Source organism: Sciurus vulgaris (genome assembly GCF_902686455.1).
Source record: "Sciurus vulgaris genome assembly, chromosome: 14".
NCBI classification, from domain to species: Eukaryota; Metazoa; Chordata; class Mammalia; order Rodentia; family Sciuridae; genus Sciurus; species Sciurus vulgaris.
Genome location: NC_136475.1, coordinates 65,214,622 through 65,286,710, shown reverse-complemented (window position 1 = coordinate 65,286,710; position 72,089 = coordinate 65,214,622). Strand labels below are relative to the sequence as shown.

The window sequence follows — 72,089 nt, the reverse complement described above, 5'->3', positions numbered from 1 at the left end:
CCTATAGAGATAGAGTCTTTAAACACTTGAGAATAATTTGATCCAACTAATTGTTCTATGTGCTGCCTCAGAGTTGGTTTCAGAGATATTGGAATAGCAAGGTATTTTAATTCACTGGATCTTCTTCAGCCACCTTATTCAAATATTATAAACAGAGGAGGAAATGAAAACAAGGAGAAGATGTTTGTATTCTGTTAGGAAACAGAGTAGGAAATGGATACCTTCAATAATTTATTTATAATTATACCTATAGTTATTGATATTTGATTTTTTTCCATTACAGACAAGAGTGATAATAATAATTGTACCTGTTAAACTCCTTGTCCAGTTCTGTTAGAATTTCCGGTTCATCCATCCTATCATTTTTCAAATGAGAATAATCTTTTAGGTCAGAGTACATTAAGGGTAGTGGCTAAATACTAAGCAAAACTGCTCAATAGTTTCTCTTTTCCAGCCCTTAATGTACAACCTTTATTGTACCAAGGTTCATAATATTGAAGTGGAATATAATATGTGACTTATCTTAACCTCAATGAGGCAAAGAACAATTCTTGTGGCTTTTCAGAAAAATTATACTCCCAGGAACATCAGTTGATAAATGCTGTGCTTAACCATTCTGGAATGATAGCAAACATAACCCAGGGTGGCGTTATTAATTTTCACTACAATATAAGCAGTGTTTATTAAGTGGTTATGCTATAAAGTTGGTATTTGTGGGTTCTTTAATGATCAAAAATTCCTCCCATTCAAATATGCATGTCCCCTTGCTATTACCCTTTGTCATTTCTCCCATCCAAAGATGGAGCCTTCTGTCTTATATCTGGGTTTGTCCATCTTTCATTTTAGCCACTAGAATAATCTGACATGTGTAACATGATATAAATTCCAGAGCATAGGTTTTAAGAGAACTTGCAGCCTCCTACCTTGTCTACTTGAAATAAGGCCCTGAAGTTCATATACAAGGAAGCCAGTACAGAATAATAAAATGTAAGTGAGAGTATCTTTGACCATCTAAATAAGCTGACCCACCAACCAAATGCATTGGCATGAGTCTAGGTGAAACCCAAAAAGTCCACCCTACCACCATCCAACTCACTAATCTTAAGCAATGATAATTTTAAGTGTCTTAAGTTACTAAGTTGTATAACTGATAACAATGGTCACTCAAGGAAAAAAAACACTTATAAAATTGTGGTTTTTTCACATTCTGAAATTCTACCAGTTTGCAAAGCAGAAATAGGGTCATGGTTCTGTTAGGTTCATTTGGATATTTGTGTTTTTACAGAAATGACAGGAAGCTGAGGAGAAGCATTCTATTATTGTAAACTATTTACGTCTTCTTTTCAGTGACTCAAATATACTACCTTTTCAAGTACAAAAAAATAAAATAAAATCAGAGAGTCACAGAAAATGACTAGTCTTTCTGTAGGCCACTGTCTTGGGATAATCTGGGCTCATCGGTGGAGGAACTAAAGAAAGGAGGCTCCATTTTGAAAATGGGATGAGGGAACAGAGGAAAGAGCAGGCTCCTAGACGCTGGCTGACTTTATCATGCAAATGAGCACTTCCTTTCTTTAGTCTCTGATTCTAGGGTAGATTTTTTATTTGGATATTCAAGAACTCCAGATTTAGCATTTATTGCAAGGTGAAACTAGGTCCGATGCTTCTCCTGCCTTTTTCTGCTTCTGGGTAAAGGGAGAGTTAGTTGTTCAAGTCTTATGGGAACATTATCTGCTACAGGCCCTTGAGCTGTATTAATCCTTACCATAGGAATTGTTACTAAATGAACTATAGGAATTAATAACCCTCAAAATGGTCAGAAATTTCATCCCTCTACTAACAGTTATAATATAAAGCAACGACAAATGCCAGTGAAGTGAAGACCATATTGTACAGACTACTAAATTTTGCTGGCATCTCAAAACGTTATGAATTACTGTAGTAGTCGAAGCCAAGGTGGCATATGGTACATGGCATATTTTTAAATGTTACACATTTTAATTTTGGGCAAAAGTTCATTGCAGTGCCTGTTTCTTCATTCCCCCCCCCCCACCTTTCCTTTAAAACAGATCTTCTCTCAGTAACTAAAGAATGTCAATTAAAGGATGTCAATATAATCTTAAATTAATTGGCATCCTTTATAAAACATCCCAATGTAATAATATAACTGGGGTATTCACTAAAGAGTTATAAAATCATAGCAGACTGTGAGTGTGCTTGTTATATAAATGTGTACACCTCACACACATGTACACACATATGTGTGGCCCTGCCAATGTATTCATATGTGTTCCAAGTGAGAGAAGAGTATCTATTATTTGTTAGCTTTAGATGCAGTAAGAGCCATGGCAAAACCTAATGACTTAAAGTGAAAGCCATTATTAGTTTTCATGTTTCTGTAGGTTATTTGGATGGTTCATCTGACCTGTGCCAGCCTGTCTGATATTTACGATTAACAGGAATCTCAGCTGATGCTGGATGGTTTAGGATAGTCTCATTCTATCATCTGTTGTTAGCAGTTGGGTTAATCCAGGGAGTCTTGGCTGTGATATCTCATTTCTACTCCACACGAACTCTTATCTGCCAGTAGTCTGGCCTGAACTTTTCTCATGATGGTCTCTGGATCCCAAAAGGCTGAAAGAAAGTTCAAGCCCCAAGGTTTAAGATTTCAACCTCTGCTGACATCAGAGTTGTCAATGTGCTCTCCTTAGAGCAAATCCCATAGCCAAGGACTGATTCAAAGGCTGGAGAAATAGATTCTTTCTCCTGAGGTGGGGAGACCTGCCAAATAATGTGACAATTATTGCAATTTCCACAGCCATGGCCTCTGAAAGCCCCTTATTCCTTTATGGATTCATAATGTTAATCCTGCTCTCCTCGCACTTGAACACAGACATACCATGAAGAGGATACATCTTCGTTTGCTCATGTCCAATTTGGAAAGGGGTTATCCTTTATTGTTTGTTGTCTTGGCATGAAGTCTTGTGTCTGGGACTTGACTGTTATTTTATAAGTATCTGTCAAATAAATTAAGATGTAAACAAAAGAAGGCATGTACAAGTAGAATTAATGCTTCACTTATCTGTAATTAAATAATGATACAGTACAAAAGAAGAGGCCAGATACTTGATGTCAAATTCATAAGATTTGCCTTACTTTGAAAGTACCAAATAACTGTATGATAGTGTATATCAGGAATATCAAACATGTGCTGGCTGCCGAGTTTCATAAAGTAAGTCTTCCTGGAGCAGGGCCACACACATCCACTGGGTATTCTCCATGAATGCCTTTGTGCTGCTTTTTATGTGAGTACTTGGCTACAGAGACTGTATGGTTTCCAAAGTCAAAATTATTTAATATCTGACCTTTTAAGAAAATATTTGCTTGGACAGAACTGGAGAGCATTATGCTAAGCAAAATAAGCCAAACTCAGAAAGACAAGTGTCGTATGTTTTCTCTCACATGTGGAAGCTAGGGAGAAAAAAAAAAGTGATTCTTATAAAAATAGAAGGGAGGTCATTAGAATAGTGGAAGGGGATCAGGTGGAGGGAGGAGGAAAGAGCAAGGGGAGATACTGGGAGTGAAACTGATCAGATTATGTTATGTGCATGTAGAATAAGCCCCAATGAACCACTATTCTGTATAATTAATATGTACCAATAGAAACTAAAAATAAACAACTGAATACATAAATAAAACCAAGTTTATAAATTATATATAAGGATTTTCACTACAACATAAGTTATATTCAAATAACATTGGAGAAATAGGCAATAGTTCTTGTAGTCATGTAGTGGTCAATAATGCAGTCATTAAAATAGTTACCTTTTATGTGTATAATTCTATAAGGGAAATGTTTATATAATACATAATATTATGAAAAGAATTAAATTTTGTGTAGTTCTTGGTAAACATCCATGTTTATCTCACATGGATTTTTAAAGTACCAAAAATAAAGTAAGTTGCTTTAAAAAAAGAAACTATTTGTTAATCCTTGTACTATTTGAATATTTGAAATCATGAATTAGTATAGCCATATATATATGTATATGTATATATTTGTATACACACACACACACTTACACTGACTTTATTATGGTTTACCTATTCCAAAATATATCATATGTCTAGAGTTCTTATTACAAATCAAATGTCCTCATCCTCCTCATCATCCTCATTATGAATGTTATTTTCTGTGTGCAAAGTATTGTGCTAATATATATATAATCATATATTATATATCTTATAGAATCTTATATATTGAATATACCTATCTATTCAAATTCAATATATACAATAACTCCATGAGTTAGACATTTTCAAGACACATTTTTTACAGCAACTAAATAGTATAGCTTGAGATCTGATTGGTTTTTTTTTTTTTTAACTTTCATATAAATCATTGCATCTCTTTTTTTTATTAAAATTGAAAATCAAAAATTTACATAGGGCAATATTGTTTGATTCATTCTGTTATTTTTCCCTTCCCCCGCACCCCTCCAACCCCTCTTTTCCCTCTATACAGTCCTTCCTTTCTCCATTCTTACCACCCTCCTATCCCTAACCCTAAACCTAACCCTACCCCTAACGCTAACCCCTCCTACCCCCCCTTATATGTCCTCATCCGCTTATCAGCGAGATCATTTGTCCTTTAGTTTCTTGAGATTGGCTTATCTCACTTAGCATGATATCCTCCAATTTCATCCATTTGCCTGCAAATGCCATAATTTTATCATTCTTCATGGCAGAGTAATATTCCATTGTATATATATGCCACAGTTTCTTTATCCATTCATCAATTGAGGGACATCTAGGTTGGTTCCACAGTCTGGCTATTGTGAATTGAGCAGCTATGAACATTGATGTGGCTGTATCTCTGTAGTATGCTGATTTTAAGTCCTTTGGGTACAGGCCAAGGAGTGGGATAGCTGGGTCAAATGGTGGTTCCATTCCAAGCTTTCTGAGGAATCTCCATACTGCTTTCCAGAGTGGCTGCACTAATTTGCAACCCCACCAGCAATGTATGAGTGTACCTTTCTCCCCACATCCTTGCAAACACCTATTGTTGCTTGTGTTCTTGATAATTGGCATTCTAATTGGGGTGAGATGAAATTTTAGTGTAGTTTTGATTTGCATTTCTCTTATTACTAGAGATGTTGAACATTTTTTCATATATCTGTTGATTGCTTGTACATCTTCTTCTGTGAAGTGTCTGTTCATTTCCTTAGCCCATTTGTTGATTGGATTATTTGTATTCTTGGTGTAGAGTTTTTTGAGTTTTTTATAGATTCTGGAAATTAGCGCTCTATCTGAAGTATGAGTGGCAAAGATATTCTCCCACTCTGTAGGCTCTCTCTTCACATTACTGATAGTTTCCTTTGCTGAGAGAAAGCTTTAGGATCAGACTTCCTTAACAGGACTCCCATAGCACAAGAAATAAAATCTAGAATCAACCACTGGGATAGATTCAAACTGATTGGTTCTTTAAGTTTCTAAACCTGTGCTCTCAGTCGCATGGACTCCTGATAGCTGGGGTGTGAAGAAAAACAAGTGGAGAAGAAGATTCAACAAATTCTTCCCCAATAGAAGTCATTGGCAGATGGGTGAGCGATAAGCTGGGCTCTGACAGCTTTTCATTCTTCACCTGAGTGGGGACATCTGAAAGAAATGTAAACAAACTGCCCCGTGGAGGATGCGGTAGTTTTCTATGAAGTGAGGTCAAGACTTGCTGTCACCAGGATGGGCCGTGTCAGATCCTCACAGCAAACCAAGCATGATCAACTCTCTTGATTTTGAGGATTGTGTCCCCAACTCAGTGTGGACAACTGTGTTCCCACAGCCTCCCCTGAGTTCTTGAAATTTTGAGAGAGGCAGGAGAGATATTTGGACAGACTTCTTGCTAGTTCAGTGAAATCAATGCATGTGTGAGATGTGACCTTAGCCAGAGTACTTTACAGGACCTGTAGAAGCCCCTGTACCTCAATCTGATCCTGTTGGTGAGAGAAATAGAAAGTTAATTCTCCTCAACACAATGATTCGGGGAAAAAGAGATAAAAAAGACTAAATAGATAGAAAATGATTTAAAATGAGGATAAATAAATATATAAATAATCTGAGTGTCAAAGTGTTGTTAAGTAATCCTTTCGGCTTTATAATATTCCTGTTTTAATTTCATAGTTCCTTAGAAATGAGTGTGGGGTAGTGACAATACATGGAAGTGAGATGCTTATAAAAGTAAAATTTTTTCTTGATCACTATCATTTTATTAAAATTAGATAAAACAAGTATGAGTTGATTCAATTAACTGACTTGACTAAAAACTTTTTCATACAAAAAGTCACAAATGTTGTATATCTAGTAGTTGACTGGAAAATATGAATTTTTAAATATGAGTATATAGCAGGCAGACTTTCACTACCTCATTTAATGTGACTTTTTCTTTTTTACAAAAAAAATTGAATTAGTTCAATTCAGATTAAAAGAGTGAAAGAATTCAATAGGTTAAAATATAAGGCAGTCATACTGTTTGTTTCTACTTTTACTATTAAATGCACACTAATAAATGAGAATATTGATATTTATTTAATGTTTATTAGGTTTCAGGCATAGAGCTGAGTGTTCTAAATGCATTAACTGATTTAATTACAAAACAACTCTATAAAGAATCATACTATGCCTGTTTTACAGCTAGGAGATAAAAGCTCAGAGAGATAAATGACCTATTGTAAACTCACAACAATTTGACAAGCTCACTATCCTTTTCTTTCTCCATCACTGAGCACTCTACCACTGAGTCACATCCCCAGTCCCTTTTACTTCCTATTTAGAGATAGGGTCTCAATAAGTTGCCAAGTCTATTCCCACATCACTGGGATTATATGCACCACCATGCTCAGTAAGTTCAGTCTATTTTGATCCTTTATTTTCCTTGTTCCCATGAATATTCCACATATATTACCCAACCTGAGAATTCTGATCTGGATGTTCAGTTAATATTATTCAGTTAATCAAAATAGTAGATATTGTTAGACTAATATAAAAATGTTTTTCAATTAAAAGGCATTAAATTGGCTTGCCTCTATTCACATTGTTAGGTTCCTGACTAGTATTAAAATCCATGTATCCTAATCTGTCGTCCTTTAGCTAAAGAGAGTTCATTTTCAAGTCTTTAATCCTGCTGTATTTCATGGTAGCATGTTCCTCTGCAGTACTGCTTAAGTGACATTCACTTCAAATTTGGTATTATCCTCTTCTTAATTGCATTTTTAACCTCTGCATTATTTTATTCTAGGAAGTCATTTATGTGATAACATTTCATATTCATATTATTTTCAAGTAAATGTTAGTTTTGACCTCCTCATATGCTACTCTGAATTCATCAGTAACCTCCATCCCTACCTTATTTATCCACCATTGTTGGATATATACACCTTGCCTGAGTGCCCTGCTGTGTTGACAGGACCACCCTCACCCTGTCTTGCCTCTCCGTCTTTGTTGTTCTATCACTACTGCAGTTTGGACATATAATTTACCCCTTCTTCCTACAAATCATCTCATTTAGAAAACCAGTTACTTTGAAGTCCCATTGAATTTGATGTCCCAGCTGAAATCTGACTTTTCTGTTTCCCCCTCAGTGCTCCTCTCTCTTAGCCAGGTCATATAAAGCTTGTTCTTGTGGTGCTTGTTTCTAAGTTCACAGTTATGAGTGTCTACCTTCCTAGAAGGTGGCCCAGTGCACTCACTGGCAATGACCCATAGCTGTAGAAGACCCTTCCACACCTCCCACCCGTCTATCCTCACACTGAAGGGAATGAAACTCTCGCACCACTTCCTGGGGTTTACAAAAGAATGATGTTGTTTATTATGTTCTGATAACAAAAATCCCAACATATACTGTTGCTAACAGATGTTGTGTGAATGAAGCAACAGGAGGAGGAGGATATGGCAATTCTTGTAAAATGGAGCCCCTTTCCCAATCCAAGAACAAATTGCACTTGGTTTGAGAGGCCTTGTGAGAGCCGAAAGAAACTTGAATACTGAATGTTTTTTGCTGGAGCTGTAGAACTAAATTTAAATTTAGATAGCAAGCACACCCTGAAAAGTTCCTCTGTATGACACAAATCATATAATTTATAGAACATTCAGGATGGAAAGGTTGTTTCTGTTTTGCCAACTTACACAAGTTAGCATATGAAGTTAGAATGTACCACAGAGGTCAACAGTTGGATTTGAATTTTCTCTGAATCACCTCAAAATAGTTAAATTCAGCAGGAGTGGATTGATATCTCAATGTCAGGACAATCTCAGAGCAGTGGTGGAGCTCTGTGCCCACGCTATATGTGTTATAATGTGATGTACTGATAATGGTATAAAATGATAAACTTATCAAAGCTTCAGATGACCTAAGATTTCAGGTATATCTGGATAAGTTGGGAGGTCTAATTATAATGCATAGCACTGTCTCTACCAATTGGGTTGAAAGTCTAATGTAATACAGATTCATCATCTATCACTTTAGCAAATAACATATTAGCACTGCTTAACTGATTCTATATTTCAGTTATATTCATTAATGGCTAGTGTTAGTGCACAATTGAAAATTTGCTTGAAAGTTATTTTGATAAAACTGTCTGGGATATAATTGGTGTTAAAACAGTTTAATACAGTTTAGCACACTGAATTAGCAAGCTTAAACTTTAGCTCCTACTTCAGGGTAACATAACCATAAATCAGAACATTAGAATCGACATTGTGTTTGATATTCCTCACTGATTCCTATTTTAAAATAAAAGGTGGCTTGTCTTTGAGAATTTGTCAGGTGTTATTTTTGACCAATATATTGTTTAACACAAGGGAGCAAATGGTGACACTATACATGGCTGTGTATTGCTTAGTTCCTTTGAAGTATTTCTAAGGCTTCATGGAATTAAATTTTTTCTAGAATTTCACCATGCACCATTTTTTCTTTTGCACAAATGAAGTTAACTAAATCATAAAGGAATTATTCTCAGAAACCTCTCAAATCTAAAACTGAAGACACTTCAAGTGAGTATTTACTAAGCCAAGTTAGGTTCAATAAGGCAACTCATCAATGACCTTAACGATAGCCTTTAAAAATAAAACAACTGGCATTTCAGAGTTACTATATGTCTGTTTTAGTCAGCTCTCTTGCTGCTGTGACCAAAAGACCTGAAAAGAACAATTAGAGGAGGAAAAGTTGATTTGGGGGTTCATGTTTTCAGATATCTCAATCAATAGATGGCCAACTCCATTCTTTGGGGCCTAAGGTGAAGCAGAAGATCTTGCAGAAGAGAGTGGTGAAGGAAAGTGGCTCAGGATATTGCATCAGGAAGCGAGAGAGAGACAGTTCCTCTCACCAAGGACAAAATATATACTCCCAAAGCATTCCCGCAATGACCCACCTCCTCCAGCCACACCCTACTTGGCTAGTCATCACCCAGTTAATCCCTATCAAGGGATTAACGCAGTGATTAGGTTAAGGCTGTCATAATTCAATCCTTTTACCTCTGAACTTTCTTTATTACCTTACACATAAAATTTAGGGGGAAACCTCAGCTAAACCACAACATTAGGTGTTATATAAAAATTATTTATGATCTTCATACCACCTGCCCAACTTCAGTATCACTATCCTCATAGGCACTGAAGAACAAGGAACTGGATTCATTTGCCCAGTGTTATGCAGCTAAATTTTGCTGCCACTATATTCAAACACAATCTTAGACTTTAAATCCCACTTCCTTGCTCCATAAACATTCAGAGAGCACCTGCCATTGGCAAAAGAGCTGTAGGTGTTACAGGAATCAAAAATGCCCTCAAATATGTACAAGAGAAGGCAGATGTTAGAAAATAAATTTTAAAATGTTATCCCACAAAAGAACATAATACTATTCAAAAGAAAAAAAGGTAATCAAGTGACTCAGATTGAAATGACACAGAAGGTAATACTCACCCTAAAAGAACTCCTAGGAAAGCAGGGCCCTAGGGTGTCTTCCATAGGTCATGAATCTGGAAAATGGGGAGTGTAACTGACACTCTGGTTGCAAACGTGTACTTAGAAAGCACTGCCTTCCTGTGACTTCAGATCCTTACAATTGCCCACTCAGCATCTGTTGTTTATCAATAAAATTTCACAGAGAAGAATCATAGGTGATATTCAAGAAGGTTTGCATGGAAGGTGCACATTAAATAACGATGAATACACAGAAGAAATTAGAACAATAAAAAGTGATTTCCTCCAGAAAAGATTTTATTTTTCACATTGAGTTTTAACCACCTATTCTGGGTCTTTAAGAAGAGACCAACAAATTAATGCTATTCAGCTGAGAAGAATTTGGGTTTCTGAAATTTCCCATTCCCAAACAAAGGTTTTTAGTTTTTTAATATTAGGTTTTGAATAGGGGATCATGCTGAAAAAAATGTGAAAATTTGCTGGGGAGATAGCTCAGTTGGTAAAGTGCTTGCCTTGCAAGCACAAGGTCATGGGTTCGATTCCCAGCACCACAAAAAAGAAAAAAAAAAATGTGAAAATTTTTCTCAATTAACAATCTTTAAAAAATGGGTGACTATGAAATAGTTTATAAGAGCTAGGTTTTAAGGAATCTGTGAATCAAGAGAGGGCAAGTCTGTCTATAATTCCTTGTTCTTCAGGGTTTCCTTTGGTGTCATTCTGAGCTACCTGCTGGGTGTGATCTGTCATCAACATACATTTATTTTATTTGTTAGACCCATTTTCAAGTATTTATCATAATAAAGTCCCTTGGAGACAGGCACTCCTTCAGGGTGAAGCATAATGGATTTGGGATTTCTCTGAAAGTCTCAGGAAAACCAAGAGGGATTTCTCTGAAAGTCTCAGGAAACAAGGAGGGAACTCCTCTAACATGAAGGTACATTCATTAATGTAATTTCAGTCTCAAAATACCAGCCTTCTTATTGACATGTTAGAATCACGTATGAATTGTGAAATGTTCATCTGGGTAAGCTCATTTATCTTCTCCAAACAAAATGACCATAGGGTGCAGTGGTGCTTGCCTGTAATCTCAGCAGTTTGGGAGTCTGATACAGGAGGATCCCAAGTTTGAGGCCAGCCTTAGCAAGACCCTGTCTCAAAATAAAAAATAATAAGGAGGACTGGGGTTGTGGCTCGGTGGCGGAGTGCTTGCCTGGCATATGTGAGGCACTGGGTTCAATCCTCAGTACCACATAAAAATAAATAAACAAAATAAAGGAATCCATCTACAACTAATGTTTTAAATAATAATAATAATAATAATAATAATAAGGATTGGGGGGTTTGGCTCAGTGGTCAAGCACTCCTGGGTTAAATCCTTGGTACAAAATCAACAACAGCAACAACAAACAACCCACAAGAATCCAAAAGCCTGTGTCTATCTCAAAATTAATTATTTATGGTATCCTAACAAATTAAGATTTGATAAACGTATTTTTTAGAAAAGAAAAAATCACTATTTTTCCTCTATTAATAACTTATAGAACACATTTAAAGTATAATGTACTACACAAGTAGAAAAGGAAGGTAGAATTTTTGAAAAATAGTTCAAAGACTAACTTTTTGTTTGTATATGTATTAGCCAAAAGAATTATTTTTGCCTGCTCAACATCAAAAACAAAAAATGTCTTGGGTCTGGGTTTTACCATGGAATGAAGATTTGAAGAAGATTTTGAAAATTTGGAAGGAAGTGAACATGCATTCTGAAATATCAAAAAGAGAGTAACAAGGCTGGAATAAGAACTTCCATCACCAGGCTCATGGACTGGTCAAGATAAGTTCAACTACAGGTTTGAACATGGGCACAAGGGGTCCTCTGGCCTTTTCCACAGGCAGAGAAGAGTGATTGAAAACCATTTCTTTATTCCACCTGGAATGGCACAGAAAGAACAAAGGAATAGAACTTAGTCCTAGATTTTTGGAGTTTAAAGAAGTTCTCAAGTTGGGACAAATAGTTTGGTTTTCTCGGGTTCGGTTCAATATCCCTAAAGTTGCATTAAGGTATGCTGACCTTATAAAATAGGTCTTGATCTCCAGGAAAAGAGGTTCTACCATCATCAAAAAAATAATTTGAGAGATCATGAGCACTTTAGTCAGATGATGGCATTATGCCATTAGAATGAATTAGGGATCATCTCAGAAAAAGATTATTTTGCTCTATGTGGGCTAGTGGAGAGCTAATTCCTCAAGGTTCCCCCACTCATATCTCCCTCATCTTGCTGTCCCTCAGGTAGATCATAAATGGGTACTAAAGACCTAATTCATGTGTCATGGAAGAAAGGTTTTTTATTTCAAGGCTACATTGTCAGACCAATAAATGATTGGTAAGTAATGAGAAATGAATGGTAGTCTTTTGTTCTGTTGGCTCTTTTCCAAACTTTGTGTGCCATTGGTCATCTTCTAATAGTTACTCTGATACATTATTTTAAATAGAATATGCTCCTATTTAAAGGAATACTACTTTGCAGTGTGTAATATAGAAACAAAAGTTTTTGTTATCTTATGATCACTTTAAATACACTACATTTTTGAATATTAGAGCTAAAGGCGCTAAGTGAATAAATAATGGTTGATATCTGTGTTGGTTAGTTGTACATTGTTGGGACTCAGTTTCAGAGGTTCCATCCATGGTCAGTCTCACATCTTGCTCTGTCCAGTGAGACAGAACATCATGGCAGGGTATGACAAGAGTATGGTGGAGGAAAAGCTTCTCATTTCATGAGGGTCAGGAATGGAAGATGGAGAGGGGAAGAGAGAGAGAGGAGAGAGGAGAGAAGAGACAAGAGACAAGAGAGAAGACAGAAGAAGAGAGAAGTGGGAAGAGGTCATGGACAGATAGAGTCCAGGCCATGTTGCCATGACCTATTCCCCTCAGCCATGCTTCACCTGCCTACAATTACCCTCCAGTAGTCCGTGAAAATCGTAAATCCATTAAATGAAATGATCAACTGATGGGTTTGCAGCTCTCATAATCTAATCATCTCACCTCTGAGCATTCCTGCACATGATCTTTTCAGGGGATATTAAAGATCCAAATCATGATCATAACAACTGCAGTTGCATTTTGATATTTTTACTGGCATAAATGAACAACAAGAACATGTGTTTTAATGTGGATATCTTAGCTGGATATATGAAATCGCTCAAAATGCAAAAGTGATATTAATAAGGCAAAGAAGAAAACTGAGAGATAGGCGGGTGTAATTATAATTCTTGCATTACTCATGGATGAAACAATTTAAGTGCCAAAAATACATATGTACCATGTCTTATACCTTAAAGTATGGAACAATTTTACCTCTTCATTGTGGATGTGGTTTCCTGAATCTATACTTGTGATAAAATTGCATAATTTTTAAAGTGCACACACACACACACACACACACACACACACACACACACACACACAAACTAGTGGGATCTGAATAAACTTTATAAATTTTATCAATGTTATTATAAAGGTTTTTATTTTGTCCTATGGTTATGCAAGTTGTCACTATTAGAGAGAATTAGATGAAGAATATATGGAACTTGACTGTGCATTGTTTGGAACTTTTGATGAGTCTAGATATTTTTCAAAATAAAAAGTTAAAATAAGGAGAACACAATGTTAAAGAAGTGAAAAACATGAGCCAGACTAGAAAAATACTTACATGTACCTGACAAAAGATTTGTATCTAAAGTACATAAAGAACAATAATAAAATGACAAAACCTCTTTAAAAATGTTCTTGAGGATAACCTTCACAAAAATCATGTATAAGTGGCCATAATCTTATCAAAATAATCAGTCATCAGGGCAATGCAAAATAAAACCACAATGAGGTAAAACTGCATAGTCACCAGAATGGTCAAATTTAAGATTGATGATACCACGTGTTGACAAGGATGTGAAGCCCCTTGTACTCTCATACAGTTCCGATAAAAATGTAACATAGAAAATAACTTTGGAAAATTGTGAACTTCTAATAAATATAAGCATGAAATTGTTGTGACTCACCTATCCTTCTCAGAGATAGTAAAATTAAATGAAAACATATGTCTACAGGAAAACTTATAAAAGAATACTCAGATGTGCTCTATTTCTAATCATAAGAAGCTATAAGTAAACCAAATGTCAGTGAGAGAATGGATTTAAAAATTATAGAGTAGTCAAACCACAGATTACTCATCAGTGAAAAGAGAAAAAAATACTTACATATTAAACATGATTGATTCTCAATAATGGTATGTTGAATGAAGAAGCCAAAAACAACAGAGTACACATTGTCTCATTCCATTTATATGAGGTTTAAGGAAAAAATACTACTATATGATGATAGAAATTTTTAAAAATACGATACCTGGTTGGGGTGGGTTTTAGTATGAAATGGAAAAAGTCATAGGAATTTTCTGGAGTTACAGAAGATTTTTTTTTAAGTTTGGCATAATTCAAAGGAAAAGAATGTACAAATAGTAATGATATTAAGGAGAAAATTATAAAAATTGAAAATGATTCTGATAATTTCATAAAATGTGTGTTGTTTTAGTTAACTTTTTCACTGCTGTGAAACTAATTTTAGAGAAAGAAAATTTTATTTGGGGATCACAGTTTCAGATGTCTCAGTCCATAGACAGTCAGTTCCATTCCTTCAGGCTTGAGGTGAGGCAGGAACATCATGGTGGAAGAGAGTGGTGGAAGGAAGCAGCTCACATGATGATCAGATAACAGAAAGAGACCCCACTTGCCAGATACAAAAGATATACCCCAAAGGTAAACCCCCAACACCTTACCTTCTTTAGTCACACACACCCTTACCTGCCTTCAGTTACCACTCAGTTAATCCCCATGAGGGGATTAATTCACTGATTGGGTTAAGACACTCATGACCCAATCATTTCACCTCTAACCCTTCTTGCATTGTCTCACACTTGAGCTTTTGGGGGGCTCCTAATGTCTAAATCATAGCATTTATTTACACAGGAAATTACAAATCATAGTGAAACAGAAACAGAGACTTAAGTAAATGAAATGATAAACCATGTTCATGGACTGGAAAATCACTAGGGTAATATCAATTCTCCAAAACTGAACTACAGATTCAATAAAGCCAGATCGAAATACCATGAGTTTTTATTATGTGGAAATTAGCAATCTAGTCTTAAGGACGTGCAAATACATATTTTCAAGGATAGCCAAATGTAAAAGACTGGAAATTAGAAACTGACTTACATAATTGATCACTAGCTTAATGACCAGGTCCTATGGCAATTCACTGAGGAAAGGAGTGTCTTCTCAATCAAATATGCTGACTCCATTGGATATTCATATTGGGAGGAAAACCTTCATCCTGTCACATGCTTGTCATGAAATCATCCAGTGAACTCAGAGTTGGAGAGATTAAGAAAATTTTCTATGCCTTTCTTCACACTCTGCCAGTATCTCTGCTTCAGTTCAGATTTCAGTTTGTTCCTGAATCTTGGTTTTATATCACAGCTGCTTTCCTATGACTGGTGAGAACATTTGATGATCCCCTTGTGTTTCTTTCCTTTTTTGTTGGTGATTGGATCTATTTAAAATCTTTTATATTAGATTTCTCTTACAAGTCTTCTTCACTCTGGATTTTTACAAATTACTGGCCTTTTACAGGCAGTTTTTATTAAAAATGTATATATTTAAAATGGTGGAGTAATACAAGTCCATTTCCCTTGACTATAACCTCATCTATGAAGACAGATCAAAATTTAAAACTTGAATTAAAGAGTAGCACTGTGTAGCTTGTAATGAATAAGGAATTGTTATTATGATACCCAGTAAATTAGTGTAGGTCCAAGAACTGAAAGGAAAAATAAGTAAGGAAAAGAAACGCATGCAAACATCTAAGAATGCAGAGAAAGGTGTTGCTTTCTATTGTCACAGATAATGCATGATAAGTAGCATAAGGCACTCCACCTTAGTTTTCATGTCAGAAATTCTACAATTTAAAAAAGTCTAGAGCTGTTTGAAAGGCTTTCTTATAAAGGTAGGACTTAAAGTAATCTTTCATGATCGAGTTGGATTTGGAGATATGAAAATCAAAATAAGCAAAACTAAGAAAACAACATGAATACAGCCTTTCGGAATTGAATTTATTAAAGATGCTTTCATGTACAATGTGGGTACATTTTATATCTCTGATATTTTTTACAAGCATGATTTCTCCCTGTTACTTTGTGTTAGTTTATTTCAGATTTGGAAAAATTATGATGATCCATGGTCTTCTCTTCCCAGGCTAATGCCAATAGGTCAAATTGGAAATTCCAATAGGTCAGACTTCCTCAGAAATAAAACTCAAGTTTCAGTGAAGATCCTATCTATCCTGTAATTCCTTCCACCCTTCTTTTTAACATTAGCTTTTTTCATTTAAATTCTGCCCAACATTTTCTATTTTGTGTTTTATGGATCCTTTGATTTATTAAACAGAAAAGAGTCAACAAAGAAGCAAGAGAGAGAATTCCAGTCCTTTTCAAAATAAGGTAAGAAGGATCAGATTTACTATCCCACTTGAAACAGCCAGAATAACAAAGAACAAAAAAGTGTGGAAAAATGGTTTGTAGTCACTGAACATGAGGCAACAAAGGACAGTAATTCCTGTCACAAAGTGACCAGGAAATGAAAACAAATTGAACCTATGATTGCTACAAATCAATGCCTTAACACCTTAGAATTGTGAGTCTAAAGAGACTGAAGCAGCCTCGATTCTCAGGTAAGAGTAAAGGGTTTTCAAAAGAGTAATCTCAAGATTTTCAGAGGGTACTCATTTGGTGGTCAACTGAGTACCCATGGTACAAGATCTAAGGTAACTTTATAAGGCCAGGGAAGGAGTCTACAAAGAGGACTAGAAATCATAGTGCCTATAGCTCACGTAGGGTCAATTATTGTGCCTATTTCCACCAGACTATAGATTCACTTAGATTCACTAAGCATTGAATAAATTACACAGCAGTTTCCTGCTTAGGACTGGCAAATGATGATTCTTAGACTAAACCCTATTCTGGTCCCACTTAAAAAAACCTTAATTTTAAAAGCAAAACATAGCACAGCTAAGTAATTTTCAAGTAATTTAATTATGACCAAAAAAAAAAAAAGTTCAAGCATGCTTAGAGAAAACAAAAGGACATTTTTACCTAACAGTAAAATCCACAGTGTCTACCATCCAATCAAAACAATATGAACTACAAAATGAAGCAGGAAAATACAGCCCATAAGAAAACATAAACTATGCCATCAACACTGACCCAGAACTGAAGTCCTTGATAGGATTAAGGATCTATCCCTCCCTCTTTGCTCTTTCATGAGCCCATTTGCACATATATTTGTTCACTTGACCTCATAACACAGATCACTGTTACTCCCTCCTCCCTCTTCCTCCTCTTTCTCTTCCTCTTCTACCTCATTCATGCTTTTTATTATTATATTATATTTTCTTTGTGTTCTATTTTGGATTTGAGTTCATTAGTCTGGTTTCCACATTGCCTAATGTGTCTAACAAGGTACACAAACCAAAAGACTTAAAACAACAGAAATATATTTTCCCACAGTTCTGAAGGCTTGAATGCTGAAATCAGTTTTGGCATGGATGTGCTCTGCCTATGTGCCTTAGGGGAGAATTCATCGTTTGCCTTTCTTTTAGCTTCTGGTGTTGCCAGAATGTTTGCATTTCTTGCTTGTGGACACATCACTCCAATCTCTGCCTCTCTCATCACATGGTATTCTTCCTGCATGTCTATCTGTACCTCTTCTCTTATAAAGATGTGAGTCATGTTGGATTAAGACCCACCTTAATGATCTCATCTTAACTTGATTACATCTGCAAATAGCCTATTTCAACATAAAGTCACACTGACAAGAACTAGGAGTAAGACTGTATCTTTTGAGGGGGACATGATACAATTCACTGCAATCATAACTATAGAAACATTGACCTGGAATTACTAGAAATACTATACCAGTGGGTACTATTACTGTATCAGTGTATTTATTCCTTTTCCTTACGTCTAGCATAACAATGGTACAGAATTTTTCATCTTAGACTACTGAGTCAACAAAGAGCTCTATAGCCGCAGCATACACCAACAGTTTAATTATTTTTTGTCTAAATATGCGTTGGGTTCATTAAGAAAGTTTACATCTCATTGTCTCAATCACAAAATAGCATAAAGGAATTCACAGTTTGCACAGTATGTGCTGAATAGTCTTTTTACTGCTGCCTTAACCCCTTCAAGTTTTCCTTTATCTAACTTTCTTAGTTGTGAATTTTGAGCTGTGTGAACATGCATGAATAAAGGAAAAGATTTCAGAAAGCTGTCCTTTCCACAATGAAGCTATGTGGTATGGCTGATTGTGCTACTTTCTTTCATTGCTCAGCATTTCATCCATACACCTTAGGACTTGATTTAACCAGACTACTTCGTTCTGAAGGTTTACTCATGATGCTTTCCCATGGAGATCTGGATCTCCCTCATTCATCCACTTCAGACAAAATGAAGTGATCTTGTCAATTCTCTTCTACCACATGCACAGTGTGGTATGAAAAGAGTTGTCATTTAAACGTAAACCCTACGAAGGAAAATAACAGCAGATTAGAGTCCATAGTTGGTAATTAATAGACACTGAAATTTCCTGTCAACTTGGATCTTATTATGTTAAGGTAGCAGTTTTTCATTTCAGGCAACATAGGAAGTAGATAATGAAAAACTCTTCTCTTCAAAAATGTGTAGGTGCTAGCAAGAACATAGGGAAAATCTTTCCAAATGCACATATTAGGACTCAGGACACACAAGCCCAAAATATGACTCCATGGACTAGAATGTGCAACTTCAAAATATACCTTTGGACATATTGTTTATTTCTACCTGGTTATTTTGAAAAACTGATTGCCAAAGGGTTAAATATAATTTATATCTGAGAAGGCCACTATCTCATCAAGAAGAAGTTACTTTCAGAGTGTTAACACTATTTTTGGATTAAATGTGAGATTAGATACCAAATGCTAAAATTTGATTAATGTTCAAAATTGAGTCAAGATACAATTTTAATTCATATACCTGACAAAATTGGCCTAATATTTACCTTGCTGTGTGCTACAAAAGTAGAACAATATGAAATAGAAATTTAAAATTTTATATTTAATGAATACACATTTAAATGTCTTAACTTTTCTCTAAGGAACAATTTTACCACTTGTGAGGAAGTTGGCACAGTTATAGATGAAAATCATTTGGGCACCATTCAGTGATGTGGTTTTCAGATATTTTATTTTATTCTCTCTCCCCACAGCCCCCAGAGTTCCCCTCAACTTTTCCTTTTTCTCCCTGATTCTTGGTTTTCTCCTTCCCTTTCTTTTCCCATTTTTCCTTCTTGAGAAGGTGATAAAACTTTCACAATGTGTCAAAGAAAACACAAGATGTATTTGTCTAGATCTTTAGTGGGATTGTTATTTTCAAGTAAAACGACTCATTTTCAATGGTTACTTTATATGCAACATACAAAATAAACTAATTAAAATTACCATACATGTAAAAAGAAAGAACAACATGATTGATAACAAAGAGGAAAGGAAGCAAATATATGTCTAAGACATTGGCATTAGTCCCCAAGAACTTTAAAACAACTATGTTATTATGTATCAGGAAAATAAGGACAAAAAGATGAAAAAGACAGAAAATGTCAACATAAAATTGAAATATACAAAAAAGAATCCATTGGGCATTCTAGAATTGCAAGTTAAAATTCCTTAAAGTAATAACTTATTTGGCAGATGTTTTAGATAGCTTTCCATTAATATGATGAACTATCTGAAGCATTTGACTTATAAAAAGAAAAAAGGCTATTTTGGCCTACAGTTTAAAAGTTTATTTTCAGCTTTTAGTCTACAATCAGATGGATCCAGGACTTGGGGCCACTGATGAGGATGGGGCATCATGGGAGCAGTGCATGGGGGAGCAAACCACTCACCTCATAAACCATGAAAAAAAGAACAAGACAGGAGGGGTGAGTTGAGAAAGCAATTTTTGCCATTTTAATTTTATTTACTATTCATTAGTGCATGTTGTAAAAAAAAAATTTATGAATACACTTGATGGATTTTTATATTTTAATCATAATTTTAGATTTATAGAAAAGTTTCAAATACAGTACAGAGCATAACAAGGTACTCCACACCCAGTCTCCCTCATGATTAGCATTTTGTGATAGTGTTTTACAATTGTCATAACTATTCATTATCATTGATGCACTATTGTTGTTCTCATGGTGAAGTCCATTCTTCATTGGAAAGCCTTAGTTTTCACCTAATGTCCTTTCTCTGTCCAAGGATCCCATCCAGGAGTCCACATTACTATTAGTCATCTGGTCTCCGTGGGCTTCTCTTGGTTTGAGGAACATTGCTTAGGCATGTCATTGAATGTTGCAGTTAGAGGTCGTCTTATGTTTTTCTAACGTAAGACAGGGGTTACAGGTTAGTGGAAGAAGGACCAGGAAGGTGAACTTTCATGCCCTTCACATCATATCAAGAGTGCATTCTATCAACATGACAGCACTGTTGAAATTAACCTGGATTGTCTGGTTGAGATCATGTTTGTCTCTTTTACCCACTTTAATATTACGGAAATGCACACACAAAAAATTAGCCAGTCCATCTCCACAAATTCTTTCATCAGTGAGAATCAAGGTGCTTTGCCTATGTTTGTATGTTCTAGTACCTGTGATTGAATTCTACCAAATTCACTTTAATTGCTTTTCCTAATTGTGACACAAATTCTCTGAGAAAACGTGGGCATTATTCTTGGCCATTGAGTCTGAAAATTTGGATAAAATCAGAAAGCTAATGCAGCTTCTTTCAAAGCTTCCTTACTGAGAACATTACATCATTATTTTGTGTTGGGTCATTTTCTGGAGGGAAAGCTGACTTAGTAAACCTCACCTATTTGGGTTTTCAAAATCTGGTGTTCCTTGTCTTTACAGATTTGCTACTCAACTACTTAATACTTCAATCAGGCAAGGGAGATGAAATTTGATTTGAGCAGTGGAAATCCACAAATTAAAAAATAGGTAAGAATTCGAAATTCAAAGATCTTAGAGAAGCACCAGATGAAAATGCCCAAGGAAAAAGTCCAATATGGTCACACATTGAACCATACATTCAAGAAGCTGGAAAATTTATATTCTCCTTGCTAATAGATGACAACAATGGATTAGATTTATGTGTGTGATTGCAGTGTCCAGAATAAAAGAGATAAATCAAGAAGAAAAATAAGAAAAAAATTCCACCATTTCCCCCAAGTACTATTGTCTTACATACAATTCTTTGAAGAAATTTCCACATTTTTTTTTTTTTTGCTTTTTTATTTTTGATGTATAAGATCATGTTGGTATACAGGAAATGTGGAAAAAAATGTAAAAAGTAGAATATGATCAAAATTGGGCAAGACAGTTCAACATTTGACAAACCTTTAACTAGCGTACCAGAGAGAGAATGCAAAGTGCTGCTTCAAGTGCTGTTTCCATGTGAAGGGTAACCAACAGGCAACAGCCTTCCTTAGGCAGTCAGAAAGGTCAGTGAACCGCTATAATGAAACTCAAGCAACCTTTAAGCTTGCTATTCTGGGGCATGATTTTTAAAAACATCTCTATCTTTTCTGCTTAAATCATCAAGATTTTGGCTGAATTAAACTACTGACCATTTGGCCAGAATGTCCCCCCATGTACTTTGCTTCTTCCTGAAGAAAAATAGTATTTTCTTAGTATTTATGGTTCCCTTTTGGCATATTTTTCTCTATTTTGAGTAGAGTGAAGCTATTTGAAATGCAAGAAAGTGTAGTTAATTCTCTCTTATTAGGAAAAACTTAACCCTCTTCCCAATTATCTCCTCCCTGCAAAATCACTGTAATAAAAAATAAGGCATCTCATTTTACAAATTAGTACATAAAAAACAAAAAGGCCCCAGACTCAGAGCTGCTTTATGATAATAGATTCCTCCAAAGTTACCTCTAATTTTTCTCATGCCTTCCAGAGTTTTAAACTAATTTTAAATTTAGCAAACATTTAGATGACTACTTCTGCCAGATACTATGGAGTCACAAAGTAAAAGCAAAACAAACCAAAACACACATGTACAAGAGGAAAGGAAGTGGAGAGAGATTCAGATTCTACCCCAGATCCTAGTCTTAAGAATTCACTGTCTAGTGCTACTAAAGCCCACTGGAATTCTGAAATTAGGTTAGATATCATTGAAATCCTTTAACAAACATTTATGGAGTGCCCGGGAGTGTTCTACACACTGGAATACAACACTGGATCATCAGACAACATTCACGATTTCAAGATCTCACATTCTAGCAGGGCAAGACAAATAATTCAGATACTAAATATTAGAAAGAAAACAAAAAGCAAGAAAAGGATGCAGAATTTAAGATGAAAGGTGGCATTGAAATTTTATGAAGGGCAGGCAGAAAGGACCTTTCTCATGAGGGGGCATCTAAGTAATGTTCTGGAAAAGGAGAGGGAGTGACATGGGTGGGTATCTTGGGAGACAGAACTTCAGGAAAACAGAACAGGAAGTGCTCAGAGTCTGAGATGGAGCTTGTTTAAAGACAGCAAGGAAGCCAGTCTGGTTGGAGAGCCATGGATAAGGCAGTAGCAGTAGCAGGTGAGATCAGAAAGGGAATAGGAGCCTCCTACCATTAGAATATGAGTCATCAAATTGTTAGTTTAAAGCCCTTAGAAGAATAGATCATATTATAGATAGCTCCCATCATTTTTCCCTTTTTCCCACTGTTTTAGTCAGCTATATTGTTGCTGTGACTAAATTATCTGACCAGCAAATTATAGAAGAGGAAAAGTTTATTTGAGAGCTCTTGGTTTCAGAGGTCTTAGTCCATAGAAGGCCAGTTCCATTCCTCTGGGCTCCAGGTGAGGCAGAATATCATGGTGGAAGAGTGTTACAGAGGGAAACAACTTGCATCATCAGGAAGCAGAGAGAGTTTACTCGCCTGATATGAATATATATTTATATATACATCCCAAAGCCACCCCCCCAATCCCCACCTCCTCCAGCCACACCCTACCTGACTCTGGTTATCACTGAGTTAATCCCTATCAGGGCATTAATTCACTAATTAGATTAAGACTCCCAAAACCCAATCATTTCTCTCCTGAACCTTCTTACATTATCTCACACATGAGCTTTTGGGGGACACCTCATATCCAAGCCATAACACTCAGGGATCCTCAAATGGGTGGACTGAGATGTGATACCTTGGCTGATGACTAGAAAGGCATGAGGTTCCCAGAGCAAGTTCTAATTGTAATGTATCAGTCATTGTCATCAACTTGGCAAATGTTCTTGCTGAGTCGGTGAAAATATTGCTTACTTTTTTTTTTTTTTTTTTTAATGATCTCACACTTAAAGGAATTTCGGAGCCAGTGAGGAGAACTGACTAGTTTTCTCGTTTCCCTGTATGTGTGTTGGGGGGGTGGTGCCATTGCTAAAATTCATTGCCGTATGTGATTGTTAATTTTAGGAGTCAACTTGTCTGGATTAAGGGATACCCACATAGCTGGTAAAGCTTAATAAAGCATTATTTCTGGGTATGTCCATGAAAGTGTTTAGCATTTGAATCAGTGGACTAGGAAGGAAGAATTTCCCTTACCCTGTAGACAGGCTCCATCAAATTGCCGAGGACCTGATTAGAAAAACAAAGCAAAGGAAAGGTGAATTTTCTCTCTTCTGGAATTGGAAACTCCTTCTCCTCCTGCCCTGGAACCTCAGAACCTCAGGTTGTCCAGCCTTGATTTCCAGAACTTGCACTGGCCCACCAGCTCCCCAGGTCTCTGATTACTATGCCTTTGATCTAGCTGGTTCCAGGGCTTTCCAATTTGGACTAAATAAACCATACTACTAGTTTCCCTGGGTCTCCAGCTTTCAGACAGCCTATCATGGGATTTCTCTACCTCTATAATCATGTGCACCATTTTCCCTAGTAAATTCCATCTCTCAGATCTGTACATTTAATTTCTATATATAGTTACATCAGTCTATATCTGTATCTTTCATGGCTTCTGATTTTCTCAAGAACCTGGAGTAACAGAAGGGAGACATTCCTTAGAAATCATATTAAAGTGAGAACGGACTGAGTTGCTTCCTTCTCATGCCAGGCCTTTGTTAAATATTTGTGAACTAATGGCTAGTAGGACTTATCAAGTTTTAAATGATATACTTATTAAGGACTCCTTAGGAAATAGTGATTAGGAAATAGTTCACCATAATGGAATAGATAGATTTAGGTCATAATCATTTATCTTATAAAAATTGTTTAAAGTGTTTCTCAGTCCACAAACCTTTCACTAGTCACATACATGTGAGCATGTTCCTATACCTACATTTACACCTTCAACAGGTTCTGGTTTAGGTGTTAAAATAGGGGTCCTCGTGTCAGGCTGAACTGTGGACCATTGGCTTCCCCTTCTTGTTTCATGAGTGACAGTGCCACAAAGCAGTTTCCCTGGCTCATCTTCAGTGCAGAGAAAGCATCTTTACTTACTTGATTTCTTCAACCAAATAGCATCTTCAGTCTTTTTGCTTGTTTGCCATCTTTGAGTATCAGGTTGTAGCAAAGAAAAAGGCAACTGAGCTTGTTCCAGGTGCTGGTGGGAACAGCAGCAAACACAAGGTGTAACAATAACAGCATGAAAGCCTCATTCTTTATCTTCTAGTGGAACAAAACAGAACTTGAACAAAATAGCCTTATTGATGGCATCACAGAGGTTACAAGGAGAATGGAGGGAAAGTCAAGAATTAGTAAAAAAAAAAGATTAGAATTCCCAAAATATAAATTATTGGGTAAATTAATTAAAAACGTAACACAAGTTCTCTATCTGAATGTTAAGAATAAAAATAATACCCACCTAAAGCATGTGCTACAAAATAAATGAGAAAGTAATGTGAAAGAAAAAAGTGTTCACGTCATATTTTACATCCAGAAATTTTTAGAAGCACATTTGATTCACACTTCTTGTAAAGAGTAGCAGCAGAGAGATTGTAATTTAAAAGTTAGTGGTTACAAACATTAGACACTTTTCTGAGATTTTTAGAATGTTTAATAAATTTTCAGTTGGGAAAGCAATTGAAAAAAACCCAGTAAGTTTGTTTTAAATTCAGTTATGTCTGAATATCTGGAGAATATCAGTTATAGCTGGACACTACTACCTCTGAGTAGTAAGCTAAATAAGGGCCCCCAGTCCCAAGGACACCAACAAAACTTGTGAACAGGGTGAAAGGGAATTGCGACTAAAGATGTAATTGAGGTTGCTAGTCAGCCAACCTCCAATAGGGGAATTGCCCTAGATTATCTAGGTAAACCCAGTGTCATCTTGTGGGTCCTTAAGAGAGCACCTTTTCCAACTGTGGTATGTGTGAGAAAAAGATTGACAATAGATAAAAGATCAGAAAGATGTTATGCTATTAACTGAAGGAGGAAAGAGGCCATCACCCAATGCATGTGATCTCTAGGAGCTGGGTTAAGTGAGGAAATGAATTTTTCCATGTAGCCTTCAAAAGAACCAGACTTCATGACATCAGCCCAGTATGACCTGTGTCAGACCTTGACCTCAATTGCAAAATAATAAATTTGTGTTGTTTTTAATCACAAGTTACTATATATCAGCAATATGGGAAACAAATACACTAAGATTTATGACTTTAAAATTACTTACAGGTCTCATGAGCAATGATATCTATGATGATATTTATATTTTTGGCTGGATAGAGGCAAACTCAGAAGTAAAACAATTTGGCAGCAAAGAATTTCTTTGCAGAAAAGAAGAACATGAAAAACTTTTTTCAATAAATCATTATGTTTTCTTTACTGTAAGTAATGACTTTTCAATGAAATCTCTTTCCTTTCTAATGTATTTTACTACTAATATTTTAATGCTATCCAAACTCCTCTCACCTCATGTATTCTCAAAGTTTTTATATCTCCCTTGATTTTATACTATTGTGATTTCAGTCCCGATGCTGCCAGTTATTTGACAGTTTGCCCCAGCTCTTCTCTGGATGCTTTGAAAATCCTGTCCAGATCCCCTCTCTGGGCAGTGCAAGCATGTGCCTCTTACTGTGAGTGTTGCCTGGTGACTCCCAACTTGCCCCTTCCTTGGACATTCCTGTTAGTCAAATGGGAGCTGCTATAACTCTTGCACAAATCTCAGCCAATGACAGATGGACAGGGGTGAAGGTATAGCCCCTGCCTTGAGGTGGGACTGTGTTCCAACCCTTTTGTAGGGAATCACAGAAAAGTTAGCACCCAGTTATGACTATATTCTTGCTCAGGTTTTCCTTGCTTTGCCCTATTCTCTCACTCTCCTTTAAGAGAACTCATCAACAAGGGTCCTCATACCAGGCTTCGTTTCTACATTATCAGACATAAGACCTAAGATATTCACTCTTTCCATGTTCTTTTACATAATATACATCTTGACCCCTCAAAGATGAATTTTGAAGACTTCAGTGACATCTGGATTAAAATTGACTTTGACATGTGAAAAATCACTGGAGTTTAAGGGTGGAAAAACACGTCTTTTTCTATTTGGAAGTCTTGGTGCAGCTGCTATGGACTCTGAATCTTCACTCATATCTGGGCATTTCTTACTACCCCACATGTAGTTTGTTTGCAGACTAGACCTATACTTGCCATGATTTGGTGAGATATTTAGCAATCTCACCAAAACAATATTTCTGAACCCAAGTATCAAGAAACAGACTGGGATTGAATGACCAATACATCCTGGACTATTCCAGTTTCTAGGCTCAGATAATACCAACTCCTCCCTTTTATCTTCAGCTGCAGAATGGATGTGACTTTTTTGCCATTTTTAATCACCATTCTATCTTAATTGCTCATATTTGGCTTCTGAATTCCTCTATCATGTAACCAAACCCCAACATTAAATTTCCTCTGTCAAAAATACCTACTCCTTTCTGTCACTCTCCAGAGATACATAGATTGGGGTGGAACAGAATAAGGAAGTAGTTTTTCCCATGACTTTTCCCACTGATCTTTTCTGTAATTTGGTTATTAAAAGTTCAGCCACAAATATCTCATTTTCACAAAATGAAAATATATTTTCATTTTTCTCATTCTAAAACTCAATACTCACAAAATTTCCAAGCAGTACATAAAATAGAAAGTAAAAGTATTGTCAGGGGGAGAGACAATAACTCAAAAAACAGTGGTCATATATCTAGAAGCTAAGTTTGACTTAGTCACAGGAATAGTGGATTGTGGAACTATAGGAAAGGATGGGGACCATGAGGAGTTAAAGTGGGTATTGGTATCGGATGATGGAGGACTTGGGAGGAAGCTTTTTAATTTCATGTGTCCTCTATGGGCTACTGAAAAGAATGCCCCTGATAACATGTTGGTTCACGCCTCTACTATTTTTTTCTGCATTCAGAAAAAGCCATGCTATTACAGAGAACATCAACATTCCGTGGTGGACTTGCACAAAGTAATTGACTTTTTATTACTACAAAGGAAGTAGATTCAAAATATCCATGTGTCTAAATAGATCATGCTCTGAAATAAACTAGGCAATATGTATAAAATCTGAGGCCTTTAAATGCTTTCCCAAATAACATCTTTAATTTCCTACAGAATATGAATAAAACAATACAAAGAAAGATAATTCCTGATTATTTGGTCTCCTAGAAAACAGCATGTTTGCCAGAACATGCAGAACTTAACTGGATTGATTTCCCCTCCTCTTGCATTTTTAGCATATTGATTGATAATTCAGTTGTGCTAATAATAGACACATGGTCATCATTTACATAACCCAGATGACAAACATCATAAGTTTTCTTTGTACAGTAATCTCCATATTTGAAATGATCCAGTTATTTCTTTGTGCCATTTGTATATTGCTAATGACTAAAAAAATGAAAATTTCAAAATTGAGCATTCAAAATCATGAAAGGATCTCCAATTTTAAAAATTTCTCAAGAAAGGACCATGTAGAGTTGGGTGTGGTGGCACATGCCTATAATCCCTGTGGCTTGAGAGGCTGAGGCAGGAGGATTAGGATTTCAAAGCCAGCCTGTAACTTAGCAAGGCCCTGTCTCTAAATAAAAAATACAAAGAGCTGGGGATGTAGCTCAGTGGTTAAGCACCCCTGAAGCACCCCTGGATGCAGTCCCCTGTTAAAAAACAAAACAAAACAAAAAAGCATACATTCGTTAAGCATTCTCCTCTAACAGGGTATAAAGGTACATGCCATGCTGATAATGTTAAACAGAGTTTTAGTCGTAGTGCAGTCCTCCACTTTGTGAAGACCCGAAGCCATGGAGGGGCTAGAGAAAGACATGTAAAGGACACAGTGCTATTGAATGAGCTTTGGGCACAGACTCTAGAGACCTGTGATGTCTAAAATCCAGCCTGTTCTTAATCTACTTATTTATAAAGGTCATCATAAAGGTCACTTAGTTTTAAAGGTATTTAGTCTCACTTCCCCTTCTCTCTAAATGATTGTGATAATCTTATCTGACCAATCTGTTAGGAAATGTCAGTGGAATCAACCTGTAGTTTTTAGCACTAAAAGAAAAGTATGGACTAGTTCAGGAAAAGCAAATGAACGTCTGCACATGCCAAGGGACCCCCATCCATGTGAGTTATTAGCAGGATGCTGCAATACTGTGGCGGCATATTTGCCAAGGATGGCTGGGTTGAGATACCACAGGAATGGTTATATCTGCACAGCTTCCCCAAATGCTGCTAACTTCATATCTCCTGCTTTGCCACTGACCAAAATATGAATACAAACCTTCTAGTGAACTTGTTTCCTGAAAGCCATATAATCATGAACAAAGAAGAGTTCTTGCTGGCCTGATTCAAGACAAGGTAGGGAAGAAGGCTCTTATTCTCACAGTTATAAATGGCAAAAGGCCCCTGGTCCCCTCTTTTCCTTTCTAGTCTCCATCTCATTTTAAATTATATAATTAGTACATTATAGTTATAGATAATATTGGGGTTCATTTTGTCACAATCATACATGCATGGAATATAATTTACTCTACTTTAATCCCCAGTACATTCTCTTTCCCTCCTCTCCTTCTTCCCCCATTCCCTTTTCTCTACTCAACTGGTCTTCCTTCTATTTGTTTACAGTTCTTTAAATTGGTGCTTTATAGATACATAAAGGTGAAATTCACTGGGGTATATTCATATATGTACTGAGCATAATTTATTTTATTCTCACTTTCCTTTTCCTAGTCTGGTCACACTGAACTTCATGTTCTCAAGTATTCTAGACATCTTATGTTTCTGGAACTTCGTATATGAACTTTTATCTGTCTGAAGTTCTCTTTCCACTTCTCACATTCTCTGTCTATCTGTGACCCAAACTTCACATCTCCATTTGGGTATTTCTTCCCCTGGGAAGCTATGCATTCAATGTTGAGTTAGATGGAGCCACTGAGAACTTTCTACTGTTACCATTATAATCCTGTTAACATTTATTGAAATTACTAGATAAATGTTCTCTTTCATTTTCCAAAAGGATTTAAGTTCTTTGAGGGCAAAGTGTACTCCTATTAGGTCCAGACACATTGCATTTCCAAGTCTAGTCCAGTGCATGGCACATAGCAGATCCTTGACACATATTTGGTGAGTGTATGATCGGAGGAGTGAATGATGGACAGCCTCAATGCTTTCTTTCATATGGTCCCTGTAATACAGTACTCCTGTTCCCAGAGACTACAGAGACCTACTTCTTGGTTTACTTGCCATGTGCTATGATTGTCTCTCCACTTGCTACCCAGTGAAGTGGGTCATAAAGCCATGCTTTGGCTATAACTCACATCTCTATGATAAATTGATGGTAAAAAGAAAAGATAACTAGAGCCAAAACCAATAGGTAAGTAGTTTGAAGAAATAGATGGGTAGCAGATTGTCTATTTCCATACATCACATGCTAGGAGAAATAAGAGAAGAAATTCAGGAAGCAGTTAAGGATTAAATAAACTAGGACATATGATAACAGGATATTAAAAGAGGGACATCATATATTCAATTAACGGGTTTCTTTTTCCCCCCCTCTTTTTTATGGTTCAAAATAAAACAGTTTCTCTCTGGGGGACATGTTTCTCTGGGTTGCATCCCCTTGTATCCAATGGAGGACTCAAGTACAACATGCAATGGGTGAAGGATACAGGTACCTGGACAAAGGCCCAGCAGAAGCCGCAGTCAACCTGGTCTGGGGTGACCATTGAAGCATGGATATCAATGCAATGCCCCACTGCACAAGGAGCCAACCACTGGTCAGTCATTAGCTGTAGAATAGCCTGTGCAAAAAAGGTGTCATTTTCCAATCAATTCCAGGTCAAGTAGTAATTCTCAGGAGATAGGTGAATTTGAGCTGTTAGTAACCAGAACTCTCAGCAGCTGGGACAGGAGTGCACCAGCTAGGGAAGAGGAGTGGAATAGGGCACTCCACACATCTATACTCCTAAACCCCAGAAACAAGTACTTGTTTCAGAGCTATGCCAACTATTCAGAGAATGATTTAAACATAAGAGCAATATGATACTTGAATAGGGTTAATTCCTTTGACAGTGTCATCTCTTATATTTGAAACTTTTTTGGGGGGGAAAGAGTCAAACTAATATAATGTTATTTGAAAATGCGCACTTTTGCCAACTCTAAATTCCCATTAAAATAAAACCCTAGGAAAATCATCTTTATAGAATTTGTCTTGAATTGCTCTAAGAAGAACATGGGGGATAGGCCTAAACTACAGCAAATGAGATTAGATTTTAGATGTTTGGAAAGGAAACCAATATATTGTAAAATTCCAGGACTTTCTCACTCTGGTAAAAAATGTTGTAGAATTTCTGTTATTAAGGATTTTTTTGAAAATAGGAACTATCTACGCTTTCAAGATTGCAAGCCTAATTACCTTCTGATTCCATTCTTTATTTATCTCTCTGCACATGAGAACATAAAAGAATTAAATCTGAGCTGTATCAAATACCTATATGTATTCAACTCTGCTAGAAAATGCTTAACATATAGAGAACAAGCATTGAATTAAATCCTTATGATGGCTCTCCAATTAACTGTTTAGCCATTTGATGAAGTTGACCTCTGTTTTCTTGTAATGTGAGCTGGTAAAGATAAATAATAAAATCTTTCTGGTTCTTTTCAATAATTTGTGATTTTGTTGGGTAAAACTAAAACAGTCACAAATTACATGTATTGGAGTTGTTTGCTTCTAATACAAGAGTCTTTATTTTTTTCCAGATAACTAATATTTTCTATCCTCAATATTTACTAAGCAACACATCTTTTCCTCACATATTTGAAATGCCATATTCATGATAAAATAAATATTTATAATTTTATCAGTTTCTGGCTTTTATTATTCATCACTTAATCTATTCATTCACAAAGAGATATTTCTCAGGTACCTATGTTTGAGTCACTCTTTTTGGTGCTGATTTGTCTGTCAGTTATTGTAACAGTACTGCAGTGTTTTAATTATATGGTAGCGTATTTATCTGAAAGAAAAAATTCTTAACTATATTTCATTTTTATTATTTTACTAGCTAGGGTATCATTCTAAATGAAGAGTCATTTTTGTCAATTTCAAAATTGCTTTTGGAAATTTATTTGGACTCCAAGCACAGTTAGTTTCCTAGAAGATTCAAAGAAATTCCTAGCTTTCATCCCTTCAAAGCAGGAGTTGTTATTGGGAACTGTGGAATTTATTTTCACTGTGTTCTTACATTAGGAAGATGTGTAGTGTATTGTGGAGTCCTTTCTCCAACATTTTCAAAACTGTGTGGTTTCCAGCTACATGACACCAGTATGAGGGTCCTTATTTTCAATTCAAAATCTCATTCTTTCCTGAACTTGGTTCATTTATGTTCATTTCAATGTGATTGAGCAAAGTTAAGTAAATACACATTTACTTAATCACCTTCCTTGAGAGGCCATTCATTTGCATTCTGCAAAATTTAGAGATCGACAGTAAAGGCTGCTGGCAATTTACCAAACTCCATTTCCTATTCTTTCTGGACCCTAACCTAGACTACCTTTTCTGATCTCCTATGTGGGTAACCGAGTTCAGGCCACTATGAACTAAAGTGACCTTTGCAACTTTTAGGCCAAGGCTTTTGGGAAATGGATATCTTCCTCTCCCTGCTTGCTTTCTTATTCTCCTGTCCCCAGGATACAGGTCACGATAACACCCAAGCAGATGGGAGAGCGGCACTACGAGAGGAAAATTAAATCACCATAAGAAGACCCACTATCTCTTGTTCCATGGCAGAAATTGAACTCTTACACTGTGTTTCATGTGTCAGATCATTACTTTTTAAACTACAGATCAGTCTCCCTTACTAATGCTACTTTTTAATTCTCTAACTTTAATACAAAAGACCATGCTTGTAATTAGAAGTGAAATTTGTTTTTAAGCATTTAGAGATGAATCATCATTCAAATTTCCATGAATAGCATTCTTTCCACACTGAAACTAGAAGACAATGTAGTGTCTTAGGTTGGGTTTCCTGAAGTCAGATTCAGATAGGAGTTGTATGCAGAAGGTTTAGGGAAGTGCTCTTGAGAAATACAACCTGGAAGGAAGTGAGTAAGGCAGGACTGAGCAGAGACAGAAGCTGACCCACAGTGTGGCAGCAACTAAAGGTTAGCCCAGGTCCTAGAGGGAGCTGTGGAACTGGGGCGGCCATTTGCTGCACAAAATTGAGGCAAAGCAACCTTTGGATTTCTCTGTCATCTATTGATCACCTGAAAACCTTGGGACAAGCATTTACGTGTGTCAAGGGATGTGTTACAGGAAGGGACAAAGTTGAGAGTGGTCAGTAGCTGATATTCACGACAGTCAGAAGATGGGTGTGTTGGCCTTGAAAATAAGTAGGTATGTACATTAACAATGACATTTTTTAAGGAAGCCAAATTTTTTGGAAATAAAAAGTAAGGAATTTATTCTGAAGTACATAAAATTTTCTTGTTAGTGGGGCTTTGATTACACCAATGTTCTTCAAAGGATGGTATATGTACTCCGGAGTACAGGTAATGTCCACTGGTCATTCAGAAAGAAAATATGAGTGCATCTGTGTTATAATTTGGATCTAAGATGTTCCCTAAAAGATTCTGTTAGTGCAGGAATGTTCAGAGGTGAAATTATTAGTTTATCAGAGCTATAACCTAATCCATCCATCCTAGTTGAATGGACTAATTGGGTGGTAACTGCAGGCAGGTGGGGGTATAGCTGAAAGAGGTAAGTCACTGGGGTTTGCCCTGGAAGGCTTCATCTTCTCTGACCCCCTTTCCCCTTGCTCTTTATTTCCTAGCCATCATGAGCTGAGCTGCTTTCCTCCAACAGGTCCTGCAACCATGAGGCTCTGCCTTACCTCAGGCCTAGAGCAATGGAACCAACTGGTTGACCTTGGACTGAAGCTCTGAAACTGTGAACCAAATAAACATTTCCTCCTCCAAGTTGTTCTTGTCAGGTATTTTGGTTACAGTGATGAAACGTTGACCAACACAATATGTGTGCATATAAAATACATACATATATATATACTGCACAACAACGAATACAAACCACTCAAGCCAGCTAACGTAAAACAGGCAAGTAGCCTTTGTGTATCACTCATGAACATGTTATTTACCATAAAGTTTACCATCTTCTGTAACATTATGAAAGAAAAACATGTTGGAAAAAGTTATATGACACATGATTTTTAAAGAGTGTCCAAAACGACACATCGATGGGTCACAACAGTCTCATTATTTGGAATTTTCTTCATCTACTTTAAGATATTTATGCTTTTTTTGGCTGTCAGCAGTTGCATTACTTGGTATTTATAATATTTTTATTGAAAAAGAGAGTGATACAGATTTACTTTCTTGTGCTCATTTTCCTAAGTTTGCATAATGTATTTTGTTGTTTTGCAGAAAAATGTAGAATTGAAGCTATTCTTCCAAACAGAAATGTTTGTTGCACTTATGTTAGATTTCTGCTCTGCTACCCTGCTGTTATGCCTGGTTGATGACACTATGTCTTTTTCTTTTTTTCTTTAAATGTCCAAACCCAAAACAATCATTTTGGAGACTTGTAAATGACAGTTGAACTCAATATGCTTACTCCATCAAGACAGATAATAACTTGATATATTTTTCCATATATTTGATATAATTATCAATAGTGGGCTGGCTATAATTATGAAACACATCCTGATTTTGAAAATATGAAAATGTTTAAAAACATGCATGTTAGAACTGGTGAAATACAGTATACAAGGTTGTGTTTTAATTTTTATCAGTTAATTAATAGACATAATAAGAATTGGAGGGTACATTGTCTTCTATTGACAGATTACATTATGAAAAGGCTTAATGAATGATTTTGTTAAGTTGCTTATTTCTCTAGTCTGTTTGAAGGGTAGTTCACAAAAATCCAAATATGAGGTAAAATAAGGTAGACTTAACTGACAAGGATCCCAAGAGTTATTAAATGTCATTTGCCAAAGAATTCTATATATCGTTCTGAATCTGAATCATTCTGACAGGCCATCTCACTATTTTTGGTCTCATAAGCTACTATACCTATCCTTTATTGAAACTTTTAGTTCAAAATATCCATTACCTACTGGTGCACTTGTCTTGTTTTTTGTTTGTTTTGCCCCGGGTAGATTCTTGATATCAAATCATATATGAGTAACAAGCAATGTTGCCAGGTTAAAGTCTCACTATTATGTAAGACTCAGAATCTAGAGGTCAAAACTCATTTGTGTCACTTTGTTGACATGTATCTTTTTTGTTGGGGGTACTGGGGATTTAATCCCAGGGGCACATAACCACTGAGTCACTTCCCCAGCCCTTTTTTATTTTGAGAGCAGGTTAATTTAATTGTTAGCATCCAAGGGAACACATCTGTTATAATTCTCTCTATTAGGAGTTGTATAAGATATCAAAGTAAGAAAGATATTCAAGGGCAGTATTTGCAAGTTTGGTGAATGATTAGTAAGGGGCTTTCAAGGGTGCCCACCTTAGCTGTATTATGCCTCCCCAGTGGTATATTAATGGATACAGGCAGCACACAGAGTCTGTGAGAAGACCTGAGACTTGCTAGGACTAGAGGCATGTGGTTAAGATTCAACACCTAGATTACACTGCAGGTTGCTCTGGTGGAGACTGCTCCAGCTGCCTCTGTGCTCAAATCCTCTGTGCTCAAATCCTCTGTGCTCAAATCCCAGACTCCCACTGCCAGTTCTGGCCACAGGATGCTCGGCCAGTCTCTTCAAGTTACCTGTGTATCCTCCTAAATACATTCTACCACATGTTCTCTTCCTCACATCACTCTGTGCTGAATCAGACTCTCATGGGTGCTTGTCTGATTTGTATATTGAGACAGTGTCTCACTAAGTGGGTTAGGGCCTTGATAAGTTGCTGAGCTTGACTTTGAACTTAAGAACCTCCTGCCTCAGCCTCCCCAGCCACTGGGATTACAGACGTGCATCACAATATATTTAATTTTTAACTCGTTATTTTTTTTTCTTTTGTCACTGGCTTAATTTTAAAAGAAAATGCAAATGTAAAGTAAGGTAAACATTAATGATGGCAAAATTGATTGATTAAATTGTATTATTATATTATGTGCATGCACTAATATGTCGCAACAAATCCCACCATTACAACTATAATGTGTCGATAAAAGGCATAAGAACAAAACAAATTATGGCGAAATTATTGTTTCCCATATTTATAAACTCATTAAAAATAACTTTATTTTTAAAATTGATCTACAAAACAACTTTCCTACTTATTGCTAAGTATATTAAATAAAACTATAAAATGACTTTGTTAGTGACAGAAATTTCTTAGAGATGATCTAAGTTATTCTCAAACTCAATTCAAAGAAAACATTTTACTTAAAAACTGTGAAGCAGAAAAGTTTTTGTTTTTTTCCTCAGCATGTTTAAAATGTTTCCAGAGTAAGTTGGTGACTCTTTCTCATCATACATTCACCCTGACAAGTGAAATAAACAACATTGCTTTTCAGCTCGACTGGCACCTTCACGCTGGGCTCAGAAATTGCAATTAAAAATCATTTAAAAGACTCATTTTGTAGTTTACTCGTGGGAAGAAGCACATCTTGTTCCAAGGCTGTTCCTAAAAAAGCCTCCTACGCTATCACTGAGAAATTTCCAAAGGTCATGGTTGAAATAAGCACCTACCTTGTTTTGCACATGGCTGATGATTCCAAGCCACTGCCATACTCCCCAGTTACATCTCCAACCCTCTTCTGTTTCCCAGAAACAGGCTCCTATCACCTTCTGAACTCCAGAGCAGATTTTAGACTCTATCTCTTTGAAAAGTTCTCACAATGCGAAAGAGTAATAAATACAGACTCTCAGCTTGTGTACATGAGTTGGCAATCCAATCTTCCAGCTGTGTGGCTGTTAATCTCATCCAAACGTATGTCACTAACTCTTTTGGTACTTTAATAATACTGACTTCAAATATAACATAAAGTAAAATCACATTCAGGGTTAGATGGATAGTAAACTGAAACTCAGTGAAATAAACTCAGTGAAACTTGATTGACTTCTTTTCTCAATGAGATGGAGAAAATCATGCCAAAAGGAAAAGGTAAAAGTAGCAGGATTAAAATATGTATTACTATAATTCCAAGAACCAGAAGGAAAAAGAGGCAGACCCCGCACTGAGAAAGCACATGGGCATGAACGCACACAATGTGTATGCCTTAGGCATCTCTCCACTGCTTTTTGTTCCTCTATAAAGGGTGCAGGTGCTTCATGGTTCTCGTAGAGGATTTGCTCTACCTGCTCCTCACTGCTGACTGCTGATTCTCCTGCATATTAACCAACCAAACTCCAGAGATTGCCTAGAACTGGAATTCCTATATGATCGTTTCCCAAAGATTGAATAATTAAAACATTACCAATGCAGAAGGTTATATGTGTATGACCTTCTGTGTATGTATTTGCATGTTAATATAACAACTAAGAAAACTGCTAGTACATTCATCTTGTTGTAATTAACTAAACTGATCCAAAAGCTGCATTAGAAGCTCATTTCGTCTTCCAACCTATTGTTAATAAAATGTTGAAATACTATATTTGTGATATCTTAGCGACTGAAAATGTTCATACATCTAATTTACTCTCCCAAAGTAAGTTCTGCACAAGAAATACAAAGCATGTGCTGAAATGCTACAGTATAACTACTACCGGCCTAATAATAAATGCACCATTTATTTCTTTGGCATTTGATTTGACAACCACTTTATTAAATACTTTATATAATGAATTCACTTATCATATGTCCCTTATATATTCTATTTCTATTTCTATTTTATGGATGAGGAAATAGAGACTTTGGAAGACAAAGTAATTTGCCTAATTTGCCTAATCTTACATAGTCAGTAAGTGGCAGGTAATTTCAACCCTGGTCTATACAGTTCTAAAACATGTGTCTATTACTACTCTGCCATATTTTTGTATCTCAAATAATTCTTTTAAATTGAGTATTGCATGATCAGTATACATAAATAAGACCAGAGTTCATATTTTAAATTGCTATCTTTGAGGCTAGTTTTAAATGTGTTAACAGCTACATTCAGTGTGACATTCTGTTGTGTGTGAGAATAAGTACCCCTTTATGGAAATAGAGAAAAAATTGTGGCCGGATTTATGATATTTATGTTCATCTACTTCAAAGAATTTTCCCTATGTATTCAAATAGCTCCTGGTCTTTCAACTCTGAAGTGAATACAAACAGAATTTTATCAACTTTCCACAGCAATGTTAATATCTTTGTGTATATTTCTTGCTTCAAGTTTGCTTCTGCACTCTGAGCACAGTGCAGTCTGTTGGAGGTCATTCTGAACCTTTCTCTTGGGGCATTTCTCCAATCTTGGGGACTGATAAAGATAGCTGGGGTCATAAGAAATTTGATGAAAGTTTTTTTTTTTCTTTTCTTTTTAATTTCTCCATACTAAACTATCCCTGAATAAATCAATGTCTATTTTGGACAGAAAATGCATCTGTATATTTTAGTACAGATATCAGAAGCACTGTGTGTCAGAGAAGAAACTAACTTGACTACTGAATTAGCTCTATTTCTGAAAGGTCTCAAATCCATGGAATCACTTCTAAAGTTGAAACACATGAGAAGATTTTGAAGACCTAATAGGGTTTTTTTCCTCTGATTTTTTTCCTCTGTGTTCCTAGATATAGCATGGAACAATAGAGTAATATCTTCAAATACTTCTAATCTTGAATTCAGGAGTCTCTTATGGCCTTATGATTGATATAATTAAATGCTAACATTAAAAAGACAAATAGACATTTAAATGAAACTTTTAAAGAGGGAAAATGGTAGATGGGATTTTGATGCAGATGTAAATGTTTTCCAGAACAGGTTGCTTCATCTCTAATGAGCTATATACCAAGGCATAATTGGTAAAAATAAATTAACTAACAGAAAATGAAACTCAATGGGATATATAATAGTTTCGAAATGGGATAGATAATAGTTTTGAAATGAAAGGAACTTAGTATATTTAATTCCATTTTATCCCTTAAATCACTACATAGATATGGGCAAATGTCTTCTTAGTTTTTCCTCTGCAAGAACTGAAGTGCCTGAGGACAAGGAGGGAAAGGGCAAGTCTTGAAATCAATCACAGAGTCCTTAGACACCAAAATACTGCTAATACAAAAAGAGACGAAAGTAGAGGCACATTTGGTGAGACCAAAAAGCTTTTTTATTAAACTTGTTTCAAACTAGAATGATGAGTAGATACAAATCAATACTTCCAGATTGTCTTGGCAGGATGTTCTCATTAGAGACGTCTCTAACCCTGGTGGCCTGAGCAAGAGTTACAAAATGAGAATATATATCTGCAAGAACACCAGCTGCAACAAATAACCTGCATTTCTTGGGCCAAGAACATTTCCTTTCCTTTGAGGATGCTCTCACTGTCTGCTTTGTCTCCTAGTTCTTCCTCAGAGTGTAACTCTGATCTGACTTCAGCCAAATGTCACCAGAGACCTGAGTAGAGTCAGCATGTTCTCATGGTATTTCCAGAGCTATTATAATGTATCTTACAGTGAAATAGTAATTTGTTTTTCTGTCTCCTTCACCAAACTGAAAGCTCTTTGTGGTCCCAGTTTTGTTTTGTTTTCACTCCAGTATCTAATACAAATCTTAATCATGATAGGTAGTGATAGAGGATATGGAAGGAAGGAGGGTGTTGTAAGAAAAGTTAAGGTACTAAAATGGGAAAATGGAATGTATTAGGTGGTCTCTGAAGAATGAGAAAGATTAACCCTAATCTGAGAATTCTTTTAAACAGTTGTAGTCCTTCTGATATAAAAGGAGAGAATTTTCCCATGAGGACCTCCCTCCTAAGGTCAATATAATATATATTTATAATTATAAGACATAAATGTAAAATTTATTATACACAAATAAGATACAGAGGAGTCCCCCATCTCTGTAGTTTAACTTTTCTGTGATTTTAGTTCTAAAGTATGAAAATACTAAATAGAAAATTCTAGAAATAATAATTCATGAGTTTTAATTCATGCACCATTCTAAGTAGCATGATAGAATCTCAGGCCACTCAACTCCATCACACCTGGGACTTGACTCATTCCTTTGTCTAACCTGTCCATGCTTCACACTTCCTCTGTCCAGTGGACATTAGCAGCCATCTTGGTCATCAGATCAACTGTCACAACATCACAATGCTTGTGCTAAAATAACCCTTGTTTCACTGAACAAGTGTTCCCAAAACATAAGAGTAATGATGTTAGCATTTCAGATATGCCAAAGAGAAGATGTGAAGTTTTTCCTTTAACTGAAAAGGTAAAAATTCTCAACTTAATAAGGAAAGAAAAAAAATTGTATTCTGAGGTTCCTAAGACATATATTTTGGGGAAAAGAGAACTTATGTAATTTTTTGTCACTGTGTATTATTAGAATTTTTCTATTTTTATTATTGGTTATTATAGTAAATCTTGTATTGTATCTAATTTATTAATTTAATTTTAGCACAGGTAATGCATTTAAAGGTAAAAACATAGTATGTATAGAGCTTTGCACTTTCCACAGTTTATTCTCTTCAGAAGCCATAGCTTTGGGTTTGACCATAGTCACCCGGGATGGCAGTGGTTTTCAGTGGATTCTCTCCCACTCTTTCCCTGACCACACTCATACATGAAACTCCACTTATCACCATCTTCTTGCTCTATTCTTCCTAAAAATACTCTGGACATATTGTTCTACAAACTCCTTCCAAGGATCAGGTTATGAGATTCATCTATGATAGTGGTTTTTATTCACTAAAGGTTATTCTAAGCAATCTTATTCCCAGTTCTCTCCTGAAAACTAGCTGGCTCGTAGTCTGGGATGTATCTTCACTAAATCCACAAATCTCCTCCCAATTTCCTTTTATTTCCATTTTTCTTGGTAATATCCTTAGGTCTGAACTTCTCCATGCTGTGTGATAGATGAATTTAGTTCCTTTGGAAAGAGATTAGGAACTGTATCTTCTGTGGCCATCTCCTCCCTGCAAGAAAAATCTCAAAGTCAAAGCTCTGGAGATGGGAATTGAGGCAATGGTGCACTAATATCTTAGTGGCAACCCTGCACTAGGAGATGAGTACTTGGTGGAGGGTGGAGAAAGAAACATCGTGTATTCTCGGTTTACCTCTCATGGATCCCAACACCTTCTACAACAGGGCAAGGGTGGTCAGAGCCTCGTGTTTCAACCTGCTATATCCAAGATGGAACCCCCTTCTACGAGAAAATTCCCAAAATTCTCCCTCACGTGTTAAATATTTATAATTCATAATAGTATCCCCAGATTTCATCATTATAAATGCAATATATTACTAAGTTAAAATACAAATATCACTACAAATCATTAGACACAAGATACCTTCTAATTCCAGCTTGAGCTCTCAGGATTCTTGATCCATATTTGGTGATGTTTTAATCTTATTCCTACATTGTGTTTCTTAGATTTGGAATGAACAAAAATTGGTTTGGAGGTAAGCCGGATAGTACAAAATATTCACTATTTGCTCAGCTATGGGGTCACTATTTCACAAATGGCTATTTTCCTAATGTCTGATAAATAGTTGAAACTAATAATTTAACTTCATTATGGGAATTCACCCATATTAGCAGATAGTCTTTCTTATTTACTTTCACAATTAGCCTTGTCAAAAAGATTAACTTTTTGATTGAACTACTGATATCCTCTCAACTAGCCTCTATACTTTCCTACATTATCTTTTGAAAGCAGTTATGAAAATAAAAGTCTATTTTAGTAGATGCAGAAGTAGAACATATGCTTAAAAACGAACTCTTCTTAGAAACAGAGAATACTGGTAGCAATAACATTTAAACCCAAGAAGCACAAACAGCTGAAATCATCAAAGTAGGATGCTGATAAGAAGAGAAGGAAATCTGCTTTTTCTAAGTCAGGCTGCTATTTGTGTTTTAGAAAAACAGTTTCTGGTGGTGCACACCTGTAATCCCAGTGACTCTGGAGGCTGGGGCAGGAGGATCAAGAATTCAAACAAGCCTCAGCAACTTAGCAAGGCCCTAAGCAACTCAGTGAGACCCTGTCTGTAAATAAAATATTTAAAAGGACTGAGGATGTGACCCAGTGGTTAAGAGCCCCCTGTGTTCAATCCTCAGTACTAAAAAATAAAATAAAATAAAGAATAGCTTTAAGACCAAAATCTTAATGGATTTTCTGATTATCAATAGAATATGGACTATCACCCATAGAAAAATCAGAGTCAAAACTGCTTTCAAAGAGAAAAATTCTATACCATACTAATCCAATAATTTATTCTAGAGGTTAATTCCGTAAGAACAGAAGAGAATTCAGTATGAATAGAATGCAGTTTTGCACTCCTGACAAAATTTTGTTGTTGTATTTTTGTAAACCAGAAAGTGAATGTGTTTGCAAACTAAAAGTAATATGATCATAATCAAAGCTATGACCCTCAGACTAGGAACATCTTGCCTCAGAGTGTAAGCAATTCATGTGTAATTTCTACTGACAATAAAATTCAGCACAGCACAGATCTTTGTCAGCAATGTCATGGCTCCTTTAAATGTGAAGGTCATGACACAAAACAGAAGGTGACATAGTAACTGAAGCCCTTTTGATGGTCAATCCCCATATTTTTTACCATGATATGAATTCTCCTCAAAATATTGCTATATTCAACATCTAGAACAAATAAGCAAAATTTGAATACTTTTCCTAGAAAGAATTCCTCGAACCATTCATTTTGAATACATGTTAATTCATGTGAATTAAACAGCATATTTTTTCTTTTTAATATTTTAATTTCTTCAACTCTAGTGAGTATCAGAACGAAACAAGATTTCTAATCTCCTTTAATCAGAGACCATGAGAGTAGACTTAAGTGCTCTCTAGAATGATTATGGTTTGTGAGTGTGTGCTGTGTGTTTGCTATCGGCATTGGTGAGAAATCAAGACTTATTTACATTCTCCCCTAAGTATGCATCTGAATTGGTAAGGCTAACTCATTTGTATATTATCCAAATATACATACACAAAAATTGAATTTAATACAGCTAACATTAAAAGACTTATATTCCAAAATCACATAAATTTTATTCTGTTTCAGTTATGTGATTCCTCCAACATTTCATATGGAGAATAGAGAGTTGTTTCAGTTTGTATGTGTGTTTGTGTTTGTATCTGTGGATTCATGTGCCGAGAAAGATTCAGTAATAAAAAATTAGGTTTAAAACTACTATTCCTTGTGGAATTCAGATATTTGTTTAAAAATCTTAATGGGTTTTGAAACTAGCACATGTTATTTAGGCGTAACATGGGCACACTTATTAATTTAAGTACTTTTAATTAGCATTAATGAATGAATTTAGGGAACACCCACAGTAAAGAATACCTCTGCTTGATTTTCTTGGATGTAATAACAATTTAATTAATCTTAGTATCAGTGCTCTCATATTATGAATGTGGTGCTGGTAGTTAATAACTCAGGAGGAACAACACTGTCACCAAAATACCTTCCCACGTTAATCTGGCAACACTAATTGCTGCCTAAAGTCTAAGATAGTTTGAAGAGAAAATCTCAGATATTTGTTTCTTGTAGTCATTTTTTTAAAATTGTTTATTTCTCAGAGAGCATCTAAATGGCACAATTCTTAACAAGAACCAAGCAAGCCAAGATCAAAATAGTTATTTAATTATTAAGAATTTTGACGTTCTGAAGTATTCTTTCAGAAGTTCCAAGAGGAAAGCTTCATTTCCTCTGCCCCATGTGCTGAATGATTCCTTCATACTCACTCATCCTTGCCATGAACAGCAGATTGACACTGTTCTAAGTCTTCTGTCATTGCAATTTACAAGTGTTATTAGTGTTATACTCTCATATAGCATGCCCATTTGCTGACAGATTGTTTTCACTACTTATTCCTAGACACTTTTTCCATAACCCATGCAAAGAATTTTATCCCTTGACTAAGAAATGATATTTCACAGGATTTAAATAAATTAGGGAGATAAACTATATGAAGTATCCAGGAAGAAAGATACAGCAGTTCTTGATACAAGTATAAAGAACATGGATTAGGCAGACTGGGAATGTAGGGCAGGAGTTAATGTGAATGTAAATAGTAGAATTCAGTTATATATAAAGGAACTTAAGAAATGTTAAAGAAAAAACACTTTCCTCCAATCATTAGTTACCTTTCCCCTCTTTATAGCTGATATGACATGCAGCTTAGAATGAGAATGATTGATTGAGTTATAGGGAAAAGGGTGAAAGATGGTTAAATGTGGTACTAAACTATTAAAGCAAGAATGAGAGGGGAAGCTAAGTGTTAAAATGACTCCAGCAATAAATGAGTTTATAGCTGCTCCTAGTCATACTATTTAATAGGATGAGATCTATGAAGCAGAGTTCCCTGAGGGAGGGAGATGCCCTTTACTATGCACTGGGTATTTATCCCCTCCAAGAATCATGTTGAAGCTTAATGTACAAGTCATATGTTAATGATATTTGAAGGTAGGGGCTTTGAGAGGTAAATAGGATTACAGGAGATCATGACTGTGAAGTCACCCCAATTGCATTAGTGGGCTTATAAGAAAAGGAAACTTCCAAGCTAACAACCATTCTCTGTCTCCCCACATAGTGTCCTGTGCTTCCTTGAGATTCTGCAGAATCCCCATCAGCAAGAAGATCCTCACCTGTTTTGGTCCCTTGACTTTGGACTTCTCAGCCTCCAGAACCATGAGCTAAATAAACCTTTATTCTAAATAAATCACGCAGTCTGTGGCATTCAGTTAGAGCAACAGAAAGCAAACTAAGAAAACCTCTAATATTCCAATATTAGAAATATATCCGCTTTGGTCTAGAATAGGTTTTATTTTTCAAAGTTATGTCAAATTACATAACTCCTTAGGGCTTACATCTCACCAAATCAAAGCTCTGTATTAATGGGGAGAATGCAGGGCAGTAGAGACCCTGGACACCAAAGGCAATGGAGGACAAGCCAAAACTAATGTGCTTCACAGCTGGGCAAGGATCAGAACACTCCCTAGAGAGAGAGCTGACCCTCCAGCAACAGAAGGGTGACTGCAGTGGCTGCTTGCTGCCCTTTTACAGATCAAAATCAGGAAGAAAACACCCTGTAACGAACCACCCCGAGCTCTTGTGCTGTGCCTTCCCAGGACTGCTTTTGATGGAAATGAGTTCCATTTAAAGAGAAATGGCAATGCACAATGCAATCGGTTTTGTCACTGGTGTTGACAGGGTGGCTCTAAAATTTGGGCTTGATCTGGGTCTGGCATCTTTAGAAAGATACACAAAAATACTGCATTTCACTCTGAGCAAAATAATTTGCTCTGTGGGAATCATGGAATCAAAATTAGAAAAGAGATGAAGGCTGTGGTTAGCCTGAGAGGCCTGTCTATCTCCCTGTTTGATTGGCTTGCTTTTCATTTTCTGAAATATAACCCAGGGCCTTGTAACCAACTTGCTACTTCACTTGAAATATGCTCTTGTCACTAGGAAATGTATTTTCTATTCTCAAACAGAAATTGTTGGACAGAAGTACAATTAAATTCCAAAGCAACATACACATTTGACATGTCACCAGTTGAAAGAAATGTGTATTTTTACCCCTTTGAGGTTAAAGTAGAAATGAAGGAAAATACAACCAAAGGCTATATAGAGCTACAAGGAAGTACACGGTAAAACTCTTGTCCTCACCACAAAATGTATCATAGAGAAAATAATTCAGAAATTACTTTATTTCACGAGAGAGCTCTGTTGCTTTGTGGAATCAAGGCATTTCAATACTCTGGAGCACAATATTCCTATAGTGCACATTTAATGGGTGTAGATTTCCTGGCCAGTTGAACTCAACAAATATCAAATGATTTTAGTTTATTGGTCTCTAAGAAACTCCCATTTATTCATTTTATTTATTTTTTTAATGTTTGTGCATATGAGTTTATTACGGATCTTGATGGAAAAGATACAATTCTGGACTTAATTTAAAATGCACATTGTTCAGAAAATTCAGCCTTGGGGATTCACCTTCAGACAAGGTCAGAGTCAGAAGCTCCTTTGTTGCTGGGTAGCCCTTGACAAGTGAGGGGCCTGAGGCAGGTGTAGGTGGACAGGAAAGGTAACAAGGATAGACAGAAGACAGGTAGAGTAAAGAAGAAAACAGTAGAAAAGAAAGTAAGGATGTTTGTCTATCACCAGCCATCCCTTTGGGTACAAACTGCTATCTTAGCCATGAGTCAGCCTGGCCACAAATTGTCTAAATCCCAAGTTGGTGCAGTGGTCAGAGGAACACATCAGTGGGTTCCCTGCACTAGAAACTCCCATTTAAATGTGACAGCAAAACACTGTGTCCATCTGCTGATCAAGATTGACATCAGCTTGACAGATCATGTTGCCAGCAAGTGCCCTTAACATGATGTGGTGAGAATGGAAATCTGACTCTCCAGATCCATAGCCTCAGTTGAATCATGAGGGGGGAAAAAAAAAAACCTAGATGAATCCCAGTTGAGTGTCATTCCACAAAATACCTGATCATTACTCTTCAAAACTGTCAAGGTCATGGAAAACAAGGAAAGTTTGAAAACTGTCACAGCCAAGAGGAACCCCAGAGGACCTAAGGTAAATGTAATGATATATTCTGGATGGAATTCTGAGACAGAAGAATATGAGCTAAGAACTAAAGACATTTAAATAAATTGTGGACTTTTGTAAGTGATGATAAATCTATATTTATAGGCAAATGTATCCTATGAATGATGATAAATCTATATTCATAGGCAAATGTATCCTATGAATGTAAGATATTAATAATAACAGAAACTGGATTTTATATATATATATATATATATTTATATATATATATATATATATAAAGGAATTCTGGTGTTATCTTTGCAACTTTTGTTTCAATCTAAATCTGTTCTAAAGGAAAGGTTTTTAAATGTGATACTTGTTATTTTTTTCTTGCATGGCGAAATTAGTATTATTATGCTTATTTTACAGGTAAGAAAATTAAAAGTCAATAAAATTTAAATTATTTGAGCAGTATAATTATGCATGCAAGAAGAGACATAAATATCAGGAATCCTATCTTCTCACTCCATGACTGAAGCTCTTTTTCTCACATTTAATGCCTGAGCTTCTAACCAGGGCTTAGAAACACATTCTGACAGGCAGTGCAACAAGAGCTTGGCTTACTACTTCACTGCCTTCAAGTGTTTGCTCAAACTCCACTTCTGCAGTGAATCTACCCTGATCTGTGCATTTGTACAGCACAGAACTCCTGATTCCTCTTAACCTGTTCTACTTTCTTAGAACACTTTTCAACTCTCCATATGATATGTAATTTACATATTTATTATCATACCTGTTGCTTACTCTCTGTTTTCACTGCACTACAAGATAGGATCCAGGAGATCAGAGACCTGCATTTATTATAGTGTGTGATATATTATAAATTCAATAGATCTCAAGCTTTAACCAGCTAAACCTCAATTATATTACACTTCTTTAGCTCCTTTTACTCTTCAATTAACTTCAATTTATATTTTTTCATTAATTTTGAGATTGCCCTTTCTAAAATCACCAGTGAACTAAAAATCAATAATGCAATGACTCATTACAATGCTCACTGGGTAGATCTCTCTCTAGCAGCTAACACTACAGATCTCATTCTTCAAACTCTTTCCTCCTTTGATGGAGATTAGATTACAGGTCTGAACACCTGTAATCATTTGGTGTCAACATTAAGTGATGGACCCCAAACTGTTCATTTGGAAAAGTATCTCCCATCATGATGTACTATAAATTGAATGGAGCTAAACTGAAGGGTAATTGGCAAATTAGAAAGCAGTTTAAATGGTCCATACAACATGAGAGCATCAGTTAGAGCGATGAGTGTTTTATTTGAAAGTGTTAATAGTAATAATAAGATAAAGAAGGAGCAGAAGAAATACCTAGTATTTTCTTACACAGATTTTTACCCTGTAATTTTCGTGTTTTTTTTTATCAATATGAAAAATATGTTCTACACAAAAAATAAGAAAATTTTAAAAAATTTCTAAAAAAACAAAGAATTGATTATAAACCAGAGCTGGAACAATGTCTATAACTTTTATCTTTAAGCCACACATAGTCAATATTTGTTTTATGAAAATCAGTCCCCCATGGCTAAAGTAGATTTTAATTCTGCACAACATTCATTTGGTAGCAATTAGAGGGAAAAATTAACTTTAATCCATTCTCTAATTTTCAATATTGAGTCATTTGTCTGTATTTTTTAAACATAAATTTGATTCTTGACCAATTAGTAGTCTATAAACAAATTTTCTTTAAGCATCAACCCAAGTAGAGAATTGCTATTATTTCAGACAGTTGAGAAAACATTAAAACCCATTCATTTCAGGAGAAAATGGTCAATCAGCTATGACAACCATATATCAAAGACAAACTGACATTAGAAAAGGCAGTGTGAATTCTGCCTTTTCTACTAGGCAATGCACAGAAAACTCAGTAGCCTCTCTGTTTTTTGGGACATAGGATACAAAACAAATCAGAATTGCAAAAATAATTTGAAATTATTTTTCAGAATTATTCAGAATTTGGAAAAAATTTGTAATCCTTATTAGCCTGTTAGAAATCTTCAACAGGTTTTGCAGCTCATATATATATGGAGAAGACTTTTTCCCTGTGAGTTGAAATAGACTTTTTTTTGTAATCACTACATTCAAGAATTTTGCCTGTTTTCAAATAGTGAGTTGTCTTTTCTTATTGATTTCTGTGAGTTCCTTACCTATACTTAGTATGAGCACTTTTTAAAAAAATGTGTATTGCAAATAATCTCTTCCAATTCTGTGTTTTTCATTTCTATTCTCTCAGTACTGTTTTTTTTTTATTGAAATCATAAATTTACATAGGGCAATGTTGTTTGATCCATTCTGTTGTATTTTTCCCTTTCCCCCCCTCCCCTCTATACAGTCCCCTCTTTTCCCTCTATACAGTCCTTCCTTCCTCCATTCTTACCACCCTCCTTACCCTAACCCTAAACCTAACCCTAACCCTAACACTAACCCCTCCTACCACACGTTATATGTCCTCATCCGCTTATTAGCGAGATCATTTGTCCTTTAGTATTTTGAGATTGGCTTATCTCACCTAGCATGATATCCTCCAATTTCATCCATTTGCCTGCAAATGCCATAATTTTATCATTCTTCATGGCAGAGTAATATTCCATTGTATATATATGCCACAGTTTTTTTATCCATTCATCAATTGAAGGGCATCTGGGTTGGTTCCACAATCTGGCTATGGTGAACTGAGCAGCTATGAACATTGACATTGCTGTATATCTGTAGTATGCTGAGTTTAAGTCCTTTGGGTATAGGCCAAGTAGTGGGATAACTGGGTCAAACGGTGGTTGCATTCCAAGTTTTCTGAGGAATCTCCATACTGCTTTCCAGAGTGGCTGCACTAATTTGCAACCCCACCAGCAATGTATGAGTGTACCTTTTTCCCCACATCCTTGCAAACACCTATTGTTGCTTGTGTTCTTGATAATCGGCATTCTAATTGGGGTGAGATGAAATTTTAGTGTAGTTTTGATTTGCATTTCTCTTATTACTAGAGAAGTTGAACATTTTTTCATATATCTGTTGATTGCTTGTACATCTTCTTCTGTGAAGTGTCTGTTCATTTCCTTAGCCCATTTGTTGATTGGGTTATTTGTATTCTTGGTGTAGGGTTTTTTGAGTTCTTTATAGATTCTGGAAATTAGCGCTCTATCTGAAGTATGAGTGCAAAGATATTCTCCCACTCTGTAGGCTCTCTCTTCACATTACTGATAGTTTCCTTTGCTGAGAGAAAGCTTTTCAGTTTGAATCTATCCCAGTGGTTGATTCTAGCTTTTATTTCTTGTGCTATGGGAGTCCTGTTAAGGAAGTCTGATCCTGGGCCAACAGGTTGAAGATTTGGGCCTACTTTTTCGTCTATAGGATGAAGGGTCTCTGGTCCGATTCCAAGGTCCTTGATCCATTTTGAGTTGATTTTTGTGCAGGATGAGAGATAGGGATTTAGTTTCATTCTGTTGCATATGGATTTCCAGTTTTCTCAGCACCATTTGTTGAAGAGGCTATCTTTTCTCCATTGCGTATTTTTGGCCCCTTTGTCTAGTATGAGAAAATTGTATTTATTTGGGTTTGTGTCCATGTCCTCTATTCTGTACCATTGATCTACCTATCTATTTTGGTACCAATACCATGCCGTTTTTGTTACTATTGCTTTGTAATAGAGTTGAAGATCTGGTATTGCGATACCCCCTGCTTCGCTCTTTCTACTGAGGATTGCTTTAGCTATTCTGGGTTTCTTATTCTTCCAGATGAATTCCATGATTGTTTGCTCTATTTCTGTAAGGTACGTCATTGGGATTTTAATTGGAATTGCATTGAATCTGTATAGCACTTTTGGTAGTATGGCCATTTTGACAGTATTAATTCTGCCTATCCAAGAACATGGGAGATCTTTCCATCTTCTAAGGTTTTCTTTAATTTCTTTCTTTAGTGTTCTTTAGTTCTCATTGTAGAGGTCTTTCACCTCTTTTGTGAGATTGATTCCCAAGTATTTTATTTTTTTCGATGCTATTGTGAATGGGGTAGTTTTCCTAATTTCTCTTTCTGATGATTCAATACTTATGTATAAAAATGCATTGGATTTATGAGTATTGATATTGTAACCTGCTAGTTTACTGAATTCACTTATGAGTTCTAAGAGTTTTCTGGTGGAATTTCCAGGTTCCTCTAAATATATAATCATGTCATCAGCGAACAGGGATAGTTTGAGTTCTTCTTTTCCAATTCGTATCCCTTTAATTTCTTTGGTCTGTCTAATTGCTCTGGCTAGAGTCTCAAGAACAATGTTGAATAGAAGTGGTGAAAGAGGGCATCCCTGCCTTGTTCCAGATTTTAGGGGGAATGCTTTCAGTTTTTCACCATTTAGAATGATATTGGCCATGGGTGTAGCCTCGATGGCCTTTACAATGTTAAGGAATGTTCCCACTACCCCGATTTTTTCTAGTGTTTTGAGCATGAAGGGATGCTGTATTTTATCGAATGCTTTTTCTTCATCTATTGAAATAATCATGTGATTCTTGACTTGTTGATATGGTGAATGACATTTATTGATTTCCGGATATTGAACCAACCTTGCATCCCTGGATAAAACCCACTTGATCGTGGTGCACTATCTTTTCAATAAATTTTTGTATGCGATTTGCAAAACTTTTGTTGAGAATTTTTGCGTCAATGTTCATTAAGGATATTGGTCTGAAATTTTCTTTCCTCGATGTGTCTCTGTCTGGTTTAGGTATCAGAGTGATATTGGCTTCATAGAATGAGTTTGGGAGGGTTCCCTCCTCTTCTATTTTATGGAATACTTTGAGAAGTATTGGAATGAGCTCTTCTTTAAAGGTTTTGTAGAACTCGACTGAGAACCCATCTGGTCCCGGACTTTTCTTTGTTGGTAGGCTTTTGATGACCTCTTCTATTTCATTGCTTGAAACTGATTTATTCAAGTTGTGTATGTCCTCCTCGTTCAGTTTAGGTAATTCATATGTCTCTAGAAACTTGTTGATGTCTTCGAGGTTTTCTGTTTTGTTGGAGTATAGATTTTCAAAATAGCTTCTAATTATGTTTTGTATTTCACTCGTGTCTGTTGTGATATTTCCTTGTTCATTCTGAATTTTAGTAATTTGAGTTTTCTCCCTCTTTCTCTTTGTTAGTGTGGCTAAGGGTTTATCAATTTTGTTTATTTTTTCAAAGAACCAACTATTTATTTTGTTAATTTTTCCGATTGTTTCTTTTGTTTCAATTTTGTTGATTTTGGCTCTGATTTTAACTCTTTCCTGTCTTCTACTACTTTTGGTGTTGGTCTGCTCCTCTTTTTCTAGGGCTTTGAGCTATAGTGTTAAGTCATTTATTTGTTGATTTCTACTTCTTTTGTTGAATGCGCCCCATGAAATAAATCTTCCTCTAAGTACTGCTTTCATAGTGTCCCAGAGGTGTTGATATGATGTGTCTTTGTTCTCGTTTACTTCTAAGAATTTTTTAATTTCCCTCCTGATATCTTCTGTTATCCATTCATCATATAATAGTGTATTATTTAATCTCCAGGTATTGGAGAAGTTTCTGTTTTTTATTCTGTCATTTATTTCTAATTTCAATCCATTATGATCTGATAGAGTACAAGGTAGTATCTCTATCTTCTTTTATTTGCTAACAGTAGCTTTGTGGCATAAAATATGGTCTATTTTAGAGAAGGATCCATATGCTGCTGAGAATAAAGTGTATTTGTTCTTTGTTGGATGGTATATTCTATATATGTCAGTTAAGTCTAAATTGTTGATTGTGTTATTGAGATCTACGGTTTCTTTGTTCAATTTTTGTTCGGACAATCTATCCAGCGGTGAGAGAGGTGTGTTAAAATCACCTAGTATTATTGTGTTGTGGTCTATTTGATTTCTGGAATTGAGAAGGATTTGTTTGACATACATGGATGAGCCAATGTTCGGGGCATAGGTATTTATGATTGTTATGTCTTGCTGATTTATGCTTCCCTTAAGCAGTATGTAATGTCCTTCTTTATCCCTTCTGAGTAGTTTTGGCTTGAAGTCCATATTATCTGAAATGAGGATGGATACTCCAGCTATTTTGCTGTGTCCGTGTGCATGGTATGTTTTTTCCCATCCTTTCACCTTTAGTCTATGAGTATGTCTTATGAGATGAGTCTCTTGCAGACAGCATATTGTTGGATTTTTCTTTTTAATACAATCTGCCAGTTTATGTCTTTTGATTGATGAGTTCAGGCCATTAACATTCAGGGTTATTATTGTGATATGAACTGTATTCCCAGTCATTTGACTCATTTTTGTTTTTTTGACATGATTTTGTTTCTCCTTTATTTGGCTATTCCTTTAGGCTAGTTCCTCCTGTTGCTGATTTGCATAGTTGTTTTTCATCTCTTCCTCATGGAATATTTTGCTGAGAATGTTCTGTAATGCTGGCTTTCTTTTTGTAACTTCCTTTAGCTTTTGTTTATCATGGAAGTATCTTATTTCATCGTCAAATCTGAAAGTAAGTTTTCCTGGGTATAAGATTCTTGGTTGGCATCCGTTTTCTTTCAGGGCTTGAAAAATGTTGTTCCAGGCCCTTCTAGCTTTTAGGGTCTGGATTGAAAAATCTGCTGATATTCTTATTGGTTTCCCCCTGAATGTAATCTGATTCTTTTCTCTCACTGTCTTTAAAATTCTGTCTTTATTTTGTATGTTAGGTATTTTCATATTAATGTGCCTTGGTGTGGGTCTGTTGTAATTTTGTATATTTGGAGTCCTATAAGCCTCTTGTACTTGGTTTTCCATTTCATCAGATTTGGAAAATTTTCTGATATTATTTCATTGAATTGATTGTTCATTCCTTTGGTTTGTTTCTCTAAGCCTTCCTCAATCCCAATAATTCTTAAATTTGGCCTTTTCATGATATCCCATAATTCTTGTAGATTCTGTTCATGATTTCTTACCATCTTTTCTGTTTGGTCAACTTTGTTTTCAAGTTTAAATATTTTGTCTTCAATATCTGAGGTTTTGCTTACAGGTGTTCTATCCTATTGGTTATGCTTTCTATGGAGTTTTTAACTTGGTTTATCGTTTCCTTCATTTCAAGGATTTCTGTTAGGTTTTTTTCAGTATCTCTAACTCTTTATTAAAACGATCTCTTGCTTTCCGTATTTGCTCTTTTAACTGTTGATTGGTGAGATCATTTAATGCCTGCATTTGCTCTTTCATCTCCTCCTTCAGTGCCTGCATTTGCTCTTTCATCTCCTCGTTTGCTTCCCTGATTGTTTTAATTATGTACATTCTGAACTCCCTTTCTGATATTTCTTCTGCTGTGCTGTCATTGAGTTTTATTGATATAGTATCTAGGTTTGTTTGGAACATTTTCTTCCCTTGTTTTCTCATATTGGTCAGATGTCAGTAGGACTCTGTCATATTGCAGATTTCTTCTATTTTATTATAGTGTTCCTGTAGATTTCCAGTGTTTCACCTCCCAGCCTTCAGTAGCCTGAAGTCTTGGAATAACTTGATAATGCAGTAGTTCTGAAGAAAGCTGTCCCTATCCTGCTACTGGTTCCAGGGCTTGGAGCCGGCTTTGTGTGGAAAGGCTCTCACTGGGTGGGCCTGCTCCAAGAAGCTGGCCATGTGGGAGGAGCCCACTCCTGGAGTGCCCAGGGCAGCCTGGGGAAGACTCTAGCTGCCGTGCCCTACTGTAATAAACCGCCCGAATCCAGGCCTGCCACCCGGGCCGAGCTGGGTGGGGGAGACTCACCCTGTGGTTCTATTTTAGTCTGAGTTTCTCAATGCCTCCCCTTCTTGAATCCTGGGTTCTGGAGTGACTGGAGATGTAGTCACCCTGTAGTCCGCCATCTTGAATCGCCCCGTTGAAAAAGCTTGCTGGCCAGAGGGGGGCAGGGCCGCCTGGAGAGGTCTCTGGCTGCCCTGCCCTGGTCCCAGAGGCTGTTTGCGGGTCGGAGGTCTCCACTGGCTTGGGGACTTGTGGCTGGCTTTGTGTAGAAAGGCTCTCACTGGGTGGTCTGCTCCGAAAAGCTAGCCTCGAAAGGCACTTCCCGCCAGAGGGAGCCAGGCTGCTTGGGGAAGTCCCTGGCTGCCTTGTCCTCGTCTCTGAAGCAGCATGTGGGCGGGCCGGAGCTCACTGCATGCTGGATCAGGGACTTGGAGCTGGTTGTGTGCAGAAAGGCTCTCACTGGGGGACCTGCTCCGAGAAGCTGGAGTATCTGGCCCTGTGGGAGGAGCCCACCGCCGGAGTGCTCAGGGCTGCCTAGGGGAGACTCTATCTGCCCTGCCCTACTCTAATAAGCCACCCGAATCTGGGCCTGCCGCCCGGGGCCGAGCTTCACCAGGTGGGGGAGACTCACCCCGTGGTTCTATTTTAGTCCGAGTCTCTCAATGCCTCCCCTTCTTGAATCCTGGGTTCTGGAGCCACTGGAGATGCAGTCACCCTCTAGTCCGCCATCTTGGATCGTGCAGTACTGTCTTTTAATGAAGGGAAGTTCTTAATTTTATTGAAAATACTTCATAAGTTTATCTCTTTATTGTTATTGCTTTCTGTATCTGGTTTACCAAATCTTTACCTGCCACAGTGACTTAATTTGCATGTAACCTTGTAGAAGCATATTTTAAAAATCTTTCATTTATTTTTCTATTATCCAAGTAACACTTATTTTTGTGTGTGAAGTACAAGTGTACATGAGACTCAAATTTCAATAATTACCCATATTATATCCAGTTGGCCCAGTATCATTTACTAAAAAGATATTATTTCATCTGTCTTACAATGCACTGTTGTTATAAATTGTAAATTGGCTTACTGTATACATGTGGATCTATTTCTTAGGTTTCAATTGAGTTCTAGTATTCACTTTGCTGTATAGTGCTAATATAATTTTATACTGTCATATGAATGTAGTTTTATAATACTTTGTCAGCTCTGGAAATTTATGTCAATCAACTATGCTCCTCAAAATTGTTTTAACTAATTTTGGATCCTTGAATTTCTGAATTTTGAATTTTAGAAAGAGATTATTGATTTTCACAAAATACATGTAGAGCGTATGAATAGTATTGAAAAGAATCTATAAACAATTTTTGGTAATTGTTATCTTTCAATATGACTTGTCCAATCTATGAACATGGTATATCATACACTTATTTAGATCTTTAATTAATCTCAAAATGGAATATTTTTGATGAAGATATCTTGCATAATGTTTGTTCAACTTATTCATACACATTTGATCTTATTGATATTCATATAAACAGTACATTTGTTAAATTTATTTTTCTAAATTGCTACTGGCACATGTAAGTGTATTTATGTTTTATATTGACCCTGTGCCTAGAAAATTTGAAAATTCATTTATGAATATAAATTACATGGTAGAAAGTCTTTATAAAATGATTGTTCACTGAATTATATGTCTAAGTTTAAGACATAGGAGACTTCAGAGAAAGCCAAATACTTCAAACAACATTTTTTGTTTATCTTCTATTTCCTCTTTAGGGATATAACAATGCCTTTAATCTAGAAGCCTGGTAATCATCAGTGACTCTTTCTCTCACTTTCTGTATTCAACGATCATATAGATTCTATTTTTATCACCTGACTCAACGTTATCTCTTTTTTCATTCTTTTTTTACACATCTGTTCTATTTATTTTAGATCCCCATCATCCCCTGATGGATCACTTCAAAGACATTTCAAATTAGTTTCCTGTTTGTCCATTTCCATGATTACTCATACAAATCTTGTCATGACCCTATCTTTGTAAAAGATGTGTTAAAATTTGGCTTTTATTTAACATCTATTGTGTGAATCTGAATGTAAATTTCTAAGCCATGACTTATTTTCTGACTTATATTGCCATTTCCTGTGAGACTGGGTTCAGTGCTACTGACCCATGTCCATATCCACATGAAAGGCTTTTTATATTATTTTTCTCTGCTTTGTATAACAAAGTGCAGAAATCAAGCAATGACATAAGCAAAAGATCCAGTGCTTTTAACTAATTTGAACTTTTGGCCAAAAACCAATTTGGATAATGTAAAAAATCAGTTCAAGCTCGATTTCCTTTTAATGTTTTGGAAGTTTCCATGTTTTCTTTATTTTTCTTTGTCCATGAAGCACAGAGAAAAGAAGGATAAAGTTATCAAAAATAAGCTTGAAAATGACATTCTAATTATTCTGTTGTGCTAAGCAATAAATTACTAGGCCAGTCAACTGAATAATGTAGTAATTTTTAAAACTCATCAACCAACCTCTTTGAAAGCTTCACACTAAACTTGTGCTTATTCTGTAGTGCAAAGGCTTGATGTTCAAATTCCAAAGGCATGTTATTCAAATTCAAGTGACCTTACAATGCTAAGCCATAAATATAGCTCCATCTGTTTCCTGCATAGATAATAATATTATTGATCACGTTGGCATTTATATAAAGGAAAACACTGAGGAAAGGTAATATTTTTCATGTAGTGTTTTCTCTTCAGTGAACACAGTCCTAACTTGCAGATCATGAAATGTCACCGGAGGCAATCTCATCTGATGTAGATCAGAGATATGTCCATAAACAATGTTTACTAGTAGATAAATGAAAATGCTTTATGAACCTTAACATGAAGCATTAATATTACACAAATAAAATAATCTTGATAATCCTTTCTGTATTTGTGAAAACATTTGTGACTTTTTCCTTTATGACCTTTTGCTAATATAATTGAGTAACAAAACTTACAAAGATTTAAATCATTTTTTCATTTGGTCAATTTTCTGCATTTTTCTTAGTGGAAGCAAAATCAACATTTCATGGTCATATCAATTTTTGTTGCTCTGCTCCCTTTTAATTGATAAAAATTCCTGAAATGATACAGAGAAGCCTCTTTGTGTCTCCACAAGTATTTCTATAAAACTCTACAGCTCAAGATATCTCTACTAAATTAGCCTTACCTTACTCTTCCTCAAATAACAATAAATGCATCACAGCTAAAGGCATTCAGGAAAAATAGTGTTGCAAATATAAAAATCTGTTTCATCATTTCTTTGCTCATAGTCTTTAAATTGAAAGCAGAAGTCCCCTATGTTCCTGTCAAATCATTTGGAACTGGTTTGGAATCTTAAATTGAAGTTTATATACTCCACAAATCAAAGACCAAATGAACTGTCAGAAAGTCTAACAACGTGTGATGGACACTAGTGTAATTTTTCATGTAAGTTGGTCAAATTACCCAGGCAGGATATACTGCAATAAATAAAATGCTTTACATTATCTCTTATGCTTACTGACTATAAAATGTTTTATGGTATCTTTTGTAATAGTGGAACTTATAGAAAAAGCAGATCTTTGGTTGGCATAAACACATATACTTATAAATATATCCTATGATATTTGTAATATAACTAGAAAATCTCATTATGACTTTGCTCTGTTGAAGTTTTTATGGGAGCAAAACTTTCTTAGTGTGATAGGATATGATATTTTGTTTGTATTGTTTTTTTGCTTGATCTAAAAGTACTTTAAGTTGCTTTTGTGAGTCACTCAGAGCTCCTGTGCAGCCCAAAAGCTTGCATGAGTTTAAACTTCATACATTTCTCTAACTATCTATATTTGGAGATAATCATTTATTTGTAGGACAAAGTATTCTGTAATTATATGTATTTTCTAGAAATTTAGGACATTTTCCATAACAACTCACTTTAGGTATAACAATAGATGAACAAGGAATGTGTTCAAGGTCCTATGGTTATAATTATTCATACTCCAAAAGTATCTCCTTCATTTATCAATATAATTATTTGGGGACTACATAACAATTAGATACAGTTGTTCAGATGTGATCTAATTAAAGAGGAACAGAATAAAACAATTATGTTTTGTATAACATTTTCCATGCAGCCTAAGACTTAAGATTGTAATGACTTTATTAGCTAATGAAAAAAAAAATCTTCACTCATATTCAGCAAAAATCTTCCATTAGAAGTTGTTTTCTTTGGATACATGCAGTAGTATTTCTGGATCATGTGGTAGAAGTGACAGCTGGACTCCCCTCTTTGTTGCAACATTATTCACAACAGCAAGAAATAGAAACAACCTAAGTGTTCAACTGATAAACTGATAAAGAAAATATGATACATATACACATTGGAATACTATTCAGCCATAAAAATGAAATCATGTCATTTGTAACAACATAGGTACAACTGGAGCTCATCATATTATTTGAAGTAAGCCAGGCACAGTAAATCAAGTACCACATGACGTCACTCAAAGTCAACCTTACAGAAGTCAAGGGAAGACTGTTGATCAGAGAGGCTAGGAAGAGTAGCAAGCAGGGAAGAGTAAGGATGGGGAAAGGTTGATCTATGCATACTAAGTTACAGCTAGTTAGGACTCAGACATTCTATGTGCTATTGCACTGTACAGTGACTTTAGATAACAATATACTGTATATTTCACAAAGCTAAAAAAGGATTTTGAATATTTCACCATAAATAAATGATAACTATTTATGGTGATAGATACATTTAACCTGATTTAAACGTACAAAATATTAGATGATACCCCATAAATATGTACCAATTTTGTTTTTATGTTTTAGTTAAGAATATTAGAAATGCAAAAAAAGTAAAAAGAAAAAGAAAGGAAGTTTTATAACTCAAGTTATCTCTTTCCATCATTAAGGAAATGACTCTCATGTATGTAAGTATGGAAATCTGTGGGGCTAGGAGTAAAACTCAGCAGTAGAGCCCTCGCCTCATATGCATGGAGCCCTGGATTTGCTCCCTAGTACCTCAAAAGAAGTAAATATGGGGATCTATTAATTTTCTTATTCATAAATTTTATAAACCTTAGTGTTTCAATCATATAGTATAAGCTATTAAGACAGAGCTAGAATAAAATTTTTCCTCGGTCACTGAGCAGGTGGTTTAATTTTCATGTGCTTTATTTTAAAATTGAGGGTAATAATATGAATTTTCTGAGTAGTTTTTATAATCACATGAGATGTAATCTATTAAGGTGCCATAGCAGAATGCCATTAATAAAATATGATTAGTATTTCTACCCATTATCTTTGGAATCTTGATTCTATCATCTTGTATATGTAATAACCACTTTATATAGCCTCAGCCACAAACTTTGTAACTGTACTTTATTTGAAGCTACATTCAGGTCATTGATACAAATATGGCCAAAAACAGAGACAAGGTAGAGACCTTGTAATAAAGACTTCATTCTAGTTGAAATTTATTCATTATTTAATAATTGGATCAGACATATTCAGTCAGTTATGAATTAGCCAAATGTAAGGATCATTTAATTCCATATTGCCTACAAGATATCAAGAGAAACTTGGCAGTTATCCTACCTAAATATACACAAATGTACATGCTTAAATACACACACATAACAAACATTTAAAAGAACATTTTATTATCTCATTTAGATGTCTTGAATACATCTGCGATCAAATCTGCATTATCTAATCTTCAGCAGAATTTCAACTCACTGAGGCCTAGAACTTTAAATGAATTTAGGGGAGTTTATTAGTTGCCTGAACTAACAAACTAACTAACAAGCTAAACTAACAAAATGACACAGCCTTCATACTTTCTGTTACATTATATCTAACTCCATTATTCTTTGTATTCTTATCCTTCAGATCATTGAATGAGGTCTTAACATTTAAAGAAACAGATATTTCTTTTAATTCAGAATTACTCCATCATCACTGTTTATATCACTCGTTCAGCATAAATAGTACAAATTATAATATTGTACATGAGGTTAGTCAAGTTCCCATCGGTGAGAAAAAATGTCAGAGAAAAATCAACTTAGAGGAAGAAAGGTTTATTTTGGCTCATGGTTTCAGAAATTTCAGTCCATTGTTGGCTGGCTCCATTGCTTTGGGTGTAAGGTAAGGCAACATCATGGTGGAAGTGCACGGCAGAGCAAAGCTGCTCACCTCATGACAGCAAGAAAGAGAGAGAGAGAGAGAGAGAAACCAAGTACAAGATAGAGTCCCCAAGGGCATGTCCCCCAGGACTCATTCCCTTCAATTATCTTCTCCAACAATTCCACCACCTTCAATAATCCATTCAGCTATGAATCCATTAATGGATTAGTCCAGCAGTGAGGTTGGAGCCCTCAAAACTCAGTCAATTTCCAAAAGCCTCACCTTTCATCATCACTGCCTTAAGGGCCAAGTCTTCGCCACATGAGCCTTGGGGAACATTTCAGATAAGTGAGTGAAAGAGAAGTGTTTAGCCTAAATGGAATCCATAAAAACTGAGTAACAGCAGTGGAGGAATCATCAATTTTAACTCACCACGGACTATAGGTAGAGGGACTGGACCACTGTGATACAGACTCTCTAATTATGATAGAGGCACAGATTATCATGAGCAATCACCAGGTTTTTTCTTGGCCAAAAGAACATACCCCTCAGCCACATTCTCTTTGCTCTTATTTCAACATTATATAATTTCCAGGCATTGAATTCAGGTTCCTATACAACCATGACTCCAGGAAAGGAATGTGCCTTGTCAGAGAGTGAAATAGGGGAAATGAACACCTGCCATCACCATGTATTTATCTCCTGCCTTGTGCACCCACCTCCTATAAAATGGAAAGCCTCTTTAATTTGAGGTCTGCTTCACAAAGGCAATCTTTACAACTGTAATCCTGAGACCAGACTCTGAACTAAAGTTATCCCCCAAGAAACAGCATAGTATAAAAACCTCTGAGATGTTAATCAGCTGGGTTGGGTTTTTTGGTTGTTGTTGTTTAGTCTCCTATTTACTTCTTACTAAACCTCTAAGAACGTCTTCAGCAATATGATCCTAACTTAGAAGTCAATGCTTATTTAAAATCAATCTGAATGGAAAGTCATGAATTACTGAAATTAAAATGTTAGTCAAGGACAAAATCTGCTGATATGAACATGTTTTACTTATGCTGAGTGTTGAAGATACAGGTGTTAACAGAAGGAAAAATACACCTGTATTGACCCTGTAACAAACTCTTAAATGAGAAAAGTGTCTTATTTTTAATTTTGAAGATTATCTATCTTTGAAGATGAGTGATTCTCCTTTTAAAGTAGTCTAATTGAATTCTTCACTTAAACCATGTAGGCTAGAAAGATCATTATATCATTAAAAATGTTCATGCTTGATTTTATCTTATAATCAAGAGCTTTTTATGCTCTTTAATTAATTTTACCATTTTTGATAATTTAAACATCTTCTTTGAACATTTCTTTCCATTATAAAAGCCAGTAAAGACAGAAAGAGATGTCGTTTTCACTGTATTCATTATCACTGGCAATATTCAAAATTATTTTATCACTGCAATTCTAGTATCAGTATCATCACTCCATGAGCTTAGATCAGCAGGACCCAATTCTAAAGGACTCTTGAAGGTTGTGAAGTGGTTTTATTTTATTTTCTGCATTTCTCCATGTGAGGATTCTTCTAGGTGCCATTTCAACCTAGTAGCTGTTCAGAGATCCCTCATCTGAGGCAATACTCCATGTATGCGGATCTTCTTCCCTAAATTCCAACTGCAAACACACCAGTCCTGGATACTTCATAGATTTGCTCAGTACACTACAAGGTTTTAATAGCATAATATCTTCCTTTCAAACCACATTTATCTTATCAAAAATCAGCATCAACTGAGAATTTATTGGAACTGCACAATCCCAGGTCTGACTGAAGATCTCTTAATCAGAATCTGCATTTTATCCAGATCCCCAAAGTGATTGTAGAGTTTCAGAAGCATTGTTTTAGAGATAAAAACCCAGTTTTGAAACTGTACTCAAATGATTTGCCTATTTTATCTAATTTTTATAATTTTCTTCAGCATTGTTTAAAATACTCATTAGTCTGCAGTGATGATCTTATTTATTTTATCCTAAAGGTTGGCATTTTGAATTTTCTTGCTATTTCCCCCCCACCTCACTCTCACTCTCTCATTTTAATCAATCTCTGTAGAGTTTATCAGTTTTTCTCAGGAAACAACATTTCTTTTACAAAATTTCTCTACTTTTTGTCCACTTTCTATTTCATTGATTCATTATGTTATGGCTTACTGTTTCCTTAACCTTCTTTTTCTACTTTCTGATGGTGGGTGCTTGGATCATTAGTTTTTCACTCATTTTCTTTTGCTAATACAGACACTGAAACCTAAAATGGCAGTTTAGCAGAATCTTAGAAGGATTTTCTAATGTCCTTTTAGGTTTCTTCTCTGAAATGTCAGGTTATTTCAGATACTCGAGGTACATGTTTTGTTGAAGAACACATCTATTATTTTTATCCTTTAACACTTCTTGAATTATATTTGATGGCCCAGTATTTTCTCTATCTTGGTGAATACTTTAGGTGCACTTGAAAATAATGTATATTATTCAATTGTTAAAGACAGTATCCTGTCAAGGTTCATTAATTAAAGGTTTCTAATAGGGTTGTTCAGAAATTCTATATATTTACTGATGTTTTATTAGTCCTATCAGTTATTGAAAAGGCAGTGTTAAAATTTCCAAATGGTTTGTGGCTTTAGTTTTTTTCTTTAAAATTGACAATTTTGCTTTTTCGTATTTTGATATTTTTATTGTACCTATATAGATTTTTCTTTGATAATATTTTTGGTCATGAAGGACAATATAATTGGATACTATTATACCAACCTCTACTTTCTTATGCATAATGTTAAAGCGTGCTTCCTCGACTTTTCTTTTGGTATCAAGTATTAAACCAAGAAGTGCTTAACCACTGAGCCACATCCAAGTCCTTTTTATATTTTATTTTGAGAAAGGGTCTTGCTAAGTTGCTTAGGGCCTCGCTGATACCAGCTTTGAACTTGCAATCCTTCTGCCTCAGCCTCCCTAGCCTCTGGGATTGAAATTATGCACCATTGCACCTGGTTCAGCTTTTTATCTTAACACAGTCTGTACCTTTTTATTTAATAATCCTTGGATACTTTTCTTGTGTTTTATTTTTATTTTCTTCACTGAACTTTGAGATAAACTTCTTTGTATTATTTCTTTCTTTGATCGCCCAAGACATTACAATACGCATCTTAACAGATTGCAGTTACATTCAAACAACCCATGAAATTTCCATTTTAAAATTATCCTGCCCTTTGTGCTTTCCTTACCTATTTTCTACATATGTTGGTAATATGACTATAAAGTATTGATACTTTTCTGCTTTAAACAAGAATCTTTCAAAAAAGATTCAAGGTATTTTTAAAGTTTAATTTTGTGTGTCTGCGTGCAATCTATTTACAATCTGCCAAAAATGTATGAGAGTTCCCATTGTTGCATATTTTGTCCCAGACTTAGTAGTGTCAGCTTTGTGATTATTTAAATCTAACCATTCTAATAGGTTATTCTAAGGGTTTTAACTACCTGCCCCTATGACTGATGTTGAGCACCTGTCAGGAGTTTGTTGTCCATTCATATATTTTATTTTGTGAGCTGTCCAAATGTTTGACTCATTTTTAACTTGGTTGTTCATTTTCTTATTTTTTTTTTCATGCAGATGATATGTACAAGGAAAGAGGCATTCAGAAAATGGAGTTGGAAAAGAAAGTAAGACGTTTCTGATTATTAATATACAGGAATAAGAAAGACTCATTAAGATATTTCAGGATTTCCTTTAAACAATCATTCTAAAACTTGGCTATCCATTAGAACCCTCGGAAAGATTAAATCCTAACAACACTTGGGTCTCACGAAAATCACCCTGAATCAGGATGTGTGGTGTTTTATCAGTGTTCTCAGTATTTTAAAAATCTCTGTGAATGATTAAGCATGAATTCTGGAGTAGTGCATTTTCCATTGCTGTAACAAAATGCCAGAAGCTGGGTCCTTGCAAGGAAAAAGTTTAATGGATTTTGGAAGTCCAAGATATGGCATCGACATCTGTTTTGTTCCAGTGAGGGCCCTCCTGGCTAAGTTGCTTCATGGCAAATGTCATGGGAATGTGTATAAAGAGAGATCACATTGTCAGACAGGAACTCAGAGAAGGAGGAGAGGCCAGGCTCACTTTTTTATGACAACTGACTCATAGAAACCTAGAAACCAGTATCCTAGAAGAATTGCCTTAATGCTTTCTAGGATAGCACCCCCAGTGCCTTAACCACCTACCATTAGGCCCCTCCTCTTAAAGGTTCCACCACCTCTTAATCTCACCACAAAAGGACCAAGCCTCCAACACACAATCCCTGGGAGACACATTTACACCATGCCCAAAAACGGCAATTTGTTTGAAAGTGGTAGATTTTTCAAAAGCACTATACCAAGATGTCTTTAAATTCAAGAAGGACTTTTAATTTCAAGCTAAGGTGCTATATTTTGACTAACATATAGACTAAACATTCTCCATCTACTGGAGTAAGATTGACAGAGCACATTGTTTCAAACAGTTATAAATGAGAATATTAACTGTTCCTAGAAACTACTTTTGATCTCAATATATATATAGCCTTTTATAAATGTGTGCTTATTTAGATTAGTAAGCCTTCATATTTTGATGAGGAGTACTCTTCTGCTCAAAAAGTATATTAAGTGGAAATAAACCAATTTCTCTACCAATTAGATTTAGTCATTTTGATAGATGCCTTCATTATTGATTAATTTCAAATGAACGTGTACTATTAATCAGAAGTAAAGTAAGATTTTTATAGATAAAGTAAGATCATTATATAGTGGGAATAGCATTCTAAAGGCAAGCCTCCACAACATCTAGCACCTATTTGCTAGCTATCTCCTCCTAGTTTAGTGCCTATAACAGGCAAAGTGATCAATAATTATCTCGATAATTAAACAAATGGATAACTCTAAAGATGTCACGTCTACAGTCCAAATATGCCAGGGAAGTGGGCTAGGTTGCAGAAAGGCCAAAGGAAGTGGTTGGAGAAAGTTTGGGAGACAAATAATTTACTGGGGAAAGTTCACAAGAGATTAGTGACTGGTCCAAAAAGAGTTCTGTGGCCACAGGCTGATCAGACAGCATCTCTCTCCCTCACGGCACTTTGGCAAGCAGTTCCCGCTCTGGTTCATGGTCTTATGTCCAGTGACAGCCGACTGAAAGAGTGGCATGTATCCTTCCAACAGTGTCCTTAGTTCTCCACCAGTCCCCGCTCAGAAAGGGGTCTTCTTTTTGGTGGGGGTGGGTACTGGGGATTGAACTCAGGGGCGCTTGTCCACTGAGCCACATCCCCAGCCCTATTTTGTATTTTTATTTAGTGGCAGGGTCTCACTGAGTTGCTTAGCGCCTTGCTTTTGCTGAGGGTGGTTTAGAAATCACAATCTTCCTGCTTCAGCTTCCCAGGTCACTGGGATTACAGGGGGCACCGCCACACCCAGTTTCAGAGAGGGGTCTTAAATGCTGAGTTGCAGAAGTGGTGACATCATCAGTATTCACTTGATTATATGACCAGCATTCCAGCATTCCAAGGAGCAAATATCCTGGCATACATGCAAGAAAGTAACTTTTGCCTGGTATGGCAGCACATGCCTGTAATCCCAGTGGCTAGGGAGGCTGAAGTAGGAGGATTGTGAGTTCTAAGCCAACCTCAGCAAAAGTGAGATGCTAAGCAACTCAGTGAGACCCTGTCTCTAAATAAAAATACAAAATAGGACTGGGAATGTGGCTTAGTGGTTGAGTGCCCCTGAGCTCAATCCCTAGTACCAAAAAAAAAAAAAAAAAAAAAAAAAAAAAAGTAGATTTTTTTACAGATTATATTAACTAGTTTCCAGTGTGCATAAGAGAAAGTCAACATCCCTTAAAATAATATATATCTGGCCTTTATGATCCAGGTTTGCTCTTATTGGTCCCTTAACTTGGCTAAGATTTTGGCAACAGATAGGGGACACACGGAGACTTGATGTTTTACCATCTCCCTTTATTTAGGGATGATACAGGAGGAAACAGTTTCTATCACTACTGTTTATTTAAGCAGGAGCTAGATGGTCATCTGTCAGAGACATTTCTGAAAAATCCTGTAAGAGCAGAAAATTGCCAAATATGACCTATAAAATCCTTTTGACCTCTAAAATAACTTGAGCATACATCTTCAATAAATTGAAACTTGTGTCTCACATGCCTTGCTGATTTTTTACCTGCTATAGGAGAAGAATGCAATTCAAAACAGTAGCATTCTCACCCAGTTCTTCTTTCAATTTGGAAGGATCATTATATTTTTCTTAAGGTAGACAGATGTTTGTGGTAACTGGCACTCTGAAAATTTAATTGTTGACATAGTGAAATTCACTGTCACTTCAAAAATTAAAGAAGGAGGTGACTAACTTAGAGCATTGTCCCAAACAAACCAAAGAGTGTGATTTTTGCTTCTGAAAATAACACATTTCATTCTTTGCTTTGTTTTACTAGATTCTCTTTCCTACCGCTGAAGTTGTTGTAATCATTTATTGCCTCTTTTTCTCTAGACTAACTCTATTAGTCTCTACCGGGGAAAACAAGAGTCCAGCCTAAATGTGACATTACTCTATAACAGTGTTTTATCATACTGGAAGTTTTATTTATTACTTTGTCCTTCATTATCACAATCATACTTTATCATAAAAAAGGAACATTCTGGACTATTTTGTTATTCAATTTTGTAACTACCTCTTTGTTCTTATAGAATCAATTTGAATGACTATTTATTTTCTAATTTCTCTTGAAAAAAAATTTACTGCTCTTTGTCCAGAAATAAAGAAAATATGTACATCATAAGTATATTTTTACTCTTTTTCTCTTTGTCCTACCAGCTACCTTCCTTCTTTTCATCTTATCATCTTCTTCCCTCACATCCCCTTTATTCCCTCATGTTCTAATCATGATAGACACGATGACACTTGACCTTTAAGCTGGACTTCATTTTACAATGTTTGCATAGGAAAATTTATATATTCAACATTTGTGGCATCCACCATATGAAAGGTACCAGGATATATATGAAAAATACAAACTTGTTTTTACATCACTCAGGTTCTTACAATCTTGAGTCAATAGATAAATATATAAATATGTGATGACTAGTTATGTCGGGATTGGGGACTGAATTATGGGTCTTGAACTGTCCTGGGACAGAGGCGATGCCTCTCTTGGGAACTCTGGGTGCAAAGGTGTCAATTTGAGACAGCCTATTGCTATGATGATGCCCTGTTAAATAGGAGGTTCTATGCCAGCCACGGAGCTATTCAGTTTTTGACCTTGAGGTTCAGATGCCAGCTTCTTGTGGGTAGAAAGTTACAGGTACAAGCTGATAATCATAACTGGGCTTCTCATACTCCTGATCTAGGTTCTGCTTACTCTGAAGAAACTTTCTCACAATAAATCCTTTTGATGTTTATGACTATATAATAAATGTGCTGAGCTTGTTGTATGTCACTACCTTCCTACCAAAGTAGTCAACCATTGAGACCCAGCTTCATCTCCATTTGTGTGTCTGTCTTTTCTCCACCCCTCATTACCCAGTCCAGGGACCTGAATTAACCACTGTGCAGGTCACACCATGCAGGTCACAGCATAGTTACACAGGTTTAAAAAAAAAAAAAAAAAAAAAAGAGAGAACAAATCAATTCAATTGTTAGCACCCAATGGAACACATTTGCTATAATTCTCTCTATTAGGAGTTGATAAGATATCAAAGTAAGAAAGATATTCAAGGGCAGTATTTGCAAGTTTGGTGAATGATTAGTAAGGGGCTTTCAAGGGTGCCCACCTTAGCTGTATTATACCTCCCCAGTGGTATATTAATGGATACAGGCAGCACACAGAGTCTGTGAGAAGACCTGAGACTTGCTAGGACTAGAGGCATGTGGTTAAGATTCAACACCTAGATTACACTGCAGGTTGCTCTGGTGGAGACTGCTCCAGCTGCCTCTGTGCTCAAATCCTCTGTGCTCAAATCCCAGACTCCCACTGCCAGTTCTGGCCACAGGATGCTCAGTCAGTCTCTGCAAGATATTTTCCTAAATACATTCTACCACATGTTCTCTTCCTCACATCACTCTCTGTAGAATCAGACTGCCATGTGTGTTTGTCTGACTGACAGAGGTTTTGGTCATTGATTTGAAATCTAATTGAAAGAAAAAATGTCTCTAATACAGGATGAATGTTCAGAAGATGCAAAATGACCACAAGTATTTAAGGAACTACTAGGGATATCAAACAGGTTTTAGAGAACATGCTTTAATGAACTTATCACAAACTTGTTACTTAGCAGTCACATAGGAATTAATAGTGACAGAGAATCTCTGGCCAAGGAAGAAAGTAACACCCTCTAAGAAAGAATAATTATCTGAGGGATGTGGGAGTCTACAGAAAATAGGTATAGGAAATTTTCTCAAAATGATGATAATTTTGCCACAAAAATATCAAGTACAATGTTTGGTTATAACTTATTAACCCCTTCATGGTGAAATGCATTCAACTGAGACTTAAAGTTTGCAATCAGAAAACCTGACTGTACTTCTGTAATGGAATTCTGTGGGAAGAAATCATTCACTTGATAGGCATTTGCTTTATAGTGCATGTAGTCTGGAATTTGAGATGGGTCTGAAAATACAAGCCTTTTTGAACATGTATCCAGCTGTGCACACAGCTCTCTACTACCTGCCAACAGCTTTACATAATGGAAACTGGGCTAAGGGTTCTTTTAACTGCTGCTGCAAACTGAGGAGGTGTTGAGTATGTTCTATTCAGCAGCAGGAACTAAAATTCCTGTCAAAATCACACTGTTTGGGAGACATGCACAGCACCAACAAAAGCTGCAGCCTGTGGGCAACTGATGTATTGTGCTAGAGAAGCCTGATCATCTGGCCTGGTTGCTGCCATAAAGAGCCATCATCTCCCACTAATCAGTGGACATGTTGGTATGACATGCTGATCTTTCCATGTCACTTATTGAAAGAGGCCCAAGTAGGCAGGCTGCAGGGCTAGTTCCCAACTACTGCAGGAAGTAGAGCACAGGAAAAATTACAAGTGCTAAAGCATGGGCAGCAGCAGGGCAACAAAGGAAAAACACATTACAGAAATGCCTGATTTAAACAACAATGGCCATTAAAACCACAATTTGATTTTGCCACTAGTTAATATTTCCATCCAAGCTTGTATTTTTTTTTCTTTGCCCACATTCTACCATTTTTTTGTGTGTGATGGTATTTGCTATTTGCCTTGAGAAGTTCTTAACAAAGCACTATAAAGGATTTAAATTCTTATTGTTTGAGCCTGAGATTTCATTTCTTATTATGAATATAAATGTCAAAAATCAGTACCAGAATTAGTGTGAACTTGGCTTGGTGGAATACTTTTGTCCTTATTCTATATAGACATCAAAAGCCAGGAGACTTGGATTTGAAACCAGACTCCGCTGCTTTTATTGTCCAGTATATGCTTTGTTTTCTGAGCTATGGTATCCTCAACTATTCAATGGAAACAAATAAGAAATAAAAAAGGTAAAACATCAAACAACCACCTCCCACAGTAGACAGTAGTCAGTAAGAAATTTTTAAAAAAATAGTTCTGAATGCACCAATGGTGGTGTTTGAAACAGTGTACCAACTCAGCTTATATCAGCTAGGTGTGAGTACAGTTTGTTAAAGTCTTTACATGGACAATAAACACAATATATTGAAATTGGAAAACTTGACCAAATACTGCACTTTTTATGTAAGCAGAAAGTGTGTTTTAAAGTTCTAAATTCCCATCTTGCACTTTCTATTTGAAAATCAATTTTCCATTTGAACCTCTGTGGCCACTATGTTTTTACTGCATCCTCTGGGCCTTTGCCATGACATACATAGTACTGTTGAATTTAAATGAATTGTGATTTCAATTGCATTCAAGTGGGTCTTTATGAAGGAATCATTTTGAATATATATGACAAAAACTTTCAAAGAAGAAGAAGCGTCCTCTTTTACATAAAAATTCTCATGCTTTAAATTATTTTAAAAATATGTGATGCACAGTGATTAATGTGTTTTGCTTTTTGTTAGCTGGAAATATAATGAAGTTCTGTATAAAATTTTATTCATCACGTACCAAAACAACCTCCACTTTTATTGAAAAGGAAGGCATAATGATTTCTGAAAGGTTCACTCTCTGACAATTCTTAAGCTCCTTGTGGTAACTATTGATTGCTAGTTGTTATGGCTTGGATATAGGTGTCCTCCAAAAGCTCATGTATGAGAAAATGCAAGAAGGTTCAGAGGAGAAATGATTGGGTTCTAAGAGTCTTAATCCAATCAGTGATTTAATCCCCTAATGGGGATTAACTGAGTGGCAACTGAAGTGGTAGGGTATGGTTAGAGGAGACTGGAATTGGGGCATAGATTTGGGGTATATATTTTGTATCTGGAGAGTGGAGACTTTCTCTGCTTCTTGATCACCATATAAGTTGCTTCCTTCTGCCACACTTCTCCACCATGATGTTCAGCCTTGCCTTGATCCCATGGAATGGAGCCTGACTTCTATGGACTAATACCTCTGAAACCGTGAGCTCTACATAAACTTTTCCTCCTCTATAATTGTGCTGCCAGATCATTTACTCACAGCAGTGAAAAACCTGACTAAAACACTACTTAAAGTATTGAATTAACACTTAAAAACATTGTTTGCCAAGTAAAAACCTAAGTGACTTAAATGAATGGATTGCGTCTGACCAATTTTTGCCCATTGCCAGACAAAATATGAAACTATAGCCCTGAATCTCTGTTGAGATGGAACAATGGTGGATACTCAGGCCAAGACAGAGCTGGGTCTCAGGTGCTTGCTAAAGTCCATTAGGTAATTACATTTTTTCAGTGAAAAATACCCATATTACGTCAATTGAATATTATAGTTTTTCCATTTTGTTGCACTATTTTTGTCTTCTCTTTCCATTTCCCATTTCAGATTTAATGTGAAAATTAAATAGCTCCATTTCATTCAGGAGAGGAGCAGTATCATTTCCTCTTTAGGAAAAATAATGTCTATCGTGTTTGGTATGAAACTTACAAATAGACTGCAAAGCTGAAATATTGACTGTTTGAAAAGTAAGTAAAATAGGAATTATGAACTCTGAGCAAGATTATAAGAGACTGTCTTTTTAAAATATTTAATCAAAAAGTTGAAGCTGAAGAGAGCCTATGACATAGTCCAGACTAGCATTTGGCAACCTTTCAGTAAAGGGTCACATAGTGACCATGTTAGGTTTGTTGGCCATATGTTTCTGGTTGCAATACCCTTCTCTGCCTTTAGAGAAGGAGAATAACCATAGACAACATGCAATGAATGGATATAACTGTGTTCCGATAATATTGTATTTATAACCTCAAGGGGTGGCTCACAGATTGCAGACCCCAAGTCTATTAGAATTTCTTTATTTTATGGAAGGAAAAAAATGAATTTCAGAAATATTAAGTGATATGTTTAGCCAAAGTTCCTAAATGCAAAGCCAAAGTTCTATGTATCCTAACCTAACATTTTTAAAATTACATTGTTGTTGTATAAAGGAGTCAAACATGGTGTCTGTGGCTAGGTCTCCAGGTTCTTCATTTCTTCATGCAGACTGAGAACCTCTCTTAGTCCATTTTCTGTTGCTAATGACACAATACCACAGACTGGATAAGTTATGAAGAAAATATATTTATTTTGGTTTATAGTTCTGTCCCAAGTCAAAAGTACACATGAGGTGATGGCATTCTTGCAGTAGGATCCCAAGGTGGCTTGAGTCCTCATATGGCAAGTGACAGAGAGCACACATGTGTACAGGAGCTCCCTGATCCACTTT

At 35.9% G+C, this 72,089-nt stretch overlaps 1 long non-coding RNA gene across 1 annotated transcript; it reads right to left on the bottom strand.

Moving 5' to 3' along the window:
• Positions 1-19,951: 19,951 nt before the first annotated feature.
• LOC306643660 lies at positions 19,952-37,017 on the bottom strand. Its single transcript, XR_013759023.1, has 4 exons — positions 36,306-37,017; positions 24,592-24,759; positions 23,701-23,733; positions 19,952-20,484 (listed from the first exon to the last, which is right to left on the bottom strand). It is a non-coding gene; the product is annotated as an uncharacterized lncRNA (long non-coding RNA).
• Positions 37,018-72,089: the final 35,072 nt, after the last annotated feature.